Genomic DNA, 69,782 nt, shown 5'->3' on the forward strand with positions numbered 1-69,782 from the left:
AGGCTTCTACAAGTGTGACCAATTATTATCCCTTTAGAATCAACATGAATTCATGAATTTAAACATTTGATGCATTTCAATCTATCGCAGTTACTATATTGATTTTCAAACTGTCCCATCTTTGGCCAGTGGGAGGCTCTAAAGGTAGATTCTTCAGTCCTTTGATGAAATCCTACTAATCTCTGATAACTTTCAATCTGGTATATGACAAGATGCCCCAGCCACATCTTGTGCATTTCCTGCTCTAATTCTGAAATCAACTGTTTCTCCAAGAAACCTTGCTCCTTTCAGTGGGAAATGGTGTTTCTGGAGCTCACTCTGGGCACAGGGGTGCTCTGTCATAACTGCTTACTTGTTTCTAGGCCTTTTTAGCAGATGGAGCTAGAAAATATATTCATTACTTAAAGTCATAAGTTTTATGAGTTCATATCGATACTTCCAATTCAAGTTCAGGATTACATAGATTTTGCTTAATGTCTTCAATCCTGTATCTCCTCTCTCCCAAAGTTGAGAATCCTAGTTTTCAAAGACACTGGGAATTATCACATAATTATGCATTTGTTCTGTCATACAACACACACACGCACGCACACACACACGTCTCAGAAAAACCACCAACATTTCCACCAATAGTATGACTCCTGAAAAGAGTTTAAGTGGGTTTTGTTTTTGTTCTTGTAGCTCTATTTGTCCCTAGGATGCATCTCCCTAGGGACCTGAAGTCAAGCTGAAGTTTTCAAGTCCATGGAATAGTTTTTCTGCCTGTGGTTATGTAAACTGTATTGACATTTAGGATAATTTGTTTCATTTTATTTTCCAGGATTACTTTTTTGACACATAGTTTTATAAAACTTTTACATGGTTTGAAAGCCAAGTCTATAAAACCAAATATATTTAAAGTAGTTTGGCTTCTATTTCATATCTTCTTCAACCCTATTTCTTCCTACATCATATAAGTAATCATTTGTTTTTAAATTTTATGATTTATTCTTCTATTGCTTGTTTTAAAAATGTTACATAGGGCTTCCCTGGTGGCGCAGTGGTTGAGAGTCTGCCTGCCGATGCAGGGGACACGGATTTGTGCCCCGGTCCAGGAAGATCCCACATGCTGCGGAACGGCTGGGCCCGTGAGCCATGGCCGCTGAGCCTGCGCGTCTGGAGCCTGTGCTCCGTAACAGGAGAGGCCACAGCAGTGAGAGGCCCGCGTAACCGCAAAAAAAAAAAAAAAAGTTACATATACACACACACTCACACAGATACATATTTCCTTTTCTTAGACATACAGTTGACCCTTGAACACCAAGGAGGTTAGGGGTGCCCACCCTCCCCGCAGTGGGAAATCTGCATATAACTTTACAGTCGGCCCCCGGAATCCTCGTCCCTCATAAGCAGATTCAACCAACCAGGGGCTGTGTAGTACACCAGTGTATAAGTGGATCCTCGCAGTTCAAACCCGTGTTGTTCAAGGGTCAATTATATATACACAATTTACTCTGCTCTTTTTGCTTACTATATCTTGGCGATCACCCCATAGTGATATATAGAGATATTTCTTTTTTCTTTTTAGATTGGTTGAATTTACTCAGCCAATCCCTTAATGATGGATATTTGAGTTGTTTTATCTTTGTTGGCAAAAGTAATAGCCTTGTACTCCTTCTTCGTTCCTTCCTTCCTTCCTGCCTCCCTCCCTTCCCCCCTCCTTCCTTCCCTCTAGTCTTTCCTTTCTTTCTGTATTTTCAGCAGTATATCTTTGGAATAGGTTCCTAAAAATGGAATTGCTGGATATAGAGTAGTTAAAAAAAAATTTTTTTTAACAATCTCAAACTTTAAAAAAGTTGTAGAGTACAAAGAACATTTATTTCCTGCACCATTTGAGAGTCAGTTGCTGAAACGATGCCCTATCACCACTGAATACTTTAGTATGTATTTCCTATAAGCAAAAACATTTGCCTGAATAACCACAATATAACTATTAAAATCAGGAAATTAACATTGGTCCAATACTACTATCTAATCCTTGGACTCCATTCAATCTTTGCCAATAACAATCTTTAAAACCAAAGGATCCAGTCCAGAATCATGCATTATGTGTTGGTGTAACCTCTCTTCAGTCTCTCATTTTGGAACTGTTCTCTCTTTCCTTAGCTTTTATGACCTCAATATGTTTGATGATGACGTGTCAGTTTTTTTGTTGTACGTTTTTCAATTTGGGTTCATAGCACTACTAGGTTTTTTGGTTTTTTGGTTTTTTTTTAATGTATTAATGGTGATCATGTTCTTCTTAATTGGTGTCAGGACCTTGGGGGAGAGGGCGGAGCAGGATGAAGGGAAAGAAATATCTCTAGAAGAGAGGGGCCCATCCCCCTTTGGAAATGTGTTTATCTCACTGTACACAAAGGATCAGGGCCTTTTTTTATGGAGGGTGCGGGTAGGGAGAGGAAGCCGATTCCCCAGGAAGCTCTGCCAGATAAGAAATCTGTCTCTGTAAACTCATCTGCTTCTGTGTTTTTGTATCTCCCTCCTTAGCTTCCTCCTTAGTTCCAGTAAAATTATTTGTGGGGGAGAAAAAGATCCTGGTTTGGTTTCAGCTGAACTAAGGGGAAAGGAATTGATCAAGAGAGCTGGTTAAGAAGGAGAGGGCTGCTGAGCGCCGTGTCAGCTGAGTCTGCCTTTCTCGGGAGTCAGACTTGGCAACTGGCCCTTATATAAGTTCGAAAGGAAATCCTGTGTGAAAGGTGCCTGCATGTAGCAAGCACTTGATGGGTAGTTACTATGTAGACTGTTAAGAGCTCTTCGTTCCTCCTGTCAAGGGCTCTGTTCGTACAACTGTTATAGGCCCTACCCTAGGGAAACTGTATCTCTTTACAGGACTGAGGATACCTGCTGAATGGGGGCCGTGAACTCTTCTCAGAGCTCAGCAAGGGGAGTGGCATTACATTAACATGTCTTGCAGCTGCCTAACCCATTAGTATGCAGACTTAGGAGGGCTTCAGTCCCACAGCAGGAATCTTCTCCAGGAAGAAGGTGGGTATGGGCCGCTTATTAATATGGGCACACGTTAATATGGGCGAAGAAAGGAGAACAGTGGGAGTATTCACAGGAAGGACCTGGTGATCATCTACTTGCTGACCATTTCAGGTCCATCAGCCAGAGTAATTTCTTTTAAACTGAACTTGAGGAGAGAAGGAAGAGAAGGGAAAACAGGAAGTTAAAGAGTGTGTGATTGGTTCCTTTTCAAATCCAGGATGCAGGAACCTCCAGAGAGGCCCAGTTTAACCAGTGCTCCCAGGAGCTCCTGCAGCCCAAATCTAGCCAGGCCCAGCCCTGGAACTCTAAACCCTGAGCCCATCTGAGACTTTAGTAAGTCAGGGAGCAATTTATGTTAACTGAATTTGTAAAGCCACGTTTTCTTTTCAGGCCGAAAAAAAAAAAAAAAGGTAAAACCACACACCCTTAGTTGAGTGTTTGCACTGTTTGCCAAAGACAGAACAGATGCGATTTCCCCTAAGGAGGGGTGGCGATAGTTTGAGGGATGCTGCCTCTGTGTGTATTTAATTGGGTAAAATCCCTAAATAGAGTGAGTCCTTTTTTTTTTTTTTTTTTTACCTGATAGGAACTCCAAGCCACTGAGCGAGGAAGAATCGAGGTACACCTTCAAACAACAGCTCTGAGGTAAGCTCAAAGTCTTACAAGTCAATATTTGCTTATAGGAACTCTGTGTACATTCCAGACATTTCATATTTGGGTCTTTCTAAATTCCTTGTTTCTGATGGGGTATTGCTTGGGCATCACCACTCATAAGACGGTCCTTATTCCCCTACCCGCCCCCCCCCCACCCCTCCCTACACTTTGGCTTTTTTTGGATGAAGCGTTATTTTTTATCCCTCTAATGATTGGTATTTGGCTATAGTTGGAGCTCTCTTGATAAGAGGGTTTTTCGGCATTTAAAAAATTTGTGTATCATTTTATGAATTGGGGAGAGACGGCACGATTTGACGTTAGGTAGAAAAGACTTTGTTAAAACACTTGGAATTTAAAAGCTCTTCTTTCCTTGTAATGAGTCCTTTGAAAGATAATCTGCTTGGGGCCCTATGGAGTTTCTGAGGAAACATGCAGCTTTGAGGGGAAATGCTGTCTCTCCCCCTCTGGTCCCACAAGTGTGCATTTCTCAACCCGACACTCTAGCTGGATCGCTCTGCTTCCTGATGCCGTAATCAGATATTTTGGTGAAGAAAATTTTAAAGCCTAATCATGCTGTAGTGGGAAGGTGGGATTTCTTTCCTAGCATGTAACTCAAGGACACATTTTCCTCAAAAACCAGGTATTACATTTTGGCCTCTCACAAGATGTCCAGCCCATTACTATGAAAGAGCCCACAGTCTCTGCCCTTGGAGAGGTTACCACTCAGAATGGAGCAGAGGGAGCTAGCCAAATAATTTACACATGTGGTAATTGCAATAAACTTTTATTAGTGTTGTCAGAACATTTGACACATTTATTGCATTAATTGAGCCCACTGCCCAGGGGTTCACAAAGGCAAATACTAAAATGTATCAAATCTAGGACTTCCCTGGTGGTCCAGGGGTAAAGAATCCTCCTTCCAATGCAGGGGACAGGGATTCCATCCCTGGTCAGGGAACTAAGATCCCACATGCCCTGGGACAACTAAGCCTGTGCACCGCAAGTGCTGAGCTCGCGTGCCTCAACTAGAGAGCCCAGGTGCCGCAAACTAGAGAGCCCGTGCACCACAACTATAGATCCCATGTGCCCTGGAGCCCGTGCACCGTAACTAGAGAGAAAACCCACACACAACTAGAGAGAAGGCTGTGCGCCGCAACGAAGGCCCGACACAACCAATAATAATAATAACGATAATAATGATGAAAATAAATAAAATTAAAAAATGTATCAAATCTATGTTATATATTGCAATCACACCATTGATCCTTTTTTTTAAACCTCACTAAGAGAGGAAAAAACACTGCCAATTGTAATATAAATGCATCCTGATTTCAGAGATGCTAAAAAGTTGAAAATCTGCATCTTCAATGAATGAGATGCAGTAATTCCTTCCAGATTCACCTGGAACACAACTAGGAAAACAATCACAAAGCAAGGTAAGAAGCACCATTAGAGAGGTCTGAAAACGTGCTAAGTTGGTCCAGAACAAGGAGCAGCTGATGCTAACTAAGAGGCAAGGTGGGTAGGCTTCCCAGAGGAGGTGACATTTGACAAGGTCTTAACGAATGAATAAGGATTTGCAGGTGGAAAAGACAGGGCATTTTGGGCTGAGAAAATTACATGCACAAAGGTAAAGAGGAAATGATAATCACATTCAGGGTTTCAGATATGTGTTCCAACTTAAGGCCCCCAACACAATGTTAGGTGTTATGTTGTATTATTTCTTCTCTCTTACAGAGGACATAGGCACAGGTTTAGTAATTTGCCCAAGGTCTCTCAGCTGGCAGTCAAGAAATATTAACTATTGCTATTATTTCAGTCCAGTTACGTGGGCCATTGTTCTAAAGCTGTGCTATCCAATATGGTAGCCTCTAGCCAGGAGGGACCATTGAGCTACTTAATGGTCACTCGAAATGTCGAAATGTGGCTATTCCAAGTTGAGATGTGCTGTAAGAATAACCACACACTGGATTTTAAAGACTTAGTAACACAGAGTTCCCTGGTGGTCTAGTGGTTAGGATTCGGTGCTTTCACTGCCGTGGCCAGGCTTCAATCACTGGTCAGGGACCTGCAAGCTGCTTGGCACAGCCGAAAATAAATAGACAAACAAATAAATAAATAAAGACCTAGTACAAAAAAAGATTGTAAGATATTTCCCTAATAATTTTTATATTTATCACAAGTTAAAAATGACAATGTTTTGGATGTATTTGGTGAAATAAAATATATTCTTAATTTCCTTTTACTTTTTTGTAATCAAGAAAAAATTTTAATTACATATGTGGCTCACATTATATTTCTGTTCATCAGCACTGCGAGGGGGCAGGGTGTGGGAAATGGTGCCCAAGGGCAAAGGCATGCAGATGTGCCCAGGTGTGCTGCTCCCTGCCAGGAATCTCCACCTGCAGAGCCTCACACACTGGTGCCTGGCTGCTTCAGTAGCCTGCCCCATGCTCCACGGCTGCAAGTGGCAGAGCTGGGCTTTGAAACTGGGCAGCCCAGCCCCAGAGCCCGCCTTTGAGTTCCAGAAATGTGACTGATTGAGATGTAGTTGGCAGTGAGTGCAAGGGGACAGGGTCAGGGCATTCGTCTATTACCCCCTTCAGGGAACAGGTTTGTGCACATTTCCAGAAGGCCTCTGAGGAGTGAGTGGAATGCTGGGAATTTCTGGCACCAGCGGCAAAGCCTCAAGGAAATAACTTCCATCCTGAACCAGCATCCTGTGAGAGCCAGGCGCTCCGGGTGCTATGTTGGAGGGCAACGAGGTTTTGGCCCATATTAGCGAGCTTCTGTCGGAAGCCTCAGCACCGCACAAGGATCCAAGCTCCTCCACGCCCCGACCCCTGCTTCCTAACATTGTTCCAGTATCTGCCCCACCTCCTGCCCACCACACACCCGGCTCCCCGTAGACCTCACACACTGCTGAGGTCTTTGTTAATCCTCTGCATCAGCTGATGGGCCCTTTCCTATCTTGCCCAAAAGACCAACTCATCCTTCAAGACCCAGCTCAAACATCACCTTTACTCCCGTCTTCCCTGACTCACCCGGTACAAAAGGTATCACCCCCTCCTCTGTTCCCTACCTATCCGTGGCCCCTGCTTGATGATGTGCTCTACCTGGGTGCTGGCAGCATCCTACTTGTCCTGGCCACCCCAGCGGTGCCAGTGCATGCACACACCAGATGCTCCGTGCCTGCTTTGCAATGGAATCGAATAGAATCACTTTTAACCAACTGAAGGAGAATGGTGACAGCTCCTTCACAATGGAATTCCCCTTTGCAAATCCTCAGGAAGGCCAGTGGCTCCTGCCTGTGAAAATGCAGGATTGAAAGAGGAAACAGGTAGCAGCTGTTGTTTAACTTCTGAAACGGTTGTTACAGAAGCAAACCATGCAAGAAGAAACCCCGCGATAACTCACCTGTGTGACTCAGCAACGAGGCACGCTCCCGAGGAAACAGAGTTGGTTTAGCTCACAGGCTCTTAATCTGTGAAACTGAGTCACTCTCCCTCGCAGGGGTCTCATGCTCTGATGTCTTAGGGCAGGGCTCCCCACCCCCCTGGCCTGGCCCGTCAGGAACCGGGCCGCACAGCAGGAGGGGAGCAGCAGGGCGGGCAAGCAAAGCTTCAGCTGCCTCTCCCCATCGCTCGCATTACCGTCTGAACCATGACCCAATGCCGTCCGTGGAAAAATTGTCTCCCAGAAAACCGGTCCCTGGTGCCAGAAAGGCTGGGGACCGCTGTCTTAGGGCTCAAGGCACAACTGGGGGCCTGGCCTGTGACATTGGAAGGCTTCTATGCTTGATTCTTCACTTGATTCATTGTTTCTCACAGCAGCCTCACGGAGTGTAGGATGTTTGGGGGTATTTTCATTGGTCTTAAAGTTTGGTCTCATAAATTAACGAGTTGTGACAACTTCTCCCACCTCCGCATGGTTTGATGTTTTCCTTTCAAACCCACTACTGATGGTCATAGTGCTCTGGATCACGCCTTTTGAATCAGTACTTGCTTCCCCGACTGTAGCCAGATGCTGACAGCTGCAATTAGGTGGCTGGTGATATCTTTAAGACGGCAGTAGGGCCTGGAGGACACGCCACAGGCCCTGAAAAGGAGCCCCGTGTCAGACTCAAGAGCCGGTACATGCTGCTGTGTCTGTGAAGGAGTTGTCCTCCCACCAAAATAAAACTCTTATTCTAAAAAGAAAACATTTGACAACCTCCGCCAAGCGCACTGTTATTCTACCCCAGGAGCCTGTCCATTCCATCACCTGAAATATTATTTTGCATAAAATTTTCAATTATTTTCCTGTAATGTCCAGTGAAGATTTGGCACCTTGAAGCCAGACAACTCAACAGGACGATCTCTCAGTTTTCTTCCTGGTTGTAAATTTGTATCATAAATGTTGGAATGTGTACAAATTAGAGAAGGAAATCTGCCTTCTGCTCAAAGCGGGGAATTTGTCTATGCAGTCAATGTGTGAAGAACTGTGTAGTGGAATGATCTGCTGATACTTAGCTTCTGTGGTAGTGTTCTCATCCTTCTCCCCCTACTCCATCTCTTCCTCCTGCCTCTCTTTTCTACCAAGAAAGAAATCAGAAAGTCTGGGTGGGTGAGCTGTCCTGAGGTACTGCAGTAGCTCCCTCCGTCTGAGGGCAATAGGGCCCCTTAGAGGCCATCAGGATGCCCAAACATAAGAAGTGCTGGGTAGCCCTGTTTGCTGGAAATGAAGACCTCTTGTATTTCAAGGGTTGAAAAGGAAAGGTTGCCAGACCTACGGTGGCGTGGTCCCTGGAAATGGAAAGTTTATGGAAGTTTGGGGTCTGCAGAGCCGGACAGCCTGATAAAATCTGATGCAGCCCTCTCAGGTGACTGGATCTTTGGGGAAAGATCACATAAGGGACTGAAAATTAGCACTAAGAGCTGCAATTCTGGGAACCTAAACAAGGGACAGTCTCAGCTGGGCTGAGCATGAGGTCTTAAGAATCTCCTTCCCACACAGATCTTCAGCAGCTTGTGCAGAGCCCTGCACAACATCATCTGAAGGCTCGTGTGGGGCATCTTCCACAGCCACGAGGCAGCGATCAGTGACATTTCTTCCACTGGCGTGTAGAAGTCAGGCTGACCCTTCTTTAATCCAAAAAGAGTCCTCAGACTCTGCACTCCCAATGCAGGGGCCACGGATTCAATCCCTGGTCAGGGAATAAAGATCCCACATGCCCCATGGCACAGCCAAAAAGAAATAAGATAAAATAAAATAAAATAAATCCTAAAAAGCAAAAAAAACCCAAAACAGTCTTCAAGATTTTGGACGAGTCATGGGGTGAGAGACAGCCCCATGACAGAGATGCTGGACTTTTTGCTAATCCCACAATCTATTAAATGATGGGAAATTAAGCCACTTGTTTTGTGTGAAAAAACTAAATATGACAGTATTTGCCCCCTGGATTTCTGCAGCAATCCTACTGGTTATTATATCCAGGATATGTGTATATATGAACAATTTGAAAGCCAAGAAATTTTCACCACCAGCCCCAAATTGAAAGTTGCTGAAGGTGCTGACCCCACGCTTCTGCCCTGATGGTTCTGAGATTCACTGAGTCAAAAACAAACAGCAGAAGCCGCTTAATGTACATTTTGTGTTTATAATGAGAAATGAAAATGATTACTTTTGGGTCAGATGGTGCTAAATCAAAGCAACACGAGAGCCTAAGCTTTGAGACAAGGTTTGCCCATAGTCACTCTGCATTTAATAAGCGTCCATAGTACCTACTCTTTGCCCTGCACTGTGCTAGATACTAGGGAATAAAACGATAAAGCAGACGTTGTCCTTGCCCTCTGATATAGTGATGGAGAAATACATTAATGAAATCATTACTCAGAAACGTAACTGGCTGTAGTTAGCACTGGGAACTAATTACTATTTATTTTCAGGCTGATTAGTTTTCAGCTAAGAGGATAGATGAGACTCTAGGTATAGAGTTCAAGATAGGAAAGAGTTAAGCCCTGCATGGGACCTTGCAGAGGCTGTCCCAGGGGAAAAGAGGGGCCTATTCATCAGTCCTTGGGCAATGGGTTGGTTCTTCCTCTACTGTCATTTCAGAGAATGTATACTCCCTCCGGCATCCTTGCTGGCCTGGAAGGTCACTGCAGGCTCAGGGTGCCACAAACACAGGATTGTTCACTCTCTTTGGCTGGAGAACTGGGCTGGGAACCAAACTGGCCCACAAACTCAGGTTTTCCCATTTCATTTCAAGGGCAGCCAACTTCAGGGACTTAAAAACGAGCTTATGGCAACACTGAGAGTGATGGTGAGGGGAGCCAAAGTCAATGCCATCGATAGACCATGCTGCCTTCAGAATAATTTCCCAGTATTTGAAACAACTACAGAGTGATTGCCAGAGGGTTCAGAGGGGAGGAGAGTTGGCGTGACTTTGGCTAGTAGGTTGTATGTTGAAATGATATGAAATAATACAAAGAATTTCCTAGGAATCCCCGACCTAGTCTATTTTTGAACAGTATGGTTTTGGTTTCTTCCTATAATTCTTGGGCATATGGTGAATTAATATGGAATTTTCTATTAATTAGCTAATTAATTCAACACATATTCATTTTAGTCCACTCTTTTACTAACTATAAGACCTTAGGTTATAATCCATCCATCCTTCCTTCCATCCAACTGATCATTTATTTAGTGCCTACTGCAAGTCAGACATTGTGCTACACACAAAGAAGGGAACCTAACCCAGAATTCACCAAATCTCGTGCCATTCATCTCTTTTCTAAGCACATTTCCTAGGTCCCTTTGGGAGTCCTTTTCAGGTTGGGGCCACATGACTGGATTCTAGCTAATAGGATAGAGTAGAAATGATGTATGTTACTCTCAGGTCTGACCATAAAATTCATTGTGTAATCGTCCAGTTTCTTAATTTCACTTCTTTGGTGAATCCAGATGGCAGCAATATGAGATGAAAGGAATGTGGATCCCTGAGTCACCACTTGGAGGAGAGCCACAGAAAGAAAGATTGCAGTTTGGAATTTGTTGTAACCTAGCCTCGCTTCCCCTAACCAATACACACTCTCTGAGTGTGGGGATGTCTAAGCTTAATACTGAAAGGAAAGAAGAAATTAGGCTAAGTCAGGTAATGTGAGCACTTTTAGCTATATTTTTCCAGCTAGAAAAAAAAAAAAGTATATAAAAAATAGCCAGCTTACCAAACAAAGCCTTGAATGAACCCCAGGTTTCTACTTGAACAACCGGGTACAGTGGTTGCCTTCATCAAAGTAGAGATTGTAGAAATTTCCTGAAACACTCTGACTCACACTTTACAAAGTTTTAACAAGACTGAAGGAGGTAACAGTTTAGTTGCAGAAATCACTTTCTTATCATAAAAATGGATCATCTACTTCTTGACTACTTGGAGTTTACAGCTTAAGTGTAGGATGGAGGAGAGCAAAGATAAAATGTCAAATTCATTTAAGTCCTAGAGCCTTGGATTTAGATTTTTTTTTCCCCTTCCAGGCAGGTTCTTCTTGTCATTTGCCTCCTCGGAGAATGCTTTGCTGACAGCTCGATATAAAGCAGTCACCCGGTTACTCTCTATTGAATCCCCCTATTCTAATTCTCTGTGTAGCTCCTCACTATCTGATAGTTTTCTTGTTTATGAATTTGTTTGCTCTGTTGGGTGTCTTCTCTCACTAGAGTGGGGGAAATAACACTTTGTTCAACATTATCTCTAGCATACTGAACAGTGGCTAGCACATAGTAGGGGACCCATAAATGTTTATCAAATAAATGAATGGAAGGCAGCCAAACAGGAGTGAAAAATCAGATGTTTTATTTTGCAACAGGTTTGCAAATCTGAATGGCCAAGCTTGGGATATGCTTCAGATGAGAACTATGAAGTAGTCATGTTTATCATTCTGTATCCAAAAAACCAATGTCAATTGACATGGATATCTTGCAAAATTTCTCAAATGACACATTGGAGCAAGTCTATTCCTGGAGAATTCTTTCTTTAGACTTGAAAAAATCCCAGAGATGCAAATAATTTTGAATCTAACATAGTTGATACACATTAAACCCCTCTATTGCAACATGTCTCAGATAAATTGATGCCTAGGATGCAATTTTTTGCTATAGAGGCTGAAGGAAGCAAGATCTCTCTTTCAAAAGGGATATGAATTCTTTAGCTTGGACCTCCTCTACCTGACCTAACTTCTCTACACCCTCAGCCATGGGCATTTCAGATCTGAGTTATCAGGAAATCATAATAACGTGTAGGGGGGTCTGTTCCATGACCTCATATCATCTTCAGTCAATCAACTAAAATCTCAGTTTTGAAAGTCATGTCTGCAATGAGTGTAAAGACTTAAAAGGATGTGGTTGCAATCCTGAAGCTAGAAGCTATAGACAGAAAATAGGTCAAGAAAAAATTGACAAACAAAATCTGCATGGAACTGGATTCTGCAAGGACTGGCCTTACTGGTTCAGCAAACAAGGAGGACTCCTCAGGAAGCTGCCTGAGAAACTCATTTCAAGGCTTGCTAACCAACTAAAGATGGCCTCACATAATAATAGCTTTAAGAACAGTTATATCAACTAACACTTACTGAGTGCTTACTGTATGCCAGGCACTCTACCAAGCGCTCTACATGAATCACGTACTTAATTCCTCATGGCATGTGCCAATAAAGGAGGGATAAATCAGTTCTTTATGGGCCAGGAATCTGAGGTTGATTCACTTGTCCGGGTATGGTCAGACTTTCCTGACTCTAAAACTCAAGGTTTTAATTATGACCCCTCCAACCTTAACATTCATTGGAATTCATGAAAAATAGTAACACTTCTAGGGTGGCCAAAAAAAAAAAAGAAAGAAAAGCATAGGATATGAAAATGTATAGATACAGATATATTTCATTTGAGTCTTCTTATAATAGAGAGGATCAAAGTATTCAATTCAGGAGACAGCGCGTGGTGTTGTGGGAGGTGTAAAGTGTGTCAAGGCCTCTGTGTCCTGTCTCATTCCTGCACTAACCACTCCTATGACTCTAGGTCCCTCACTGACTTTTCTCTGTCTCAGTTTCCTAGTCTATAAGATGGGACTAATCTCTGCTCTGTATTTCCCAGTCCTGAAAAACTTTCTGAAAGGCCTAACAGAAGAAGGATTCTAACTTAGCTTGTCTAAAACCGTTTCAATCCATTTTAGCCTCCAGGACTTTATTTCGCTGCCCGCTAGGAGCACAGGAAAAAAAAAAAAAAGCCACCATATAATCACAATAAAAATCTCATCTGCACTACAGGAAACCTAAACCATTCTCTGTGGCCTATATTGTGCTTTTTCCCTTTAGAGGAATAAGTAGGAAAGGTAAAATCTTATGATCCATGCCGCGGAGGATTAACTTAACCTGTCCAGGTTAAGCAGGAAGAGGGGTAGACACCAAGTTTTCACCTCTAGCTCTAGTGGGAGGCAGCTGGTATAGTACAGCAGCCGAGAAAATGCCAGGAGAGTAGAGGTTGTGCCATATCCACCTACTTAAATTCTTTCATCATTTTTATTATCTGCTGTACAAATTATAAAGCTTCAGGATAACATAATTTTGGTGTTTTTAGGTAAAAATCTTGGATTAGCTCCAGTTTCCTGGTCTGCCTGCATGTCCCTGAGAGGCAGAGGTAAATCAGGGAGGGCCCTGGATGCTGGGCTAGGGGTCTGTGCATCAGGAAGACTGTAATGCCCAGAGGTGCTGAGGGACCTGGGCTTGAAGGGCTCTGTGGTTGAAGGGTGGAGCCCAACAGATGGTTCAAAACAGTCTGCTTCCTTCCACAAATGTTGATTGTGTGACACATGCCCAGGCGTTGTCCTGAGCACTGGAGATGCAGTAACAAAGAAGATAGTCTTTTATATCCAGTTTAGGAGACTTGAAGCAATCAGACTTGGGCTTAAATCCTGCCTATGCCACTAATTAGCTGTGACCTTGGGGAAATATCTTGACTCTTGGAGTTCAGCTTCTTCAACTAGAAAGTGGGGACAACCTTAAAGATATGCTTGTGAAAATTAAATTAGATTATGTAAGTGAAGCTCTTAGCACAGCCACTGGCATACTTACAACGCTTACAATGCTGTAAGCCCTAGGAAGCGGGGATTGTGTCTTGGGTTCATTTTGAATAAATGGCGCTTGCCTTAGTACACAGAAGGTGCTGAAAGGACTATCTGTAGAAGGCTTAAAGGTTAAAAGAAGAGTCAGCTTGGAGGCCAGGAAGCAAACTGAGGGTCTGGAACAGGATAAAAAGCCAAAATATCAAGAAGTAGAAAAAGCAGGGACTTCCCCGGTGGTCCAGTGGTTAGGCCTCTGCGCTTCCACGCAGGGTTCACTCCCTGCCTCGTTGGGGAACTAAGATCCCGCCAGCCAAAAAAAAGAAGAAGCAGTAGAAAAAGCAGAAACAGGATGTAGGAAGAGAACATTCATAGAAACTAAGGTTACTGATGGGGAGGCCTCTGTACAAGGTGGTAGATGTACGGGTGAGCACAGACCAACCAGCTCCACAGGCTACTGACGCCTCCTCCTTGCTCCCATGGACACACCCTGCTCCCTTCTAGCAACAAACAAAACCAACCAGCATAGCACACAGTTCAGTTATGAGATATTTGCCTAGTGGGAGAGCCGGGGACCGAAAGTCAGGCTCTTGAGATCCTAGTATTCCCAAACCAGGGCCCCGTTTGAGCCGTGGCTGCTGAAACTTCCCTTCTACCCCTTTTAGGTGCTCCCTGCACCATCTCCCTTAGAGGGAGGGTGACCATAAGTCCACGATGTCCGAGTTTAAGCTCATGTCCCAATGCAAGCATTAATACAGGGGAAGGAGTATACACTGTATATACAACTGGTATACGGTATACACTGTATATACCAATCACCAAGAGATCTTGCTAAAATGCAGATTCTGATTCAGTAGGTCTGGGTGGGGCTTAAAAGTCTGCATTTCTTAAAAACTCCCAGGTGAGGCTGTTGCTATTTGTCCAAGGACCACATTTTCAGCAGCAAGGATCTACCACTGACTCTTAAAGGTAACTGTAGTCAGTATCACCTTTAAATTGCAGACTCTGAGACCCCAGCCATCTACTGGTGTGTCTCAAGGGCTCAGAAAGACCAGCTGTAAAATAACTCCCCTTTATGAATTTCTAGCTTTTCTACCAAGCCTTCTTTTTGGGTTAAGGGAGTACAAACAGAAAATCAACCTGTTAACCTCAATGAACACACCTTGGTCTACATGCAGGGGAAGGCATCAAGGGACCTGGCAATTATGAGGTACTGGGAGGGTAGCATGTCTACCAGGTCCAAGGAGCCACTCTGGAGTTTGTCCTTCAGATGTCCTGGGGTTTGGCTGGGAGACACAGGTGAGGCTTTGTTGGACCTGGTTAATACACTGCGGGCCAAGTACTGAAAGAGGCACAGTGGAGGGTGAGGAAAACCGTACTCTTTGGCTTTAGGGAATTTTAAACTAAGAGATAGGATTTCAGATCCTTTGAAAGTCCCGGCTGACACATGCAAAAGAAATCACACAGAATACCTGGGTGCTGAAAAATAAACCTGTAGGGAACTGAACTGGATGAGGTGAGAAGAGCGAGACTTCCAGGTAGAAGTGAATTTCACACTGGGTCTTGCAGGGGATAATCCAGGGGCAGTAGCGGAAGTGGATGGAGGATGTTGTGAGTTAAGGGACGGAAAGGTGGAGGTACCTAGGCAGGAAGAAACAAGCTCGAGGAGGTGTTTTAAAAGTTGGAGAGAATAACCTCACTCTGTCAAGGACCCGCAGGGCACTCTCCTCCAACAGCTCCTGATGGTGACGATGGTGAGTGCCCGAGGCAGTGACCAGACCACATCCTGCCCTCCTGCTCAGGATAGTGCAGCAACCTGCAGTGCCTGGGCTTTTGGAGACTCCCCACGGGTGTTATTTTGATCGTTCTTGCCCAGAAGTAAAATAACACCCAACTAAGGAGCTGCCGATTGCAAATTGTTGGAATTACCTCCTCCTTCCCTGTCCCTAGTCTAACCTATCCTGGAGTGGCCTCACTTGGGCAGAAAGGAATGGTAGAAAAAAGCAGATTTTCCACGCATTTCATAGAGGGTCAAATGAAAGGCACAATCAGGACTTCTGAGGGAGAGAGGAAGGGCAGAGAAAGGGCTGCCTTGCTGCAAGACAAAGCTGGGTGAACAACTGACTCTTTCCCTCATTGACAAAGGAGAATGAGGGACTTGTGCCAGGCTGACTTAAATTGACTGGAGAAAAGTAACTTTTGTAATTCATGGCCCTCTGCGTGCTCTGGAAATGCTGGCAAAGCAGTGAGACAGGCATGCACCCTTCAGGCAGAAAGAGCATGAACTGTGAGACAATTTCAGGCTCCAAAGTCAAGGATGGGGTTGCTCAAGGTGCCAGGGCAGCCTTGGGGAGGCAGGGGCTGCTGGGGTAGGGGTTGGCAGTTCCTGCAGACCTCTGGGTCTACCACTACCCCTGCCCCGCCTGCTGGGCTAGAAGCGGCTGCAGCTGGCTCTGCCCACTTCTGTAATCATGTGGGACAAGGTTAGTCATCCCACAGCTGGGTGCTGTGGTATGTTGAGGAAAGCTGGGAGACTTCTCTGTAGGGAGGGAGGACACAATGAACAAGTCGGAGATTTGTTCTGACTGTGGCAGGAGAGAAGCTAGTCTACCCTCTCTGTCAATTGGTCAACAAGACACTGGGTGTTTCCACTCGGCTCAGCATGGCAGCTGAATTTGGCTCCCACTGCCTAACTAATGGGTTTGGGGTGTAGGTAGTGACTTAGCAAGGATGAGGTATATTGAAGTCTTGTTCCCTCAGCCACTACCTAAACCTCAAAGAGGAGGAGACAACCCTGTTGATGGCCGATACTGGATTTCTCATCAGTGTTGGTGAGTGTGGCCAAGCCAGAGGTCATGATTTAGAACAAATAAATGTGAAGTTTCTTACATTCAAGTGGTCTGGGAAAATCCATACTAATTACATGGTGTAAACCTGCTGTGATCATGTGCTAAGTTGGGTGGCAGCTGAGTACTGCTGTGGTGAAGTAGAGAGATCCCTAAGGGCCAGAATGATCAGGAAAAGTTTTGTGGAAGGGGGAGAACTGGACACAGGTGCTGAAGGATGGGTAGACTATGGATAGGGAGGGGAAAGTGGGAAGGCATTCCGGGAGGGAGGGGCAGCATCACCAAAGACCCTGAGATGAACATGGTGAGTTTATGGGGCTTTAGAGGGTTTAGGCTGTTTGGAGTTTAGCAGGTGCTTTGAAGAGCATGGGAGAGAAGAGAGCACAGGTAGCTGGAGCTTAGAGAGGAGCTCACTGCAGGACGCCACAGCGCTTAGGAGGGCCTCAGCTGTCAGGGTCTTCTCCTGAGACGCATCCTCAGCTCCTTTGGGGCTTTAGGGAGATCTTTCATCAGAGTTCCAAGCACTTCAGTTGATTTTCAATTCCCCCTCACTGAATTTCCATGGATGGGAGCCAAAAAAACTGGTGTTACTTATCAGACGTACTAAAACTCTGGTGCTGAAAGGATGAGGCTGCTCCAAAGGGACCTTTGAGAGAGAAATATGGGTGTCTTAGAAGTTTCTAAAGTCTTTTAAGCATGGATCCAAGAAGGCAGGAGGAGATGCTGAGGGGAGACCCTAAGGAAGCAGAAAGACTTTGGGCACAGGACTGGCTGTGGAGCCAGGAACCTGGACTTTAAGAAGGGTGCAGCACTGGGGAGAAGCTAGATAACATGAGAGTCTCAGGCCACTGCTATAAAGATGTTGCACTGTGAGATCCTGGGTATCTGCAATACCTCCTCCTTCTGGAAGAGACATCAGGGCTTCCTTGAAAAGAGAACATCCAGGATCTGTAAAAAGGACAGGACAGAAAGAGGCAAGAATGTTTGCTTTCACTACTTCTATTCAATTTTATACAGGAGTCCTAGGCAAAACAATTGGGCAAGAAAAAGACATTAAGGACATACACATTTGAGAGGAAGAAGTAAAACGGTCTTTATTTGTAGATGACATGATCTTGTTTGTAGAAAAGCCTAAGGAACCTATGAAAGTCTACTGGAGGGATTTCCCTGGTGGCACAGTGGTTAAGAATCTGCCTGCTAGTGTAGGGGACACAGGTTTGAGCCCTGGTCCGGGAAGATCCCACATGCCGTGGAGCAACTAAGCCCTTGCACCACAACTACTGAGCCTGTGTTCTAGAGCCCGCGCGCCACAACTACTGAGCCCAAGCTCCGCAAGAAGAGAAGCCACCGCAATGAGAAGCCCGTGCACCACAACGAAGAGTAGCCCCCTCTCACCACAACTAGAGAAAGCCCGTGTGCAGCACAGCAACGAAGACCCAATGCAGCCAAAAATAAAAGTAATTAATTTAAAAAAAAATGTCTACTGGAACCAATAAGCAAGTTTAGTGTTGTGGGTTACACTATTAACAAATAATCAAAAAATGAAATTAAGAAAATAATTCCATTCACAGTAGCATAAAAAAGAGTATAATACTTAATGAAATGAAATGAAGTGCAAGACCTGTACACTGAAAACCTCAAAACATTGCTGAGAGAAATTAAAGAAGATCTTAACAAATAGAGACATGTACTATGTTCATGGATTGGAAAATTCAATGTTGTTAACATAGGAATTGTCCCCACATTGATCTATAGTTTCAACACAATCCATATCAAAATCCCAGCAACTCTTTTTGGGGTAGGATTTGGTAAGATGATCCTAAAATTTATATGAAAATGCAAAGGAACTAGATAAATCAAAATAATTTTGAAAAAGAAGAACAAAGTTGGAGGATTTATTATAAAGCTATAGTAATCAAGACATCGACCAAAAGATAGGTACGTAGATCAATGGGACAGAATAGATTCCAGAAATAAACACTTACATTTATGGTCAGTTGATTTTGACAAAGCTGTCAAGGCAATGCAATAGTCTTTTCTATAAATGATGCTGGAACAATTGGATATCCATTTGCAAAAAAAAAAAGAACTTATATCCTTACCTCACACCATATGCAAAAATTAACTCAAAATGAATCATAGAGCAAAATGGAAGAGTTAAAATTATAAAATTTCTAGGAGAAAACATAGGAAAAAGCCTTTTTGAACATGGATTAGGCACAGGTTTATTAGATATGACACCAAAAACATGAATTATAAAATTTTGATAAATTGGACTTCATCAAATAAAAAAACTTTTGCGTTTCAGAAGATACCACGCAAAAAATGAAAAGGCAAGCCACAGACTGGGAGAAAATATTTGAAATCATACATCTGATAAAGGACTCATATCCAGACTGTATAAAGAACTCTTATAACTCAATAAGAAGATAAACAAATTGATTTTTTTTAACATGAGCAAAAGACTTGAGTAGGCATTTCGCCAAAGCAGATATACAAATGGTTGTAAGCATATGAAGATGCTCAACATCATTAGTTATAAGGAAATGCAAATTAAAACTACACTGAACCACTCCTACCTGCCACTAGAATGGCTATAATACAAGACTGACAACGTCAAATATTGACAAGGATGTGGAGAAACTGGAACTCTCATACATTGCCTTTGGGAATATAAAATACCTAATTTGGATAACAGTTTGGCAGTTTCTCAAACTGTTAACTACATATTTACCATATGACCTAGCAGTTTCATTCCTAAGTATTTACTGAAGAGGAGTGAAGATATATATCTGTATAAACATATGCAAATGTTCATAGCTGCATTATTTATAATAGCCCTCAAAGGGTAGCAAAATATGTCACCCCAAAATATACATTTTTGGCATAAGGATTATTTTGAGAAACATCAGACACAGGAGAAGCTCTGAAAACAGAGTAGCAGTTACTCTTTTGTAAGTGAAATTTTACGTTTATGAAGGAAGTCCCCATTTGTAACGTTGTCTCCCTCTCTATAAAGAAAAGCATGACTCTAAATCACAAGAGAATCTAAACAATGGAGAAAACACTGACTTAAAGCTGCGTATTAATCCTTACCCTTGTTTACCTTGCTTTTCTTGGTAACCTCTCATAACTCCACTACCAGCCTCCCCATACACGACTCTCTTTTGTCTTTAGCTGAAGATGGTATTTAAGCTAGTAGCTTAGGCCACCTAAGGGAGTTACTTATTTTATTCCTGGATATCTCCCATATGTACTTGAAGGTATACATGTTAATACACTTCCTTTTTAAAAAAAATCTGTCTGGGAATTCCCTGGCAGTCCAGTGATTAGGACTCCACACTCTCACTGCCGAGGGCCCAGATTCAATCCCTGGTCAGGGAACTAAAATCCCACAAGCCACACTGGTGTGGCCAAAAAAAAAAAAAAAAAAAAATTAATCTGGCTTTCATTACAGGGGTCTCAGCCAGAACTCAGAAGGGTAGAAGGAAAATTATTTTTCCCTCCCCTACACCCCAAGCTGGGCATAATCCTGATGTCCATCAACTGATATATAATAGATAAACAAAATCTAGTACATCCATACAATGGAATACTACTTAGCAATAAAAAGGAATGAACTACTGAAAAACATGCAATGACATGGATGAGCTTCAAAAACATGCAAAGTAGAAAAAGTCAGACACAGTAGACATTTTGTGTGATTTCATTTATGTGAAGTTTGTAGAAAAGGCAAAAGTATAGAGACAGAAAGCAAGTCAGAGGAGTGAAAGTGGGAATGGGATTGATTGTGTAAGAGTAAGAGGGAAATTTTTGGTGCATTGGAAGAATTCTAAAACTGGATTTTATGATAATTGTGATGATTGCATGACTGTTTAAAGTTACTTTAATTATCAAACTGTACACTTATGATGGTGAATTTTATAGTATGTAAATTATACTTTAATAAAGCTATTTAAAATAAAGTACAGGGAGACTCCTAGAGAGATCTCTGGGGAGAGGGTGTGGTGTATGTGTGTGCGTGTGCATGTGCGTGTGCGTGTGTGTGTGTGTGGTTGTCACAGGAAGAGAGAAAACATCTATGGGAGATAGTTATGAATTTAATTGCAGTGGAAAAACACAGGGGTTCTGGAGCCAGGTTACTGGGTCTGAATCTTGGTTCTCCCACTTACTACCTGTATGAACTTGAGACAAATGACTTAACCTCTTTGAGCCTCTGTGAAATGGGGCTCCTGATAAACACCAAGGTAACTGTGAGCACTGAAAGTGATGTATGTAAATTGCTTAGTTCAGAGCCTGACACCATAGTAGGTATTTGCTGAGGGAAAATTCTGGACCAATTACTTCTGCAGATGATTCAGGGCTTGGTAGTAACTGTAGAATTACGGGTCCTCTGGTGCGTTGCAGCAGGATTATAAGTCTCTCACTGACCTGATTTAGCAGCTTTTTTAATGAGGGAGCCTAGGAGCCTGGGCCAGAAGCCTTGGGGTTCAGTACTGGCTCTACCACAATCGTACTGTATAACAGTGCTCCCTGACCTCTCTGGGTTCCTAATATATACCCCACCTCCCAAATAGGGTTGTTGGGATGCTTCTGAAGTCAGAGCTCACTGCCAACATTAAGTGTCCTGTGTAAGGTAATAATGATGCCAGCACACATCGGGGGCTAGAGTCCAGTGTGAAAGAAATATAATCTGACCAAGGTCCCTGTGCCTATGGGCTGGGATATGTGAATATTAGCTCAGCAGGAGGCCATGGAAATTTTCATAAACTAAACTGGCATTTGGAGCTGAACAGGAAAGATGTGAACACAGGATGTTACTGAAAATGGTGACGGGCAGGGCTGCTACCTGAGGTTTTGGCAGGCTTCACCCCTGCCGGTTGATTGAAGAAGGATGTTGGATCATCAGGAAACAGGGATTTAAAATGATCCCACAGGAAGGTGTGAATAACAACAGAAGTAACAAACGAAGCCAGCCAGGCCAGGTCTGGTTGGGGGCGCGTTGGTTGAGACAAGTGAGTTCTCACTTTCTTCAACACTTTAGGAATTTCTGAGGAAGAGCCCAGCTGGTATTCAAACATGGCTTTGTGATAGATTCCTTCACCTCCCTTCCCCTCCTCCATTAATCTCTCCCGGAGGAGCAGAGGGACAAGTAGTGGCTTGAGGGGCTAGCTCATTTCTGGTTCAGGACACTGGTAGCCCTCCATGTAACAGTGTGTAGTGGATGCTTGCTATACTTCTGGAGGCCCAGCACAAGCTCCTACCCTTTTCTAGTAAGATCACTTGGATTCTTTTTTTGCGAATTTTCTCTCCTCATTATGTGCAGTCTAGGTGGGGCTGTCAATACAGGTAAACTGCCCTCGTCTGGCCAATTAAACTCTCCCTCCTGGACTCTGAGATGAGATGAGTGATGGACAAGGATGGGGAAAAAAACCCCAAAACACTGTTGAAGAGGAAATGATGCCAGGCCCTCACTCAACTTTTACTTACACCTACAACATGAAACCCAGCCCTGCCCCAGTTTCTCAACTCTCCATCTATTTTGTGAGCCCCTGATATCATTCCGAAAAGTTCTGTTTTGCTTACGTTAGCTGTGGTCCATTCCTGTTTCAAAGAACAGACATGGGGCACGGCTCTGGCACTCTTGCTCGGGGCAGTTTTCATAGAGGACATGAAAGGGGGGCAGAGAGAGCCCAGCTTCAGTCACCTACTTTAGTTATCGACTCCTCAACTTTCTAACCATGTGACCACAGGCAAGTCATTAAATCCCTCTAAGCCTCAGTTCTGTAAAATGGAAATACTATTGCTTTGCAGAACTAATTTAATTCATTAGGATTAAAAGCATTTATTTATTCCTCCATTTACTGTATATCCAGCAGACACCATTTTCTTGGCACTCTGAGGAACCAGAATAGAAAAGTGAATAAGACAGACATAGCACAGTCCCTGTCTTCGTGGAGCACATACTCGAACGGGAAGAGAGTCATTGAACTTAATGTTTACAAATCTGGTGATGTAATAGTTCAAGGCCCTGTGAGTGTGGTTCATAAGGGGATCCAGGGAATCCAGTAGAGGGCCACCTATGGAAGGCCCTTAATAAATGTGACTTTCTCCTGGCTGTTGTCTTCGTCATGGCTCCTTTGCCACTGAATAGCCCACTTGTATCCATGTTCTTAGAGCAGAATTAGGACGCTCCAGAGAAGTCCTGATTTGATTCAGTGACTGAAAGTTTGCCTATTGTGTTTAAAGCAGAAGTTGGAAACCACAGATGGACGAACTTGGTGGGGGGGTCCTTACCCCAGGATAAAGGGAGGCAAAAACTAAAAGGTTGATGAAGGGAATAGGAAGGCACTAACACCTTCGGAATTGACTACGTCTCAGACTAATAAGGTTTGCTAAGAGTCAAGAAGGAAGAGGTGTGCCTAAAGTTGATATTGACAAAACAGAGCATGCAACTTCTCTAATCCACTAGGTACCTTTCTAGCATAAAAAGTCTCAGGGCTTCCCCGGTGGCGCAGTGGTTGAGAGTCCGCCTGCCGAGGCAGGGGACACAGGTTCGTGCCCCGATCTGCGAAGATCCCACATGCCGCGGAGCGGCTGGGCCCGTGAGCCATGGCCACTGAGCCTGCGTGTCCAAAGCCTGTGCCCCGCAACGGGAGAGGCCACAACAGTGAGAGGCCCGCGTACCGCAAAAAAAAAAAAAAAAAAAAAAAAGTCTCAAAAATGATTCACAAAATATTAGCACCAGAAAAGACTTTAGAGAACAGTTAGGAATCTCTTTATTTACAGATGGGAAGTCAAAGTTCACTGGAATTAAGCCTCTTATCTGTGTCCTGGGTGGGTAATCTGTGACACATTTAGACCCCTGCTAAGTAGTGAGAGAGCCCAGACTGGTTCCTTTTTCACGTGGACAAATCTTGGCGGATATGCCCCCTGAGAAACAGTCTAGGTTAACCTCTCAAAGGGCAGGCACCAAGGGAGTGAAGCTCTGTGCTAGGTCCTGGGGAGGGACAGAGATAGTAAGACACGAGTCTTTAGGGTCCTTCTGATATAGCTGGAGAGCTGAGATGCACGCAATGCCTTATAATCACACAAAGCAGTGATAAATGGGAACTGTTCATTGGTCATGGCCACAGAGATGGTACCATTTCCCTCTCAATATCTCTGAAACCTGTCGTTGGATAATTTCTGTCCACATTTCTCTCCAGTCTCCTAATGGAGGTGCCTTCTCCTCAGAGAACTGTATCTATTAATAGTAGTACTATCTTCCAATCACAAAGGCTAGAAATATTTTTCCTCTCTTTTCCTCATCCCCTCATGCAGTTAGTGACTAGGTCCTGTTGATCTGATCCTTAAATTCTACCTCATTCTGTCCAAAGACACAAAGTAGTATTCTTAGTACGCAGCTCTTACGTCATTCCCCTGCTCAAAATCCTTCAGGGTGTCGCAGAAGAATTTGTAGAATGAAACCCAAACTCCTTAGCTTAACATCTGTTTTTCCTCATGACCTACTCCCAACTCCCATTCTCCCACTTCCTCTCTCAAGTTCTGCTACTTTCCTGTATATCAACCATGTCTTTTTCTTTGGTTCTTTGACATCTGGGGCTTTGCTGACCCCAGAGGGACTGCTCCTCCCAGGGCTAACCAATTCCTAGAGGTGGTAAATGACTAGCCCCTGAGTGCACCTTTCAAAGGCAGAACAACCAATCCAGAGCCCACACTCCCAACCACCCCCTCTATGGGGCTTTCCCACCTAGGGCTACTATTCCTCTGCCCGAAACACCCCAGGGCCAAATACCAAACAACTAGGAATGATCTCTGTGCCCCTGAGCCCACTGAAATTATTCACATTTGCCAATCCCAAGCCTGCTCACTCTGTCTTGCCCATTTCTTCCCATGGAAACCACAATAAAAACTCTTGCTCGTGTTTTCCTGTGCTCCTTCTGCTTCCTGACCAATCCTGAGTCTTCCCTGTGTGGCCCCCTGTGGTATGGCATGCCACCTTCTCCTGGGACCTGTGAGTATGACTATCTTTTCAATGGCAGTCCTCTCCTAATTGGTTGTTCTTGCCAGATCTAAATAATAATAAAACCTACACTTGTTCTCGAGGAGCTCTCTCTGCTTCCCAAATAAGCCCCTGCTCTCCTGCACCCGTGTCTTTGCCCATGCTATTCTTCATTCTCCCTCTGCAATTTCTGCATCTTACAATTCTATCCGTCCTTCAATGTACTCTTAACAGCACTGGCTTGAATCACTGGTGATTTAAAGATGTGTGTGGGCTTCCCTGGTTGCGCAGTGGTTGAGAGTCCGCCTGCTGATTCAGGGGACACGGGTTCGTGCCCTGGTCCGGGAAGGTCCCACATGCCCCGGAGCGGCTGGGCCCGTGAGCCATGGCCGCTGAGCCTGAGCGTCCGGAGCCTGTGCTCCGCAACGGGAGAGGCCACAACAGTGAGAGGCCTGCATGAAAGAAAGAAAGAAAGAAAGAAAGAAAGAAGGAAAGAAGGAAAGAAGGAAAGAAGGAAAAAGAAGGAAAGAAGGAAAGAAAGAAAGAAAGAAAGAAAGAAGGAAAGGGAGAAAGGGAGAAAGAAAGGAAGAAAGGAAGAAAGAAAGAAAGAAAGAAAGGTGTGCAAGGTTCACAGTGGTTCATGACTGGTACCATGGGTTGGCCAAAAAGTTCGTTCGGGTTTTCTGTAACATGAAAATCCCGAATGAACTTTTTGGCCAGCCCAATATGTCACACAGTAATTGGAAGACAGGGTCAGGCCTCAAAGCCTAGTAGGCTTTCTTTGTGTCCTTTTCAATCATTGTATTGGCTCAGGTCCTTTGAGTATGTGCAACAGAAACTGACTAGCCAACTTGAGCACAAAAAGGATTTCCTGGAAGGATGTTCGGGCAGCTCAGGTAATTGGAGGAGCTGAAGGACTAGACCTTGGATGAAGTGGGAACAAAGGCAGTCCCAGTGATATGAGTCCTTGAATCGTCCCTTAAGATCCCAGTCTTTAATAGGACTCAGGTCAAGTCTACTCCCTTAAAGGTTCAAATATCTGAAGGTGAAAATTTGAGGGACCCCCACCTGGTCAGGTGTAAGTCCTGGATCATTTGGCTATGGTAGGGTGTTTGGGAGGGGGCAAGGTAACCAAACACTAATATGATTATCACTCCCATGTATTAGAGACGTTTCCCAAAGGAAAAGGGAACTGTTGAGGCCCAGGCACACACCCTAACTTGAGTCACCTACGGCCATCTTTCTAATATTTTAAATACTATGTTCTCCAAATAAAATTGGATAATGGAAGGGTTGGATGAAAACAGCTCCAAAGCAAAGCATCTTTAACAGTTCCACAAATAGTCATTGAATGCTTACGCTGTGTAAAGTACTATGCTAGACACTGGGTGGGGAAAGAAATAAGGTTGGGATGTGAAAATCAGTAAGATCTGGCTCAAGGATAAGATAAGCATATGAATCACGACAATACAAGTCAGGATAAAGGAAGCCACGCTCCAAGATGTACAAAGTGCTGTGAGGTTTTAGAATATGGAGAGATTCCTAAAATTTATATGCAGAGGAAAACCAAAAAACTAAAGTCCGTATTTTCCTTCTTTTTGCAACTTCATCATATGCTGGAGAATCTATACATGCATGACTCCACGTGGAAAGGAACACAATGTTCTTATTTTCACCTACTGCAGCCCAGCTGCCAATTCAAACATGTCACCCTTTAAATGTGCACTTAGGGAAGCATCAGTTAGGGGGCTCACGTGCCACTGCCAAGCCCTGCTTAGATGGACTGTATAAACACGGTACCTGGGAAGGAAAAAGGGACTTGCTAGAGGAGAATCCTGCCTATACTCCTGCAAAGATTGCAGATGATCAGGGAGACACTTCTGAAAGTCTGTGGGCACAGACAAGAAGAAAGCTGTGTGCAATTCTTACTGATAGGGTTAAGGACAGGACAGAGTCCTTTGCTGATAACATCGCCATACAAGGAGTTTGCTGCAATGTTTCATAACTCATGAGCTGCAGGCCCAAGGCCATGCTGTTGCAACATATTTGGATCCATCTCACATTATGGTGGTGAGAGTGAGAAGAAGAATTTAAACATCTGGTCCCATTGGGATTATCCAAACAACTTCTTTATTGAGAGTACCAGGTGCACCTCATGACCTCCCAGGGTCAGGAAAGATCAGCTTAGGATCTGATATGGGGGCGGGGAATCTGATATGGGGTCTTCCTCAATGACCACCAATCATTTGGCTTATCTTTAGTCAGTGGTTATGGGAGGAGGCGGGGACGAAGGGGATGCAGAGGAAGGGAAGGCTAAAGAAGCAGGGAGGTTAAGGAGGGAGGAGGGTGCATATGCTTGGGAACAGGTGGGAAAGGAAAGGAAGAACAGGAGTGGTTAGCACGGTTTTCACTACTGAAGTAGGGGAGAGTAAGTGAACAATCAGTCTCACCTTTAGCAGTAGAGAGCCAGGAGGTGATCCACTGAGGGAGAAAACGAGCCAGTCAATATTTCTGTAGGCCCACTTTGGGTCAGGCACAGCTGCATCTTCTTTGACTTGGGAACTTACTTAGGGACAGAGAAACCTCCAGTATTTGCACTTGGAGACATACAAAGATGCAGCAGACACCTCCTCACCCTTCATGAATACATGGGCTTCGTCTCTAGAACGTAGCTTTCTTTTAGCCAGATGTTCGGCCTCCAGCCCTGGGTCAGAGAGCTGAGACCGCTTTTGTTTGGAAGTTGAGAGTTCATGCTCACACACAAATGAGACGCCCTCAATCTTAAGGCTCTGGTCAATACTGGGGGAGTCAGAATGGGCAGTGTGGATTTAGCTCACTGCTCATAGTCATGAGATGGAAGAGCAGAGCCTCCCATTCAGATTTCTGACATTTATCTCCAGGTGAGGTTGTATTAAGTGGAACTATATGAAACAGTTGTTTTTCTAGGTCAAAAAAGTGGTTGAATATCAGTAATATCATGTGGCTTAACTTAATACATAACATACATTGTAAATTATATGTTGATGATAATTTGTTAGATGAAATATTTAAAAATTATCATTTTTGTAAACCTGCTTTGTCATCTCATTCTTTTATTTTTATGTTTTAAAGTTATTTATTTATTTTTGGCTGCATTGGGTGTTCGTTGCTGTGAGCGGGTTTTCTCTAGTTGCGGCGGGCGGGGGCTACTCTTCATTGCGGTGTGCGGGCTTCTCATTGCAGTGGCTTCTCTTGTTGTGGAGCACGGGCTTCAGTAGTTGTGGCACGTGGGCTCAGTAGTTGTGGCGCACGGGCTTAGTTGCTCTGCGGCATGTGGGATCTTCCCGGACCAGGATTCAAACCTGTGTCCCCTGCATTGGCAGGCGGATTCTTAACCACTGCACCACCAGGGAAGTCCCTTGTCATTCTTTTAAAAATAATATATTGGGATCTTTAAGGAAATGGAAGTGACCCTTCTTGACTCTGGCTAAAACTGGTTCTACCTTTATCTTGGGACCCTCTGACACACATTTACATGAGCATCACGTGCTGGTCAAGACCCAGAGCACATCCTTAGAAGTGCTTCTCATGTTCAAGTCTGAGTCTTTTGCTGAATGTTATACCTCAGCCTCATTTCTATAACTGTCTAAATCTAACTTTTCCTGTTATGTATTTTTATATCACCATATCTGTTTGGTCACCAGATGGCTGCTCACAAACATCTTTTCTACCTCTTCAAATTTTCTGCAGCCTCCCAAACTCTTGCTCTGCAAACCACGTTTAACTTCCTACAAAGTTTGACATTAATTCTAAATCCACTAGAGAATTCAGGCCAACATAAAACCTATTCATTTAGTGCAGCAGCTGTCAAAAGCCCACCTAGCTGACTCCGAATGTACAGATGTTGTTGTAGGGGGACAAAAAAGGCCTAGTATAGGTCCCTCCTACCATTTCTCTTCCTCTGCTTCACTGAGCTCTTCAAAACACAAAACAAAATCGTTTGCTTCACTTTGTTCATACTGTGTGCCTATGTGTATATTATTGTTATATGTGCTCATTTTTCAACAAAGATTTACTGAGACCCAATTTCGTGCCAGGCATTGAAGATTCGATGGTGCATAAAATTGACATGATTCTTGTTGTCATGATGTTTACAATCTAGTAGGTGATACAGATAAGACTGATGATATAGGCTGTAAGCACCACATAGGAATTACTGGAGGCTACAGGGTGCTATGGGAGGGAGCACAGTCATTCCTTACCATAGGGGTCTGAGTGTCTACTTGTCCCAAGCACTGTTCTAGAGCCTAGAGGAAGAGATGATAAATAAGTAAACTGGGAGGCCTATATAAGCAGGCAACATTTGAGCAGGGTACTGAATAGTGACAGGATCCAGGAATCAGGGAAGAAGAGTACAGTACACTGAACCCAGAATGAGAAGTCAAGGAAGCCTTCCTAAGGGTGGTGATGTCTGAACTGAGCCCTGAAGGATGAACTGGAGTTATCCAGGTGATGGTGGCTGGGGTTTGGTGGAGAAGAGTTCCAGGCAAAGGAAGCAGGATATGCAGAAGCCCAGGAGAGAAAGAGCAGAACATGTAAGTTTGTGACTGAAAAAGATGAGTGTGTGGTAGATGATCGCTAGCTCCTCCTTTGCCTGGTAAAATTGTTTTGATTGTGTAAGGGCCAGTATTTTTGGGTACCTTCTTGTCTGTTTTAGTAGCCTTACTGATACACCAGTCCGAATGTGTCTAGACAGCTGACAGGACGTGCCAGAGGAACTCCTGCCATCTGGTGGACAGACAGAACATCACAATGCATAGAAGATTAGCATTACTATAACGTCGGGCTCACAGCCTCCCCGATTATCGCAGTTTTCCATTCAAAGGTATAAAAGCCCTGATGCGCTAATTTTTTTTTAAAGGTTAAGGAAGAAATATATACAAATGTTCTCAGGCCCTACTCCCCTGTATGGGGGAGATGAAGGGAAAATTGGGGGCAGAAAGGAGAACAACTGTGTACTGTGTCAACATTATACTTAGGAAGCAGGCTCTCATTCCTCCAAACAACAGATAGGCGTATCAACCCCGTTTTGCAGTTGAGGAAACCAAGAGTCTCAGTAAAGGGAAAAGCCAGCCTTGGCTGACTCCTTTACGTTATACTGCCTCTAGGTAGGGTTTTTTTGGATTGTAAGCCGTGCTGCTTGGCTTGTGGGATCTTAGTTCCCCGACTAGGGATCGAACCCTGGGCCCTTGGCAGTGAGAGCGTTGAGTCCTAACCGCTGGACCGCCAGGGAATTCCCTAGGGTTTATTTTTAATCGACAAAGGGTGAGTAAGAGGGCATTAGTTCTCCGGTTGTGACCTCTATACTTTTAAGTGTGAGGACCTCAATGAAAATACTTAAGGCCCCATTCGGTGCTCAAAAGGCATTAGAAGACTCTCCATTATACTCAATAATATATACATCAGCTGGTTCCCAAAGAAGAGAACTTCAAATGCCACATATGTTATAGTGGACACATTTTCAAAGCTAAAAAAAGTAGAATGCATTTCTAACAATTTCACACTAATTCTAGTTAGAAAGACATTCCAACGCGATTTGGATGCAGAAAATATTGGAATTCTCAGAACACATCAATGAGGACTGATATTTTTGTAACAGAAGCTGCCTCAGAAAAATCCAAGATGAATAGGGTCCTGCACGTATGAAGATGAATCGCATTAGCAAAGCATAATCAAGTGTGTATATAATGATTTCCCATAGGAATTTACACATGCTTATAAGTCATTAAAACAAACTGATTTTGTTGTTGTCATGGTGCTTGGCACACAGTAGGCGCTAAAACCATGACTATAATAATTATAAAATTTTTGCTCACTTGCCTCTTATACAAGGATGTTAAGGGTTATTAAAAACAGAATGTCCACCAGCTGTTCTCTGTCTCTGAGGTCAAAGCGATGGGAATTGGAGTGGAGAAAAATTAGAAATGATATGGATGGGAAGGGGGTGAGAAGCTGGGAAATTTTAGGACAGACTACCACGGGAAAATGTTATAATCCTGTAGATGTTTAAGAATGAAAGTGGCTGCCTTTAAGCTGAGATTATTTTGTTGGGGTTTGGAAATAACCCCTGGTGTCAGGTCCTTCGTCAACCCGTTTTGACTGAGTACTTAAGTCTCTAATGCGTTGATAAGAAATGTGTGTGTGGGGGTGGGTGGGACATAAAACAGTCTCTACCCTCCTACAAGCTGGGTACAGGGAACCGAGAAAACGATCCTTTGGATTGGAGTGATCAGGGAAGGTTTTGTAGAGGAAGGAGTGGGACTACTGGTAGCCTAGTAACAATGAATGCATCTGGGCTAAGGGAGGGAAAGGCAACTAAAAGTCCAAAGACCCCTTTAGGGCTATCCTGAACCTAAAGCCTGGCATCAAAATCGTGCCTTCTTTACACTACATATTTGTTGGGGCGGGGAGTGGGAAGGGACGGTCGACTGGAGATTATGTAAGGAGGGATGAGGCATTTCATTTTTCTTACCATTTGGTGTCACTCCCTATCAATATCAAATAAGTTGTACCAAACAGGAAAATAGGCATCCTTCTTAAGAGAGGCTTTTGGCTTATATCTTGCCAAAAGAAGCAAATTAATTAGGTGTAACTTAAATGCATGCACTCAACAAATACCCACTGAACACCCACTCAATAAATGCCTAGTCACAGTGTACAGGGGCAAACAAAAAAGATGTTTCTTCATAATACACAACATAGAGATGTAAAGATGCTGGTGTTTAACACATAAAAGTTATTGAAATTTTAAAGAGGAGTACACATTTGATATGGCCATTTATGGAAGTTTTTTTTTTTTTGCGGTACGCGGGCCTCTCACTGTTGTGGCCTCTCCCGTTGCGGAGCACAGGCTCCGGACGCACAGGTTCAGCGGCCATGGCTCACGGGCCCAGCCGCTCCATGACATGTGGGATCTTCCCGGACCGGGGCACGAACCCGTGTCCCCTGCATCGGCAGGCGGACTCTCAACCACTGCGCCACCAGGGAAGCCCCCACTTATGGAGTTTTAAAATAAAAAGTGAAAATGACAAAAAGGACACTCACAGAACACCAGACATTCATTTCACTAACCTTGGGGAAAAGCGTAAAGGAGCATTGATAATATTTGTCTAAAGATTACTCATATACATACACATACAGTGGGGCTGGTTTTGATTTCAGTCAGAACATTTGTGTGTAGGAAGACCAGCAACATGCCAGAAGAAACAGAGAAACTTCTATCGGGTAAAAAAGCAGTAAGATGAGTGTCTAGAGAAATTCGAAGGTGGCTGGATTCCCGGGCCCCCTGCTCCTTTTGCTTATGGACAGAGCTGAAACAACAATGTGAGGCTACGGAGCCATACATCTGTTTCTGATTTACTGTCTTAGTCTTGTCCTAGTTGGAGTCATTTCTAGATCATATGCTACAGTCTTCAGAGAAATTACAGAAGGAATTTACACAAAGGGTGAATACATAATTAAATATACACATATAAAGACACACCATGAATAGAATGTAGACAAGAAACGTATGCAAAAATTAGAAAGAATTATCAGATGGCTCTTTCATTTTCTGATTTGTGCCACTCACCCCTGCAGCCGACAGTGTTGTTATTACTGTTCTGATTTCAGGATGTCAGAAGCCTATCCCTTGGTTCATCTTCTTGGTTCCCTACTAGAGTGGGTGACCTTGGCCTTCTCTAAATCTAGAACTAGAGATCAATCTAGATGCTCTTTGGTCTTCATTTCCCTTCATAAGATAGGATTAAATTTTCTAGTGTTAAATCCATTACTTTCCTCAAAGAATTGCTTCAGTAGGGTCCAAGATGGAATCTGATTAAGGGCTAGGACAGTGTCCTGTTAAATTTAAATGGGCATTTTGCATACAGTGCATCAAAATTCTAAACCATTTACATCTTGGGAGTTCCCTGGCAGTCCAGTGGTTACCACTCAGTGCTTTCATGGCTGGGGGGCCTGGGTTAGATCCCTCAACGGGGAACTAAGCCCAGCAAGGCCAGAAAGATACAACATTTACATGTTTTGTAGTCATCTTTCTTGCCTTATAAAGGGTTTGTACATACTCTCCAAATAAGTTTTTCGCTCCTCTAGAATTCTTTTACATACATTGCTAATTTTTTAAAGTACTCAAAACAGAGGTTAGGGATAGGGAAATTCTATTCCCTTAGTTCATTTTCTTCTATTGAGAAAAAAAAAATAGCAGCTCAGATTAAGCACAAACTATTTTGGAATCTCTTTCTTCTGAACTTCATTTTTATAATTTTCTCACCCAACTTCCAACTGCTTTGCAAAGATCATGCCTTTTTACTTCAGGTATCTAAAATGTCGTTACTTACTATATACTTGCCTTAGCACTGAACTTTGTGGTGACTTTGTTGAAAATCCCGCTGTAGTTTGACACAGCATTAACTACTTCTGATTACTTATCTAGTACATGGGTGATAATACCCAGCTTTCAAGAAAGGAAGATAGTTGAAACACCTAATTTGACAAAATTAGGAAATGGCAACGTCAGTTCTAAGAACATAGGAAAAAATCTGAACAGAGAATTGACATTTCTGCCTGCTGTTAGTGTTCTTTAAAGACCACAGACAGCACACACAGTTGTAGGCGGAAACAATACATCTGCAGACACTGGCAGACAGCATTACCCGCCAAATTTGGCCACAGTTTCTTAAGATAAATAACTTTTCGGTGACGCGTAGGGCTGAAATTACATAAACAGCAGAAATTACTAAGACCTAAGCCTACGAGTTTTGTGGGTTTCAAGATTTCATGCAATCAATACTCTGACATCTGTAACACCATTTTGTTACTGATGCCAGGAACGTAAGAGATTAATAACATCACTTGATGACTTATGTTCAGATTTTGAATAAACTAAGTTTAATTCTTTGGAATAACCATTCTTGAGCCACATTTTTATTTAGGTCATTAAGACAACCATAAGCATCTCCTTATAAGGAAAAGTTTCATTAAAAATGCTAGAGAGCTGCAGCCTGTTTTGAAAACCAATACTTGTAGCTTGTTATATTAATAGTTATAAATGTCTAAGGCTTATTAAATGAAAACACCCATAAGTTTTATCTCAAGAGTCTGAGCAATAAGAATTTTAAAAAGCTGACAATGAAAAATAGCTGAATATTCTGGGAGATTCCATAGTAATAGGAAATGGCACTAACTAGTTACCTTCTCAATCTTCCCCTAGAAATGACTGTTCCGCCTATTAATATCATCTTTTAGGGAGATATCTGTCGTTATAGTGTTCAGAAGGCTGAAAAACCTGAAGAATATGAATAGGGAAGCTCCTTCCTAATTTTTAACTACAAAACACCAAAAATTGAGGCAACATTCTCTAGTGGGATTGAAATTACCTGAGAACTAACTTGTAACACTGGATATCTTTTAAAACACTAGCTCCTTTTACCTTCCCTTACATATCAACCAAATTCTATTCTTAAAGTCGAGTATTTCAACTTTTCTATTCAAAAGACATTAATGGAAAGTTGAAACCACAGCCCTGAATATTAAACTTTCTTAAAGAATGTCTCCTTACTTGCACTTTTGGTAAATTTTTCTTCCTGTTAATTTTCTGAGAATATGTTAACTTGATTGTGAGCCACATTTCTATAAAGAAATACATCTATCTTTCATATATTACTTGAGTCAGGTCAATGTTTGTTAATCTACTACCAACTATTTGCCGAACAGAGAGAATTCATCAGTCTCAGAAGGAAAATAATCCTAGTGGTCAATACTTTTTTAAAAAAGGGCATTTTTCAAATGAGTAGTCTGACATTGACATAAAAAATATAAAAGGATGACTTTATTAAACATACAAATTCAAGAACATTCAAGTTTTTTTAAAAAGAGATTACAGCATGAGAAGACAGCAGATCAATGGTAATGGTATATATATATATATAATACTTGCCAAACGGAGTATAGATAAGACATACTAACTTCAGTGCTCAAAACAACAAAAAGAATGTTGTATCTTCCTTAGCTGTTTATACCTCTATGACTACTAAGTGGGAAACTTCTCAGCAGGCGCACACTTGCAGACTTATTTCCCATAGTAAATTTAATATGCTGTCATTGATATATATGATATATACATCAATGATATATGATATATATCATTTTGAAATGTCATAATATATAAACCTCTATCTTAGTTCCTTTTCTACATTGCCTACTTCATTAGAACTCTTCCCAACCTACCCCAAGACACTAGTAAGCATCCTTCTCTGAGCAGGACCAACTTGGTCAAAACAGGATATAGAATGGCTCTAGGCAGAGGAAAAATCTCCAATAATATTCTCAATTCTGTGTTCACTTTTCCTTTTAGCAGCTACCTAATCATATCTAAGATGGTATGAAAAAACCATACATGTTCAGAGAAAAAGAAAAGCATTTTGGACTATCAATATCTACCTTAGTCCTGCAGCTTCCCTTTATCAACCAGTGAACACATTATTTTAATTTCTCAACTGTGAACACAGGCAATATTTAACAAAGCACCCAGAAACTTTGTGGAAAGTATCATAAAATTTCCAAGGAGAATGTGTTAGGTGTGGGTAGAGAAGGCAGAAAAATCAAGAGAAACCATTAAGAAAAACATGGCAATTCACACAAAAAATGCTTTCACAAAATACTTTTAAAAAATGAATAAATTAAATTCAATTTCAAGTAATACCCCCTCAATATTTTCTCATTGTTTTAGTGTTCATAAAAGGTATAATATATGCCTCTAGAAAAGGAAATTATCTTCTTTACCTACAGAATGGGTAGAGTACCAGCACCAGGTGGAGTTTTCCAAAAGTACAGAGAGTTTGAAGAAACCAGTAAACTAAGTCTTTTGACTCATTTAATCCCTGTCACAACCTTTAATTTTAAGACTCGTACCTTGAACCCCTATGTACTAGGCTAAAACTGCTCTTATTTCTGCATATGCCAGTGACAAGTAATTAGGGAAATGAAAGATCTGATCCTACTCGGGTAGATCAAACTCAAAGATCATTTTGTTAGTCTAAGAACTATCCTAGTCATTTTAAGTAATCTTAATCCATATTTTAGAATCTGCCAGGAGATTTTTAAACAAATTATTCACCCTGCCTGGGTCTCCAATCAAGAATTTATGGCTATTACAAATAACTCTTTTTCACCTCACCTCACAATACACAACAGCAAACTTTAAAGAACAATAATCATAAGCTCATATCTTTGAAAAATGGATGCAACAAAGCTTCTTCTGCTGTTATTCTTGAAGCCGGATTTAGATCTAGGAGTTTATCAAGCAGGTCGTAAGCTGCATCAGGGACCTCATCCCAGCCTTCTAGATTGGTAGGAGACTCATCAAGATTACCCCCACAGCCATTACTGTCCCCTTTACACAACGAATTCCCTGAGTGTTGTGCTTTAGGTGTTTGTATGAGGTGAGCACCTTTATGGTCCATCTTCTCTGAAAAAGCTGGGTCTTGAGAAGTGAGCTCTTGTATATCACTTGTTAATTTAGGAGTGTTAGAATTTACACCTCTGAGCTTCTCACAGAGTTTTCTCAAGTCTTGTGCTGGAACTTCTTTGCTACACAATATTGATTTGCCTAGAAGAGAAAAAATATACATATTTTATATTATTTGAATATATCAGAAGTCTCTCCCACGAGAAACATGCAAGTCCAACTGCATGCTTTTTGGATATATTTACACTGAATATGAGATAGAACATCACGTGCTATATTTAAGTTGTGTTTTACCTTACATAGCTGAAGGTCAAATCATAAAGTGAAAGATAGTAAGTAGAAAGCAGTGACTTAATAAGTAAAGGACTCACTTGACTCTGTCAAAGTCTCCAGCTTCATTATATTCTTCTGTAATCTTTAATCAGCAGCAGCTCCCATTCCCTCTCCCCCTTCCAAGCTTCTACATGCCTCTAACTACATGGTTCCTGTCTTTGATTAGGATGCCCTGCACCTCCCCCCCAACTCCGTGCCCAGAATACTCCCACTTAGGGCACCACTCAGTTCAAGCATTACCTCTAAGATGCCTGACACTCACAGAGTTGATCATCCTAAGCTTCTGTTATATCCTGTGAAGGTTTCTATTATTACTTTTGCTATTCTGTATTGTAACTGATAAAATATATGTCTGTCTCACCTGCTAGACTATGAGCTCTCTGAAGATAGGGACTATCTTATTTATCTTTGAACCCCCAAAACCTAGACATCCATACTAGGTACATACTCGGTTCTCAATTAATGCCTGTTGGACTAGACAAAAAGGTATTATTCTGCTTCTCACGTCTTTGTTCAAATATCACATCCTTATTACAGATGCAGTCCTTAACCAACCTATTCAAAATAGCTAAGCCTTCTTCACTCCCTTTCCCCTTTTATTTTTCGCAATACCACCCGTCTGTCTGACAGTATGTATTTGTTTATTTTTTCTCCCCCGTTAGAATTTAAGCTCTATGAGAAGAGACTCAATAATAGTCTATCTAACCTAGTACCCATACGGTCTCAATAAGTGTTTTTAAATCAGTTAATAAACCAACCAGATCTTCGTTTTAAAAAATATAAATGTCTGAAACAATTCCCCAACAAAATTATTAGACACGGGCAAAAATAAGCTAGGCACACAAATAGGCAATAGTCTGTTACTTTTGCCGTATTTCCTTATTAAATAGAAATGGCTCTAAACAATGAGTTTGCACAGCACTTAAATTCCTTTCTGGGGCATGTGGATTGTTAACAAAACAATCTATCTCTGGATGATAAAAAGTTACTTTTACATACACTCATCTCTGCTGGATAGGTGGACTAAGGTGGTGGGAAAAAAGGTGGTGGGGGGAAGCAGTGAGGGGACAAAGGAAATAAACTACCCAAAACTAAGTTTGTGGGGGTATAGCATGTTAATCCTGTTTTACTTTTAAATCTATTTCATTATTCCTCTTCTCTCTAAAAAATTATAGCCAGAGGAGAATAGCTCAAGGTTTTTCTTCTGAATTTATTTAATTCAACGAGTACTTAATGACAGTCTACAATGGGGCCAGGTCTAGGGGTTGAGGACAGAGGGGAAGGTTACACACAACACAAGAGAAGTAGAGAAGTGCTCCTGCTCTTCTGGTAAGTCTCTTTGGGTCATAAAGGGGGACAAGGTCATCGCTGTTGAAGTTCTGAATCCTTTTGTATTCAGCCCAAAGTTATAGTAAGATTTGACTGCAATACAGCTGACCCTCGAACATTGAGGGAGTCAGGAGGGCTGACCCCACGCAGTCAAAAATCTACATATAAATTTATAGTCTGTCCTCCGTATCTGCAGTTCTGATCTGTGAATTCAACCAACTGTGGATCGTGCAGTACTGTAGTACTTACTGAAAAATAGCTGCAAATAAGTGGATCCAAGCAGTTCAAACCCATGTTTTTCAAGGGTCAGCTGTAACTACAGAAGTCATACTAATGAAACTAAGACAAGTGCTATATAGCATTTTTTAAAATATGAGAGCAAGCATTACAATGATAGATCTCTAAAAGCCCTTGCCTGCTATGCTATCATGATGCTTGCCCTACGATGTTTTTTTGTTGGATGTTGCACTTGCATTTTTGGTCATCATTTACTATTACAAATGGGGGAGATTTGAGTTCTTCAACAAAATGTTTAGGGTTTGATAAATTTCCTGTTCATAAACTTCTTATGAAGTTATTCAATAGCAGATGATAGTTTTCCCCATCAGTTGAAAATAAACATTCTCATGTAAGAATACAATTTCCAAGGCTTTGCTTCATGGTTCCATTTCCCATGTGTATATGTAATATCTCACCCTATCACCCTCAGATAAAATTTTCTTATTGTAGTTTCAAGAAAGGTGCCAGTCGTAGACTGACTGTGCTGCAGAACCACAACCGCCACTAAGCCTTCCTGGTGGATCAGACCACGGCACTGGTGCCCAAGTGAGGGACAATCATTTTTGCAGTAGTTCTTACTCAGAAATAGTTCTTGGTCAAAATCACTTGTTTTTTCAAACTAACAAGTCTCAATGCTTTCTAGGTATCATACTTTTCTGAATCATATTTTCCAGGAACAGGTGGGGTGAGACAGGCATATGTATTTCTTGAAGTTCCTCAATTCTGATATGCACCCCTGATTAAGACCCACTGATTCTGGGGCTGGGCAACAGGCAGCCCAGCTACTTTTGAGGTGGGCTGACTGAAATTTTGTTCCAAAGGAGTGTTCCATATTTTGGGGCAGCATGCTGACTCAATTACCCCCACCCACTTTGGAAAGTATTAACTATAATTGTGCATGGAGAATAAATACAAGGTGGCCATTTGAGTTCAAGTTGTTGGCAAGAGCAAGGCTGAGATAATTCTCAGGTGCCCTATGAGGTACACTGCATATCCCAGACTTGAAGTACAAGAATTTGTGTAGCTAAGATGACTTCCCACATCCAATAAATGCTTATAATATTACTCCATCAGTAAAGGTATTCTGTTCATTTCGCTTCTCCACTACTCTAACCCTAAGGAACCTGACAACAACATACATCCTATTATGTCCCCTACTGCAGTCCTTACTACACTGTATTATAATTAACTATTTACTTGTTAATACAGACTAAGAGTATTTAAGGCAGGCCCAAGAGCACCTGATGCTTAATAAATATACAATAAACAAATTAAAACATATTATGAAAAATATTTGTGCAATAAAGTCAAACTATAACTACAGGGAGTTAAGATTTTATTCCTTATTCTTTTGTTTAAGATTATAAAGTTGAACTTTAAATATTGGAAAAGTGTAGTACTCTGCGCTTGATAAGATAAACTGATTACATGTAGAGAAGTGATAAATTATTTTCTTACACAATGCAATTAATTTTCAAGCAATTGAGAAACTTTGTATCTAACACCAGAGAACATTATATGTTTATTTGTAAAGAGAATTTCATAATAATTTATTAAGTGATTTGTAGGAGATAAATCAAAGGTATTTGTTTTGTTCTATAATATAAAACTGCTTACCAAAAGTTTTAGCAGCCTGGATAGTTTCCCTGGATCCACGAATTGTCATAATTTGAGCCAAAGCGGTTAAATCATCACTTGCTTTATAAAATGGATATCGTCCACTAAGCAAAGAAAGGAATATGACACCTGCAGACCACATGTCAATTGCTGTAACAGAAAACAAACTTTAATTTTACTCCTACATCAGTAGTTCTCAACCTTTACTGTATATTCAAATCCTCTTAAGAGCCTTAAAAAAATTTTGATGCCCCGGCCAATCCCCTCAGAGGTTCTGATTTAATTGGTCTGGAGTAGGGCTCAGGCATCAGTTTTTTTTTTAAAGTTCCTCAGGTGCTTTTAATGATTTCAGGGTTAAGAATCCCTGGTTTAACATCCTTAATGCAAAATACAATATTTTCTTTCTTGAGCAACATGAAAGTTGCTAAGTTTAAAAGGATATCTCATCACTAAGTAAATGCACATTTTATAACATCAAAATAAATCCAAAGTAGCTATGTAGGAAAAAATCTGGATGTACCCCAAGAGTTACACACCCTAGTAATGAAAGTGTTTCACTTTAGTGAAAAGCATTAAACGTTAGAAGCTCATCTTCAGCAAGATGTTAACCCTAACTTTTGCTGTAGAAACTATCAATCTCTAGAATTCTGGCAGTTATGATTAAGACCAGCTCAGCCTCATGAGAATAAACTCATTTTTTAAAAAAATGTTTAGGGGGACTTCCCTGGCTGTCCAGTGGTTAAGACTCTGCACATCTACTGCAGGGGACATGGGATTGATCCCTGGTCGGGGAACTAAGATCCCACATGCCGTGTGGCCAAAAGAAAAATGTTTAGGGACATCTTCTCTCCTAATGGCTGAACTCCCAGTATCATCAAGTTATTGGCTCTACTCCCTTGGCCACTGCATCATCTGCCTTTCTTGGTTCCCTTTGTACCTCTGCCTGCTCCTTCAATGTTTCCTTTAAGCCTTAAGGGCTGAGGTTACCCAGAGTTCCAACTTCTACTCTATATACTCTCCCTTATTGGCCCATACACTTCACAGCTTCAGCTACCTTTTATATAGTAATCATGACAGTCAACTGTATTTCCAGTCCAGACTTCCCTGTGCTTCACTTACTTTTATTCTGTTGGACATCTCTATCTGGATGTTCCACATATATCTCAAACCAATTATGCCCCCAATCATCTTTATCTTTCCCTGTACACCAGTTACCTCTTTATTCTCCCCTTGGTTACTGGTACCCATTCAAATCTCCCAATCTAGGAGTCTGATAAACATCTTGGATGCCTTTTCCCCACCACTTCATACCCAAATCCCGCATCCAATTATCCATGAAGCTCTGCCTTTCCAATTCTTTGCTCTTCTTTTCAAAGATTTTTTTGATGTGGACCATTTTTAAAGTTTTTATTGAATTTGTTACCCTATTGCTTCTGTTCTATGTTCTGTTTTTTTCACCATGAGGCATGCGGGATCCTAGCTCCCCGACCAGGGATCGAACCTGCACACCCTGCACTGGAAGGTGAAGTCTTAACCACTGGACCGCCAGGGAAGTCCCCAATTCTTCACTTTTCTGTTCATTTGTATTATTACTGCCCTCGTTCAGGTTTTCATCATCTCTCACCTGGACCTGGTCCTCTCTGCACACCTGCCAGAATGACCCATCTAGAATACAATTATTACCATCCCTTTCCCTTGAATAGCTTTCCAAAACCTACAGGGTACAGTCCAAGCCATATAACAACTGTGATCCGAGACTGTCTACCTTTTTCCAGGTTTATTTCTCACCACTCCTTGACTTTCATCATACATTCTAGAAACACTAAACTTTTATTGATTCCTGTATGACCATGCTATTTCTTGAGTTCCTCTGCTCATGCAAACCCCTCACTCCAATTTACATTCTCTTTTCAGACGTTCTATCTTCCATGAACTTCCTTCCATAATCCCTTCAGATAAGGTTAGATACCCCTAAAATACTCTGTATAAAGTTTTATAACCATACTTAACAGGTTATTTTATATTTGCGAGTATGTCCTGACCAGAGTGTAAGCAGAGTTTCATTCATTTTTTATATCATTAGCAAGCACAGAATAAACACAGAACAAATGAATACATTTCTGTAAGGTCCATAATCCAAGTGAACAGCAGGGTTCATCTATTCAATAAGATGTTCCATGACAACTCTTTCAGGCTATAGACTTTTTTCTTTTTCAAAAATCTCTTTAATGCTATTATATTGTTTTCACAATAATAAAAAATTTTAATCAAACACACAATCATATGTGTATCACAGAAGAATTTTCAGGTATTAGACAAACATAAAATGTTACAAGTCTTAAGTTAGCAAATACTACTAAACACAATTTTTTCCCCCACAAAGGTGATGTTAAAATTATTCCTGGTGAAATCATCTTGTAAACAGATAAGCAAAATGCAATCTATCGGGTAAAAAAAAAAAAAAAAGGAAACACTAGGATTAGGAGCTTTCATAAATAGCACTATCTCAAAAATGGGAATGCCACACTGCTAGAACCACTTACATAACTTAGTTAAAAGCAGCAGAGCTCAAATTTAATCATAAGTAGACAAAAATCATAAAATAAAATACACCCACGGCAACCAATTTAACTGGGTTCTGTATTTCTAGTGCAACATACCTGTAGTTTGGTTGGGGCACTTTGTCAAGACCTCTGGTGCTCTGAATCCTGGTGTACCTGCCCTAGGTGCAACCTGTTGCCGCCTTATGATGATGAAATAAGATTTTTCTAGTTATGTAGAGTTTAATTATTTAAGACCAAAAAATAACATTTATCAATTTAGTTCACAGTAAATTCTACCTTGATATCTATATAAATAAAAGTTATTACAAAGCAAATGATAATCCAGTGTGATGAAAATCCTGGATTTTGTTTCTATAGGTCTCTCCCCCGACACCAGTTCCCAGGCCTTATTCCAGAAGGGTTTTAAGGTAACTTCCAGGCATAGAAAGAGGTAGTATATGGTAAGAACATAACAGAAAAATAGAATACAATGGGAACTCTGAGGTATAAAAATTTATTTCTGTTTGGAGTGATTAATTTCTGAGATACTTGTTCACTTATATACTTGAGTTAATCAGGAAAGGCTCATGAAAGCTTATAAAAATCTTGAAGGGAAGAAAAAATTTATGTGGCAAAGAGTTGGAGGTGGGAGTGAGAGAAGAGTTCTAGTATTTGGTTCAGGTTATTCTACACAGGCAAGAAAAAAGAAAGAAAACAAGATTAAATCAGCAAGTAAAACATGCAATTCTGAAATTTCATAAGAGCTATCCCTACCCCTACCAAAATTATTTGCATGTAAAAGTAAATGTGTTTTCCAAAGAGCATTTGCATGTGAAGGGAACAAATATGACAATATTTGTCATTTGCTCTTCAAGGTACCAATCTGCATTAGTGCCTATGCAGTTCACAGAACTGCATTGTTCCCTTTCACTCACTCAAATCAACTGTCCACCAAAATCAATGCAATTTCTCATCTTGTCTGGCAGCATGCTGGTGATTTTATAGCACCATCAAAACACATTACCTTGAAAGGCAAATACTGCAAACTTTATCTGTTGCATAACAGTCACAGGTCAGGCTAGCTGGGCAAGAACTGGCAGTTTTCCTCATCACACTACTATTCATAACTTTTGTAGAAACAGCCTTCTTTTTTGTTGCTAATTTTCTAGATAGTAAATCCACAGTCTTTGACTGCTTCATAAGCTGTAAAAGAAAAGTCATATTCTCTATTTTCATGGCATTTAACATGATGCCTTTGAGATGCTAGTAGAGCAAAAAGCAATAGGGGAAGCATAACTTTCAAAACTGCTGAATGTGCTGTTGGATTGTAAATAAACACTCGTCTATCAAAATATTTAAGGTCTTTTTAGGTTACTATGTTGAATAAACATATTAAAAATTTACTAACCATTCCTAGTTTGGTGAATATTTGAATTACACTTTATTAGAACTTTTCCTGAAATGTTACAAAACAATTACATTCTAGTGTCTAACTCCATTTCAGAACTGTAAACTGCACAATTACATTGGCTAAAATCAGTTTTAATTTGTTCCTCATGCTATCTAGCTGCTACAGGATATCATAAGTCAATTAAAAACCACTTAACATTGGTGATAATTCTGTAAATTTTACAAACATCTTTACGCTATCAACTGTGTGTCAGAAATGTGTTAGTTGTTGGGAGCTCACGTTCCAGCCAATGAGAGAAAAGGCCTTAACGTTCTAAATGTTCCTTTAGAGAAAGAGCAACAATAGTCAGCTAATCAAAAATGACAAAAAATTCCAAAAGAAAAGTTCAGAACTGGAGAAAATGAAAGCATTGACTAGATGCTCAAAGCAGTAATACCTTCTGCTAAAGCAAAACTCTTAAAAACTTACTAATAATAAAAGCTAGCCATTCCCCAAATTCTCTCCAGTGTACGACTGACTGATGATTGCACTATTAAGCTACATTACTTACTTTCACTGCAGGGCTCTCATGTGAAATGGAGCTGTGTATATTGAAATTTCTTTCTCCAAAAACAGAGCGCTGGACAGAAAGGCCTACAGATCCCTCCTACAATACCAACAAAAACAAGGAAAATAAGGATTATATCTGTAACACTTTCTGCCAGCTGTACTCTGCCATAGTTTTGAAAGAGTTAAGTGACATAAAACAAAAACAGCTGCATCCAAGTCATTCTCAGGCACCAAAACACTTCTGTGAAAGGAGAAAACAGTCTAGACAGAACTCTCAACCCCCATACAATGTTATCATAGTCCACAAATATATATAACTAAAAAATTCTAAAACCACCTGCATGGATGTTACATTTTGCTGTGCAGCTAAAATGGAGATAGACACTTCAGAATTTTTCCCCTATAACTAATGCTTTCTTTTAAAAAGGGTAATTAATATGAACTTTATAACATGCAGGGAAAATTACTTTCCGTTTTTGTTATATAATTCAATTATAATGACAAAGACATTATAAATCTACAAAGCAAAAATTTCAGTTTTGAAATCAAAACAATCCATTGTAAATCTTAGTGAAATCTAATCAATTGAATATATAACATATGTAAACAACATTGTTTTTTTGTTGCGTTATCCTAGAATTATAACTCCCCATGTTGAATGGAGTACATTTCTAAAACCGTATTAGTACTTAAGAAATAAAAGAGGTAGAACCTTTCCATCTTTTCCTTGTTTAATCTGAATCTGTGCACTTGTGTAGGGCCTTTTAACAGCAGTTTTTGTGGTAGGCTGCTGATCCAGCTCCTTAGGTGCTGCTGGGCCGCTCAATGAAATTTTGTTTCCGGTGATTACATAGGATTTATTTTGTGAACAGCTTTCCTGCTGAGCTTCAGACTGGACAAATTTGAGAAGCTCTATTTTCGTATCGTGGGTTCCTTGGGCCAAACCAAAGTCTACCAAGGCATACCTATGAAACAAAAATAAGCACTTTTACTTCTCTGTAACAAAGCTTAGTTAATATCATAATATGCTCAAACCATATTCACACAGAAACTGTATTCTTTGGGGGATAAATTAAGGATTTATAACATTCTTGAAAAAAGAAAAGTAAGTTTTACAGACAAGGTAAGGATTTAATAGCTAACTACTGAAAATTAAGGAAAGATGTATCCCACACAAGAAAACATCTTTTCTCCTCTTCTTCCCATGGCTTGTGCAGACAAGGCAACAAGGAATGCAGGATGTAAACACAATCCTTTGTCCTCTGATGGTGGCAGAGATGGCACCATAGCAGATAATTTTTAATTAAACAAGTTTAAAAGAAAAATAAATTAAAATCATGGTTTAAAAGTCTGATTAATTAAAGAAAAAATTAAAAGTCAGGAATACAAAAGCCCAAGAAAAGAAGTTATGGTTCTATTATCCTTATTATACTCAATATGAGCCATTATATAAACAGCAGTTTTTAAGTTTTCAGCTTACAATGCCTCTATGTATATAATCAGCATAAAAAAGAGTCAAAAAGCAAAACTTTAGTGTTGAAACATGAAATTGGCTATCATGTGGTCCAATCCCCTCATTTACTAGAAAAGAAAAATGAAGCCCAGAGATAAATGTATAAGGTTAAACAAACAAAAAACTAGACCCTTTCTAAGTCTCTTTTAGCTACTTCCACTGAGCCATGGTACACCTCATGACGTACACTGTTTTACTAATACAATTTTTTTTTCTCCTTGAGTGTATTTCCCTTCCTCAACCACAGTGAAAATCTGAAACAGAAAAAGATGTGTGTCACTGTTACAGGATGCTCTGCATCTAAGAGGTGGACCCCACGGCACAGATTCAGTCAAGTATTAAGTATTTGCTGGTAACTTTCCATACTTACTTTCTCAAGCGCCTATTATATAAAAAATTGCTGGGCTTAACATCACGGTGAACAATACCAAACTGATGAATGCGTTTCAAAGCTTTGAACAGATTAAACATATATTCCCGTACTTCTTGAAAAGAAAGAGAATTCAAAATGTCCTAAAATAAAGTTATGAATAAGGTTATAAGATTGTTTTAATGAAATATTTAGCTAATAAAAATTCAAGAAATATTAAAACCTACCAAAAAGGACTCATGTTCCAGATATGGCATAGCAATAACCACATGATCATTTTTCCTAAAGCAGTATTTAACTCCCATGACATTGTCTTGCCCCCTAGTGGAAAAACGCACAACGAACTTGAGAAGAAAGGTCAAATGAACTGAAACTTTATGCAGTTTTTTAAAAAATGCAGTTTTAGCAATGCATAAATAATGCCAGAAAACTAACTTAAAACCATCACCATACAGGAGAGATTACTCATTTAACTGACTTATGCAAGATGAAGGTTTTTTTTAAACAAACAGTACCAGTTATGAGGTTATAATTCAAAATGAGATAATTATAATTTTAATTGAGGAGGTGACAGAATGGGAAGGAAAAGATGAATAATAAAAATGAATTAACAAGACTTAGTAGCAGATAAGATGGTAACAGTAATAAATAAATCAAGTAAAAATTAATAATAGCTAATATTTATTGAACATTCACTACATGCCAAGCTCTGATCTAAGCACTTCACACCTATCAACAAATTCACTTAATTTTCACAACAACCCTATAAGGATGGTGCCATTATTTCCTACCCCCCCCCCTTTTTTTTAACATATAAGGAAACTGAGGGACAGACAGGTTAAGGAACTTCCCCAAGGTAACTCAACTAGTAGGTCATGGAGCCAGAATCTGAATCCAGGCAGTGTGCTCCAGACCTAGACTCTTAACCACTAGACTATACTACCTCAGAGAAAGGTGAGGAAAATAGGGTAAACTGGATTTTCAGAGTTTTGAGACTGAGTAACTAAAACAACATGGATACCAACAAAATATGTAGAGAAAACAGGAAAAGAAGCATCAAAAACCAAAACCTCATCATTCTGATAGAGATAGCTAGATACAAGACTATATCTTAAGTGAGAAGTCAAGTGTAAGTCAGTGACAATATTATAGATAAATGATACCTAAAGCTGTGAAATTATTAGAGAAGAGAAAACTGAGCCTTGGAAAAGTCTCATGTTGGAGGGCAAAATAAGGAAGGAGCAGAAAGCCCAGATAGGGACATCCGCAAGTGAGGAGTTTTCAAGGAAGGGGTGATCAACAAGGAGGTCAATTAGAATAAGGGCTGAGGGAAGGCTTTCAGTCTGTCAAAGAGGAATTAACTGGCAAAAAGAAATTAACTAATTTTCAGAAAGCAGTTTAAGTGGAAAGGAAGAGGCCAAACAGGATTTAAGGAGGGAAAATAGTATACAATGGAAACAGAACATAAAGACAATTTTCCTGAAATACCTGTCAAAGAATAAAAACCAGTGTGGGAGCTAGAAAGGAAGCAAGATCAGGTAGACTATTTATAGCATGCACATTTTTGAAAGAAAAAGTGGTAGAGGGAGTTATTTAAAGTGTGGAAAAAGGAATAATCTTATTCAGGGGACTAGAAGGTATTATGTAATCATGCCTTACAGAAGCCATCTTATCCTCTTGTCTTCTGTAATAAACAGAGGGGTAAAACAAATTAATAGGCGTGTTTATTCATTCAATAGATATTTAGTGGGCACTGTTACTTGACAGACACTATGTTAGACATTAAGGATGAGAAGGTGAATTAAAATTAACATGATTTCTGCCCTCATGGACTTTCCTAAATAGTGGGCAATATGGATAATAAACCAGGTAACAAATAATGACAAATTATGGTAAGGGTTTTGAAAGATATCAAAAGGTGCTGTGACAATAAAAAATAGAATCTAATTCAGAGAAGACCTCTTTGAAGTGGTACCATTCTTGCTCAGAGCAGAAAGATGAGGAGTTAGCATGCAAGGACTGGGAGGGGTCTTCCTGGATAGGGAAGAAGTATGGGTAGTGGCCCTGAAGTGAGAAAGCTCTTGACACAAATTTGAGAAGCTAAAGAAAATAGAGCACAGTGAAGGAGGTGGAAAGACTGGCATGGGATAAAGTTGGATTTTTTTTTCAAAGAACATTGGGAAACCACTGAAGAATTGTTAAGTAGTGGAAGTAATAGTATCCAATTTATATTACATACATACATATTTTTATATTTTAAGGATCACTCTGGCTGTTTTGTGACTATGGGATTAGGAGGGGAAGAGAAGCAGGCTACTATAGTAATCTAGACTTGGACTGAGACAGCAGTTGAGAAGACAAAGATATGGATGAGATTTTAGATATATTTTGGAGGCAGAATTGCCAGGACATGGTGATGGAGTGGACTAGGAGAGAAATGGAGAAATTGAGTGTGATTACTAGGTTTCTGCCTTGAGTAACTAGGTAGACTGTGGTACCATTTGCTGAGATGGATAGATGAAGGCAGATTGTTGCCATAGGTAATTTTTGGGGCAGATGAAGGTGAATTAAAATTTAGCTTTTCGCATATTAGGTTTGAGATGTTTATTAGGTACCCAAATGGAAATATCAAATCGTCAGGTGGATACATACAAATCTGCAGTTAAGAGGTCTGAGGTTAGATATACACTTACAGGAATCATTACTGTATATTTAAAGCCACGTGGAATACATGACACCACCTAAAGAAGTCTAGAGAAAGAAAGTCCAGGATCAAGCACTGAGGAACTCCAACATTTAGGGGTCAGGTGGAAGAGGAAGAACTGGCAAAGGATACTGAAAATGAAAGGCCAAATAAAGCAGGAAGAAATCAAGGAGTATATGGTAGTACAGAAGTCAAAAGACAATGGTTCAAATCAATTATGTTAAACACTGCCAGGAGTTCATGTGAACAGAAAAAGGAACCGGCAAAACAAAGTCATGGTTGCCCCTAAAGTAGTTTCCATTTAGCATAGAGGAGAGCAGCCTCACTGTGTGTGTGTGGCAAAAGGCGGGTGTGGAAGTGAAAACAGTCTGTGCAGGTAATTTTTGAGAAGTCTGGCCATGAAGGGAAGCAAAGAAATAATGGAGTAGCTGGAAGGGGGACGGCGGTACAGGGAGGATAAGAGATACTACATCACGTCTCTATGTTGACAGGAATGACCTAGCAGAGAGAAACCACACAGAAAGACATGCCAGAGGATTCTGTTGTTCAAAATAAAATATGAGATGAGGCTGTCAATATCTGGGGAGATGTGAAATATGAGTTCCCCACATTTTAAAAAATATCTACACCATGGAAGCCAAGGTTTATGATTTGGCAGGAAGATTAGAAAAAGAAGTGGTAAGAGAACAGGAAGTCAAGCTGAGCCTCAGGAGAAATCCACTTTAAAAATTAATATAAAATTAACTAGCCATTCCAAGATCAGTGGAAAAGTGCTAGCAAACTGCAAACACCTGACTGAAGAATATGTTTAATCCACAATCGCACCATCCCTATTAGATATCTACTTAAAAATCTTAAAAATTATATACAGCAGTTCAATTAAAAATATCTTTAAATTGCCTACCCAGCCACTGTTAGGCACTGAAGCTCAGCTGCAATTCTTACAGGATGACTTGTTGGAATTAAGTGTTTCAGAGCAATTTTCTCTTCAGGTCCCACTTTTAACTGTGTTGTGGCCAAATACACAGAGCTGAAAGTGCCTGTAAAACAATTTATTAGATTTTTCAATATTTGGTTTTTAAAAATGTTTATGAGACAATGCTACAATAATTCTTAAAAACTGTTTGGAATCCATAAAATTATCATAATCTGTCATCAATATTTTAATGACACTGAATACAAAAAGCAAACACATTTGTAAATACAACTTATTTTCAATTTTTAATACATTCTTAACTGTCCTCACATCTTTAGGGGGTATATTAATTCAGCAAAGCTAAATAGTAAATCTGTTTAACTGAGTTAGCATAAAATATTTCCATGGTATGACTCAATCTACCAAGTATCTTTCTACAATATTATCATTGGAAATTACTTTCTTAAGACTTGGATTCAGTTCTGTTAGAAGTAAAAATGATAACAGTCTTGGGGGCAAAAAAAACTACATTTTTTATTTTAAAAAGTTTTTTTAAACTTTTAAATTCACCATGAAACTAAAGAGAAAAAAATATAAGATTTGGTGGTCAGTTAAATCTGAGAAATACTGAGTTAAAGCAAATTGACAGATTATTTCTAGAACTTTAATGTACTGAAGTACGTCATAAATAACCAAAAGGGAGCTATACATGCTATAGTTTTCAAACTTATTAGCCTTAGAACACACTCCACTCCTCCCCCTCTCCAGGAATAGTTCGCTATTTGTTATGAGGACATCAGTTTTCCAGAACAAAGTTTTTGAACACTAAGTCAGTGTTCAAAAAAAGGTAAGAAAAAAAAATAAAGATTTGCTTCTTACATCCCAAATCATCTCATCTTCTAATCTCTCTGCCCTCGCTGACTCAGCCTTTTCTCATCTCACACTTTCCATTGTGAAAAGCAAGCAATGAATAAATGGAAGTTTTGTTGTTTTTGTTTTTACTGTTAAGTTTTTATTTACTATTTCTCAGTATAGCCACTAAAAAGTTCTATTATCTTTTATCTTCTCAATCCCTTCACATCTGTCTGCCAAATTCACCGTTCATTCAATCAATGTGATTGCCAGTCTCTCAATGGTATTTACATAAATACTGACTATCCTATAAATATTGTACCACTTTATTTTCATCATTTTGCCATGAAAAATTGCCATTGTTCAACATACAATTCTACCTAAACGCAATGGAGAAAGAGAAAAAAGATTCAGCTTTCCATGATCAAATCCCCCCACTTAAATCTTAAACATTTTATTTTTAATAATTATCTTTAATAATATATTATTAATATAGCAATACTTTTTTTAAAGCAAGCATCTGCCTTTTTATTTTTAATTAATTAATTAATTAATTAATTAATTAATTTTTGGCTGTGTTGGGTCTTCGTTTCTGTGTGAGGGCTTTCTCTAGTTGTGGCGAGCGGGGGCCACTCTTCATCGCAGTGTGCGGGCCTCTCACTGTTGCGGCCTCTCCTGTTGCGGAGCACAGGCTCCAGATGCGCAGGCTCAGTAGTTGTGGCTCACGGGCCTAGTTGCTCCGCGGCATGTGGGATCTTCCCAGACCAGGGCTCGAACCCGTGTCCCTTGCATTGGCAGGCAGATTCTCAACCACTGCACCACCAGGGAAGCCCCCAGCAATACTTTTCATAGTATAAAATTATAAAGGTTAAAATAGGACTGTTCATTTTACTGTAAATATTTATTTATTCTTAGATTCTTTCCAAGGAAAAAAGAAAAGCTGATAATTAGTAATATAACCATGGTCTTAGTATTTTTAAAAGGAGTATTTTTCCAATAAGAAATAATAATGAAAATCAAGATTATATAAAGGAAAACAGGAGGAAAAAAAGCTTATGAAGATAATGAAGTATATCCCCAGATTACCTTCTCCAATTTTGTCCTTAATCTTAAACACATTACCAAGCTGTGGTACAGCTTCGTAAAGCTTCTGAATATCTTTCTTAACACCTATCAGGGAAAAAAGAATTTAGGTACAATTAATTACTTAGGTTGAAAAATCTCAATAAAATAATTTCTAAAACATAAGTAATTACATTACAAATAAAAGTATCTATAATAAACCTTAAACTCATGATAAGACTAAAACCCCATCAAGTTGCTCTAACTCACATACCTCCTGAACAGACAAAACTGCAAAGTAACTGAATCACTCACACCCAATTGCTGCTACTCTGAAATTACATACTAACATATAGATACATTGTCACTGCATAGAGTACAACACAATGAAGAGGCTAAATTTAAAAAATAACTAAACAATTTGTGCTGCGATCACTAGATGGCATGACAAGGACACAATGCAATCTTCTTGAAAACTGTTTCTTTCCCCCAAAGATACAAAATCTTACAGGCTTGGAAAAGTTTTACATATTGAATATTCACAGTATACTCTAGAAAGAAGGTCTACTAAAGGTCTCAAGAATGTTAAAAAATATATTCTTTAAAAATTGTCCCAATTAACAGTAGTATCCTATATCTTGACAGCAGAAAAATCATTACTTTTAAATAAATATAAGCTCTTTACAAAAACCTACATGGTTAAAATTCAGAGAGGCAATAATACAAAATGTGATAAACTACTGGACACAAAAAAGAACTACATACTTAAGAGTCCTCAAATTTTATTACAACATCTAGGCCAAGCATCAGCTACTTTTAAAGTTATAATAACATTCTGCATCATGCAACAGTTTTAAGGCATTTTCAAAGCACCTTCACACATATTATCTTTTCAGATCTACATAACAGCACTGTGATATTGGGAGAACAGAAATAATTATCCTGATCTTTCAGAGAAGGAATCCATATTCAGGGAAATTAAATCACTTATCCAATTTCACAGAGGTACTGCTGGTAAGTTTATAGACTCACTCATTTAACAAACACTGTGTTTTTAAAAGTGCCCAGCAATTGGCATATTAAAAACACAAATGAACAAAGGTGGTGGAAGCCCCTGTTCTCTAGCAGCTTAGCCTAGTAGAAGAGACAGATGTTAAAAGCTCACTTTTAATACAGGATTTTAACTGTAATATTAGAGGAATGCACATATTACTAGGTAGAAGGGGGGAGGGGAATGAACACTCCTGAAGGTGCCAGGTGGCTTCAGGTGACTGTTAACGTGTGTTTTGAAGCATTCACCAAGTAGAGAAAGTGCAAGAAGGCATTTTAGGAAGGAACTACTATGTATGCAAAGACATGGAAAAGGAAAAAGGCATGGGTTATTGTGGAGGGAGGGGAGAGTAGGAGAGATAATAAAATTCAATGTGGCTGAGGAAGGAAAGGCAGAGGATGCAAAGGAAGGCCATGTAAAGTTTTTAAGCAGGAAGATGACAAGTGGAGGATAAATCTGAGGTGAAGAATACTAAGAATACTAAGAGGTGGAGATTAAATAAGAGGCCAAGAAGACCTAATCCAGTAGCCTTTCCACTACATCACTCCATCTAAGGTAATGGGAAGAACTTACTTAAATTACCCTCACCTTCCCATCTACCTTGCAGATGAACTGGAGAAGCTTCATGGATTTCAATATAACAGGCAATATAACAGTAATCCTGTGAACCAGTTTTGGAGATGACAGGCCTAAATCAAAATGCTGGCTCCACTATTACCCAGCAGGTATGACCTTTCTAGAGCATACAGCTATCCTCTGTGAGCCTTAATTTCCCCATCTATAGAAAAGGGGGCATAACAGTACCCATGCCGCTGAAATACTGTGAGGATTAAATGAAATAATATACACAACACAAGAGCAGCTTCTAACACAATGCCCGACACATTGTAAATATTAAATTATACTGGTGATTCTTATTGCTGTGGTTACTATTATTAACATTATTTCTTTAGGGCTTTTACTCTTACTATTCCCTCTGCTTGAAATCCTCTTCCCTTATAATTTCGTATGGCTGGCTCAATTGTCACAGTTTCCTCTGACATCGCTAGTTAAATTAGCGCTCCTCCCATTATCCACATTACCCTGTTTATTGTCTTTGGAGTTCTTATTCACTATAAAATTATCCTGTTTATTTATTTGTTTGCTGTCTGCCTCCTCCCACTAGAATATAAGCTCCACCAGTACAGGCTCCCTGTCTGTATAATTCACCACAATGCACTCGGCTCTTAGAAAACTGCCTGGCATGTTTGTTGAATGAATGAATTCTTACTATCATCATGGTTGTTCAGAGACAGCTGTAGGAAAAAAAAAAAAGCAGAAGTTTACAAGTTACAAGAGAGTGAAGCCAAAGACAAAAGCAATCACTTCACCATCAGCTACCACACTACTTCTCTCTCGAAAACAAAACCAAGGCCTGGGGGAAAAGCTGGCTTTCTAGCAGTAATAGTTGCCACAGTCAATTACAATCATTCCTAATGAGTGTCAAGTCCAACCAGCTTCAAATTCCAATGTCATAGGAAAGGCATCATGAAAAGGCACTACAATGATATATTCAATTTGTTATTACATTTCTTTGATTCTAAGACACAATTTTAATGACTCTGAAATTGGGATGCAACTTACAACTGTTGCTGGCCAGCATCAAAACTTATACAACAGGTGTCAATGACCTGAAGAAAATTCAAGAAATCACAGAGGAGCATTCACATTTAATCCTTAAGAGCCAAAATGGCTGTAGGGAGGAATAGTAGAGGTGGTGAAGTAGAAATCAAATGTAGGCCAGCTCCACATAACTGGGTTGTTCTTAAGAACTCATTAACAATGGCTTGTTAAAAAAATGAATTATTCAAAGAAATTCTGCATCACTAATGTTTGAGAACAGGGACTTCCCTGGTGGTGCAGTGGTTAAGAATCTGCCTGCCAACGCAGGGGACATGGGTTCGAGCCCTGGTCCGGGAAGATCCCACATGCCGCGGAGCAGCTAAGCCCGTGATCCACAACTACTAAGCCTCGCTCTAGAGCCCGTGAGCCACAACTACTGAGCCCGCATGCTGCAACTACTGAAGCCCACGCGTCTACAGCCTGTGCTCCGCAACAAGAGAAGCCACCACCGTGAGAAGCCTGAGCACTGCAATGAAGACCCAATGCAGCCAAAAAAACAAAAACTAATGTATGAGAACAATATTGTGAGGGGAAAAAAATAGGATATTAACAAGTCTGAGTATAAAAAGTGATTCAGAAGGGACAGATCTGAAATGTTTATTTTCCATTTCATGTATGTCCCAGAGATATAGAATTATTTGTTTAATTACATCTAAAAGAACTCTTCCAGTAACTATAAAAAAAAATTCTAGGTGTTAAGGAAAGCACTGTCACAGTATAACTGGCAGTATTTCTTAGCAGTACATAAAATAATGGTGTATCTTACAATTAATGGTGTTTGGGTATGACAAAATATTTTTAGAACCATTTGTGGTTTTTTTATTACTAAATGTATTGAAGTGTTTGTGTGCATGCTTTGTTGTATATACATGATTAATTACACCAAAAGCTTTGTAGTAGGATGATATAGTTTCATGTGGCTATTTAAATTAAAATTAAACAAAATTAAAAATCAACTTCCTCAGTCACATTAGCCATATGTGACAACATACAAACATTTCTGTTAGTGCATAAAGTTCTAATGGACAGTGCTGATACAGAAAAAAGCCTGGAATCTAAAGAGTCTGGATTCATTCAACTCCTATAATTAAACCACATTACTGTTCAGGTTTTTAACCCTTAAAACAAAGGAACTGGATTAGATGAACTTTACCTTCCAACTACAATATTCTATGCTTTTCCTACGAGTTCCACATTTTGGAACTTCCCTTTGCATAAACATGAGCTGGCAGTTAGTAGTAGAGATGCTGGTTAACTGTTAGAAATAAGCAGGAAGAAAATATAAGTAGTAAGAAAATACTGTAATGCAAGGCCATGTGAATGACTATGCAAGCTCAATGTGCTTCCACACCACCACTCACTTACTATGCACTTACATATCTCTACAAAACTCAAACTATGTTTATATTAAGGTTTCCTGTCACTGCAGAACAACTTTGATGTTTCTGAACAACAGAAAAATTTCCTGACAACCAAAGTGAATGAAAAATCCCCAGATTATGAATTGGGAGATGAGAGTAGACAGTGAAAGAGAGTACTCATATCAAAAGCTAGAAAATACTACTAAAGGCAGAGACCAATGAATATATACTTTGAGGACTGGGGAAAGACCCTGAAAAAAGTCCACAAACTAAAATATTATTTAGGTCTTCATTAAATATTATGAAGGTCTACGCTTCTGTTTTGAAATTTTAAGCGATTTTTTTTTCTGCTACATAATATATCCAAGTTGGCTACAGCAACAGCATCCTTAACTATACTCCCTGCTTTCACCCTCATCTTGTTCCACATAAAAGCCAAAGAACTACCTCCTTTCCTCACCCCTCTCTTCGACTTCACTCCCATCACTCTCCCACTTCCACTCACATGACCTCCTAGCTATTTCTAAATGCTAGGCACACTCCCAGCTTAGGTTCTTCGTACTTGCTGATTCCTCTGTCTGGAATGCTCTTCCCCAGATACACACACAGCTCACTCCTTCACCACCTTCAAGTCCTAGTTCAAATGTTACCACACTGAAGCCTTCTCCAACCAATTACACTTACTAAAATCACAATCTCCTCTCCCAATACCTCCTATCTCCCCTTCCCCTCTACATTTTCTTCACAGCACTAATCACTTTTGAACATACTATTTATTCATTTTCTATCTCTATCCACTAGATTGAGGGCACTGATTTTTGTCTGTTTTACAAACGGATTTATTCCTAGCACCTAGCACCTAGAAAGGTGCCTGCACATAACAGACATAGACATTTAAGAAATATTCATCATACAAATGAAATGTTTTCAATTACTTACCATGGAGTAAAACTGACCTCCAGGAATATATGTCATGCTTATTCTGGGGCTTCATGTATTGCCTAAAATAATGCTTCCTATAACTAGGGAGATCATATAATTTAGCCCAAACTGGGAGAGTCTTCAGAGTGAAAGGGGGCACTAATAATTACACTGTGACAACAGGAATAAACTGGATCTGTCTCAGGCAAACCAGGACGTTACCTATAAACCACTTTAGAATCGTAGGCTAAGAGTATCCATAAAACACAATGAAAGCAAGCCTTCCAGTACAGTTCAACAGTATGGAGGAGACATTCAGTATATATACAGTTTATACTTCATTCTTTCACTGAAAAGATCTTTATCACTTACTAAACTTGGCATATGGTAGATACTTAAAAAAAAAAAGCCTGCTGAAAGAATAAACATTTGAGCTAATACTTTGCCAGGTACTTTGTTCACCAGCATTTTTCTTAATAGGAAAAAATGGAAAACAATCTAAAGGTTCAATAAGAAAAGGCAATTAAATAAATTATACGATACCATGCAGTGGAACATTAGGCAGTCCAAGGGCAGAACATTAAGAAATGTTCAAGATATATATTGCTAAGTTAAAAATGGAGATCAGAAATAAGTTGGCTGTGATCCTAATTCAGTTTTTTAAAAAATGTATCTCTGTATGCACAGGAAGACCAAAGAAATATAACAAAATGTCAACAGTAGCAATATCTGTACAGTGGGATATTTTCTTACTTTGACTTTCTGTATTTTCTTCAATAAGCATGTATAATTTTTATCAGAAAAATAGTTATAAAAAGCTGACAAATATCCCCAAACAAAGGGTCATACTATGCAGGCATTGTACTAAAAATTTTACTTTATATCCTTTGGATGAATGATATCTAATCATTCAACCTAATATTTTCAGGCACCTACTATGTGCTGAAGACTGTTAGGCCCTGGGAATACAAAGATATATAAAAATCCCACCATTCAAAAGTTATTACATCAAAGGAGAGTAAATCATATTAGATCATGAGACAGTTATGTGCCTGGACTTCATCAGCTTTACTCCTTATTCAAGTTATGTTTTTGATATAATCTTACCTTTTATTAAGGGTCAAATAAAAAAGAACCATATGAATAAAATTTCAGCATGTTTTATAAATTATCAAAGGTACTGTTTATAATGCTCAATGTTCTGTTACATATAAAAGCCACCAAACTTTGGAAATTTGGAATAAAATTCACACCACTCTTCATTTCCTAGCAGGTTTTCAGAAGAGTATTAGAATAGTAGTTTTTACCTGAACGTATGCTAGATCCAAGTCAGATTCATTCATTCATACCCTCTGCCTAATGCACAATGTACATCAGGAGCTATACAAGATACTGCCTTCAAGGACCTTATAGTATAACTGAAGAGACAGAATACACAAGAGTGCTAAACAATACAAGAATAATAATAATATAATGACTGTTAATTGTATTATGTGTCTGATGACATAGGGAAAGGTGAACCATGAAAAACAGGTAATTGCAAGAAATATGGAAGGCAAGAAGGAAAGCATCCATGAAACTGGATGAAAGTGGCATTTTAAGATTATTCTAGTGGCAGTGTACAAAATGAACTGGAGGATGAAAAAAGAAGTGAAAGCAGGCAGTTTAAGTAAGAAACTTCGTTGTAATTCAGGAGCAAAGTGTAAGGGAATGAATTAATGTGGTGAAAGTGGGAATGGTAAGAGGCAACACTATACATACTAAAAAGAAGTAAGATAAAATTGGGTGACTGGATGAGGGGAGCAAATACAAAGCACAAGTCAAAGATAACTCTAAAGTTTTAAGCATAGAAACTTTAACTGGAATAATAGTGGCTTTCATCAAATAGGGACATCAGGAATGGTACTCATTTTAACATAAAGATGAGTTTACCCTTAGTCAGAAAGCAAAAGTATGGGATGTCATATTTTTCTAGGGTCGAGTTAAAGTCTATTTTGTAGTGTATAAGTATATATCATGGACGAAAGGTCAAAATTAATATTTTTGAAAAAGCACTAAATATGCTTAAGACAAAGAGAAAATAACATTTAGCTACATTTTAAGAAAAGAAAAGAGAAAAAAAAACAACAGTCAATTGGAACTCCTATTTAACCAATATTTATTAAATGCCTGCTGTGTCCCAGGCACACTGCAGGAATGAGGGTGCATGTTACAGTGTACAAGATTAGGCATTGTTTGACCCTCTCCTTCTCATTCCAAGGTCTGGGTAAGGGTGAAGCAACACTTCATGAGGTACACTGAGATACAGTCCTTCATTACTGCTACAAACATTTCATTTACTTTTGTCAACTAATTCTGCCTTTGAATATGTAAGTTAAAGTCCCTCCAATGCCAATTTCTAAATTCAAGCTTAATGCAATATGGTGATTAGAAATAAGAACACAGGTCTAGAAGAGAAATTCCAGTTTGGGTATCAACAAACTTTGTGTTCTTAGACAACGACTAATATTAGACTGCAGCAACTTCATCTGTAAAATGACATGGTTGGACTACAATCCTCCTTCTAAAATGCAATCCAATCCTAAATCTAGATCTTATGAAGCTTCACTGATTCATAAAATGCTCCTATATAAACATACAACTCACTTTAAGATTCAGGACGTGTTTTTTGTTGTTTGTTTTTAAATAATCGAAATTCCAGAATTGTTGCCTGTACATCTTTGGCAATGAACACATACCTGGTAGTTTAAAATTCTGCTCATGTTTTAATGAGCCATCCGCCAGAAACCGGCCGCGAGGAGAAAAAGCCGTTGGCTCCTGCATCTGAATCCCTAAAGAAGCCTCCATCGCAAAGCGACTGCGGCGCAAAACGCCAGCTAAGGGGTCATGTCCACAGGGGGAGCAAAGCAGCTGTGAAACTCGGCATACTGGAGAAGATGAGAAGTTTAAATCACTCAGTGAACTAAGCACTAAAAAATGCTACTGTCCCCAAAGGGGCAAACAATTAAAAGCGCACCGTATGTCCAAATCCCCAAAGGAAGGAAAACCGTGAGCCATTTCTAAGGATTCCATGGGTCCACTTTCACCTCCCAGAAACACCGGCAGGGGGCCGAAGGGAAATGTGCCTAACAGAGGAGTCTCCCCGGCAGCCGCCGTCAGGGGCAAGGGAGGCGGTGGGAACTGCGGAGGCAGCGAATGCGGGGGGAGAGGCCTTAGTGGGGAGAGCGGTTCGACCTGAGGAAGAGGGCTGGAGGAGGAGATCGTTTGATTGCTGAAAGGGAGCGCCAGGAGGCTTGTCCAAGGCCCCACGCAAGTTGGTGGAGAACTGATACGACACGGCTCACGAGAGCCGGGCGGAGGAAGACAAGGGGGAATGAATGGGATCCCTCGGCGAGCGCGGATTGCGAGCTCCGAGGGGAAGGACCTTCTTCCCTCAGACTCCAGACCGAACGGGATGCTTAGTGCGCAGGCGCACGACTTTCCCGCCGCAGGTCAGGGGGATCCGAAGTGGGGGTGGGGTGTGGGGGGGTAACTGCGCTGCTAAAAGACCGAAGTCACGATCCAGGATTCGTTTCTAATCCCTCACAATCCCGCGCCATGGAGCAAACCGTCGGAAACTCACGGTTTAAAGGAATACGACTTCTCTGCTTCCCCAAAGGCCTAGGTCGCCGCCTCCGAGGGCGCCCACCTAGCGAGTCTGCCAAACGCGCCTGCGCAACACATCTCGCGTTGCTGCTTCTAATTGCTCATGCGCACTGTAAATCCCTGTGCGCCGCGTTATCTGCTACTGGGCGCTTGCGCAAGCGGGTTGGGTTTCTTCCGCGAGGCTGTGGCTGGCTGATTTAACGGTTACAGATAGAGAGTCCGGGCATAATCCTTTACTAAAAAATAGAGTGAAACGTAAGGTTAAGGATCTAACAGTATTTTCAGGAAAGAGGATAATTCAGAGACATAAAAGTCTCAGGTACTGGAGTCGTAACACATCCCGACTTACAGAGATATTGGGCACGCTGAATAAAAGACATTCATTTTCTTGACTCCCAGCTTCACTTGTTTTTGTTGAGTGCCCTACTCTCCGTTAAAAGCAAGCAAACAGAGAAAGGCAAATACTAATTGTTTATGGCTGTATTCGAAGAAATGAGCCCAGTGACATTCACTCAGTCAGTCGGTCAGTCAGTATATATTTGAGCCCTTGGCTCTGAGGCTGGTTTCTAGAGGCTGGAGTTACAGCGGCGAACACATGATAGAAAAAACCGCCATCCCTTTATGAAGCTAAATTCCAGTGAGGCAGTGGCAATAAACAAACAAATGAGCAACATTCTTTTTAGATATTGATTAGGGCTCCAAAGAAGGAAAAATAGTGGAAGGATGTGATGGTGACTAAGAAGGACTCACCATGATGGGAGCCGAAAGGGAAAGAGACTAATTGGCAAAGGACAGAGTAAGTGCAGAGGTAGAAATGAGCTTGGTAAGTTAGAGGGGGGAAATTTCACAGAACATCAACACCAGACAAGGCTACTCTGTGACCATGATTGATGACAAAAAAAAAAAAGTCTTTTTTTGAAGACAAACAAAAAAAAAGATCGCTGTAATCATGCCTGGATATAGACTAAACATAAACATTGTCCAAGCCACAAAAATGAGCAAACATTTCCTTATCCTGGATAATATGACTGAACTGCTGCTCCTGTACTGATTATTTAGCCTCTGTCCAGTAGATAATATTCAGTCATTCTAGATAGTACTAATTAAAATACACAATTATAGAATTACTCCTGCCTTCCTACAGCTTCCAATCCAGAGCAAAATCCCTCTTCCTTGAACCCTTCCCTAAATCACATAACACAAACCCAAGTTGCTAACACCCTCTTACTGAGATGTCACATGGTTCTCCATGGTTTGCATTCTCACAGAAGCAAGTAATAAACCTAACTCGTTCAATTACAGTTGTGTTCCTAGCGGTCTTTTGCTGGAGGGCATTGACAATAATCAAGTCCAAGATGCCTGTTAGATATCTAAGTGATAATGTCAAGTAAACAGATGAATATACTGGTCTGGAATGGATTCTGGGCTGGAGACATAAACTTGGTTGTTATGAGTTTATACATGAAACTTAAAACTTTGGGACTAGATGAGATTATCTAATCAAAGACTGTAGGTAGAGAACTGGGCTAGGGGAATCTCCAACATTTCAAAGTTGGGCAGAGGAGGAAGATGAACCAGCAAGAGAATGAGAAGGAATAACCTGTAAGGTAAGAAGGTGATGTCATAGTAATCAAGAGGAGAATGTTTTACAATTGAACAGGAGTGGTCAACGATAGTAAATGCTTCATGGAAGTCAAGTATCAAGGACAGAAGTGACAACGGATTTGGCAACATGGCAATCATTAGTCTCTGGCAAGAGTAGTTTCAGAGGTATAGTGAGACAGAAAGACTGAAGTGTATGAAGAACAAAAGGTGTACAAGTAGGACAAGTCTTAAGGTTTTGTTTCTTTGGTTGGTTTCTGGGTTTGTTTATTTTTTGTTTTCTTTTTGTTGTTTTTGGTTTTTTGGAGGGGGAAGATCAGAGAAATAGGATGGTGGCTATAGTTGGTCAAATAGAGCAAGGGAAGTTTTTTGTTGTTGATGTTGTGTTGGCAGATAAATGCTTATATTTTTGTGGGAATGATGTAATGTGGAAAGAACTATTTGATGCTGGAGAAAAAGGGAATACCTACAGGAATGAAATCATAGAGGAGGATGAAGGAATGGATCCAAAGCATATGGAGGGGGGACGGACCTTTGAAAAGAACCCAGATTCCCAACATTTTAACAGGAGGGAAAGACAGAAGATTTAATTCAGATGCAATGGTTTGTGTTTGGGTGGGAGAATAAGATAGCTCCTACCTGATCACGTCAATTTTCTTAATAAAATATGAGATGAGGTCTTCAGCAAGAAGGGGATATTAAAGGTTGGAGGAGTGAGAAGTTCAGAGGTATCTTCTGAGAGTGAGGAGGTGAAGTGTAGAAAGATTGTGACATTGCCAGCGGGGTTGAATGCCCATTTTCTATTTGTGTCATAAATTTAAAGTGAGTCCAGACAGCATAGTGTTATGTTTATTTCTCAAGTAAACTTCAGTCAAGAGTCCTGAAGTAAACTTCAGTCAAGAGAATGCAGATGTGGAAAGGAATAGCTGGATTTAACTAAGGATGGACATCACACAGAGAGGGGCAAGTAAGGATATTTACAAGGAAGTGCTTGTAATGATGCACCACGGAATCTCTGGGAGGTGAAGAGGAAAGACTTTAGGAAGGTGATAGATAATGATATATATAGATTGATGGACTGTTGAATCAATAGATAGGTAGATAAGAAGTGCTGGGAACAATGAATTGGAACTCTCTCTGTAATGTAAGGATTGGTTATAATGGAGATATAAGGTTGAGTTAGAAGAATAGAAGTAGTAGATGGTTCACGGAGTGGCGAAAACTGGGATTTCAGAGATAAGAGCATTCCGCAGGGTAGTTAAATTTGCTGGAGGAAAAGTTGTGTTTTGGTGTGAAAAGACCAAATTATCCTGATTGAAAATATCCTGATTCCCATGCTCAGGCTCAGTTATTTTGCTTATTCCAATTTCTCCCCAGGCAGTAAGTAGTATCCCCTCCTCTGGGCTCCATTAGTACTTTCTGCTTGCAGCCATTTCAGCACATAGGCACAGGAAAGAAATGCAGAACCTCATCCCCACCCCATACCTCCTGGATCAGAATCTACAGTCCAGTGTTCTAGAACACTGGTTCTCAACCTTGCCTACACATTAAAATCACCTAAGAAGCTGTTAAAAATGCTGAAGCCCAGGGGCTTCCCTGGTGGCGCAGTGGTTGAGAATCTGCCTGCCAATGCAGGGGACACGGGTTCGAGCCCTGGTCTGGGAAGATCCCACATGCCGCGGAGCAACTAAGCCCGTGCGCTGCAGCTACTGAGCCTGCGCGACTGGAGCCTGTACTCTGCAACAAGAGAAGGCTGCGACAGTGAGAGGCCTGCGCACCGCGATGAAGAGTGGACCCCGCTCTCCGCAACTGGAGAAAGCCCACGCACAGAAACGAAGACCCAACACAGCCAAAAATAAATTTAAAAAAAAAAAAAATGCTGAAGCCCAGACCAGTTACATAAGAATTTCTGGGGGTGGGATCCAAACATCAGATTCTCTTAAAACTCCCCATTCGACTCCCATGTGCAACAGGGGTGAACAATCTTATTAGTGGGGTTCAAAGTACTTGGGCACCAGGCGATCTGTGTTTAGATTCTAAGTGATTATAGACAGCTAGTATGGGGAAAACCAGGTGCCCACCAAGTAGAGACTTAATTTGAGTTGAGTACAGTCTCTCACTCTGGGAAGAGTGTGGAGTTCCTGGCTAGTTGTACAGTCAACGCAGAATAAGTTCCCAGCACAGCTTTCAAATAATTCTGTTCATCTCTTCTCTCTTCGTGGAGGCACCTACTAATGGAAAAAAGAAAAAGAAAGAACCGCCTAGTGTATAAAAAGGAAAAGTTATGAGAAGGCTTATCCTCTCCCCACTTATTTTTTTTATCTTCACTATTAAGCTGAGAAGCTGAGGCACTCTCTTAGAAAGTCCTCAAAGATAGACAATTTAGCAATTACAAGTGACCCTCGAACAACACAGGTTTGAACTGTGTGGGTTCACTTATATGATGATTATTTCAATAAATATGTACTGCAGTACTATAGGGTCTGAAGTTGGCTGAATCCACTGATGTAGAATCATGATTATGTAGGAACCATGGGTATAGAGAACTGACTGTAAAAAACTTTGGACTGCATAGAGGGTTAGCACCCCTAATCCCGTGTTTTTTATAAAGGTTGTTCAAGGTACATAGCTTTTGAATATGAACAAAAATTGTCTCTTAGGGCAATTGCTGTAGACTGAATGTTTATGCCTCCCCCCACTCCCCCCACCCCAGCCACTTCACACATTGATACTGAACCCTAATCCACAAAGTGTTGGTATTAGGATGTGGGGCCTTTGGGAGGTGATTAGATGATGAGGGTGGAGCTTCATGAATGGGATTAGGGCTCTTATATAGGAGACCTCAGAGAGCTACCTCACCTCTTCTGCCAGGTGGGGACATAGCAATAGTAATAGACATAAATAGTTCCTGTCTATGAACCAGGAAGCGTGTTCTCACCAGATATTCATTCTGTTTAATCTTGATCTTGGACTTTCCAAGCCTCCAGAGCTGTGAGAAATAAATGTTTGTCGTTTAAGCCACCTAATCTATGATTTTTGTTACAGCAGACTGAGTGGACTAAGAAATAGTCAGGTAAATGAAATAAACCCACATGTTATACAATAAAATCCTAGATTTTCATTGTAAAATATACATAGGACAAAACACTTAGAGTTTCATGGGGAAAATGTGTATTTCAAAAATAAAATTATAGGGAATTCCCTGGTTAGGATTTTGTGCTTTCACTGCGGAGGGTGCAGTTTCAATCCCTGGTTGGGGAACTAAGATCCTGCAAGCCACGTGGCATGGCCAAAAAATAAATAAATAAAAATAAAATAAAATTATAAATTATTTAAAAGTCAAAGAGCTGTCCATAAGTCAATTCTGAAACTGCAGAACAGCAAGGAATTTTGAAATACACAAAGGTCCACTAATGAACTGAAGTTTAGTTTCTCAATTAATAATTCAGAAGAGAAAAATAACTGCTTTGCAGAATTGTTATATACAGATTAAGTAAAATATTTAAAGCTCCTGGTAGGAAGCAACCTAAGTGTCCATCGACAGATGAATGGATAAAGATGTGGCACATATATACAATGGAACATTACTCGGCCATAAAAAGAAACAAGAGTTATTTGTAGTGAGGTGGATGGACCTAGAGTCTGTCATACAGAGTGAAGTAAGTCAGAGAGAGAAAAACAAATACCGTATGCTAACACATATATATGGAATCTAAAAAAACAAAAAAAGGTTCTGTAGAACCTAGGCGTGGGACAGGAATAAGGACGAAGACATAGAGAATGGACTTGAGGACACGGGGAGGGGGAAGGGTAAGCTGGGACGAAGTGAGAGAGTGGCAATGGACACATATACACTACCAAATGTAAAATAGATAGCTAGTGGGAAGCAGCCGCATAGCACAGAGATCAGCTCGGTGCTTTGTGACCACCTAGAGGGGTGGATAGGGAGGGTGGGAGGGAGACGCAAGAGGGAGGAGCTATGGGGATATACGTATATGTATAGCTGATTCACTTTGTTATAAAGCAGAAACTAACACACCATTGCAAAGCAATTATACTCCAATAAAGATGTTAAAAAAATAAAAATAAAACTCCTGGTGGAGGTCATAGAAGATACTTAACATTTTAATTTATGTATTTATTCAGCAAATAATACCTCCTCACATTTCGTGTGCCTAGCAGTAGAATAGGTCCCGTCATACGGAGATGACTAAGAAGAGGACTGTTCCCTCAAGTAGTTTGAAGTCTATCTAGGGGTTGAAGTGGACAGTTTCCATACTCATCCTTCACCAACTCAGCTTTAAGCACATCTTTCTCAGGGAAGCCTCACCAACTGAATAGGTTAGTCCTTCAAATGCACGCTTCCACGGCATCTTGTATTCATTCTTTTACCACATTGTGCTATAATTGCTTGTTAATGTCAATCCTCCTCATTAGCCTGTTATCTCTGTTACGATATGGATGAGGCTTGTCTTGGACATGCACTCTGAAGCTGGACTGCCAGGGGGAGCAAGGGCAAGTTACTTAACTTCTCTGGGATTCAGTTGCTTCATTTACACAATGGTGATAGTAAGAGTATCTACTTCAAAGAGTTGTTACTCAGGTCAATCAATTAGTACATGTATATCATTTAGAACAGTGCCTGGCACAGTGTGAACTCTATGTGAGTGTTAGCCAGGATGACAATAATGGTGATGAAATTCTCTAGCACGGTACTTGACATGTGTTACGTAGGTCAGTAAATATTTGTCGAATGTTATTGAATTTGTCAAATAAATGAATGAGTAGAATGGAATAAGTGCATAGAAGAAGGAGTTATTAATTCTGAATCAGAAAACTTTTTCCAGGGGCGTTGAAGTCCAAGGTGGGTTTTGAAAATTTGATAGAAATTCCCCAGTGATGGGGGAAGGAGGAGGCATTCTCTTAGGCTTTCTAAGAGGACTGTTCAGGGAACTATAAGTTGCTTGGTATTATTTCAGCACAAATAGAGAAAGATTGGTAGCAGAAAAGCTAGAGAGTAAACAAACAGGAACCTCATCGTGAAGCTTCTCGTGTGCTATTCTCAAAATGAGGGCGGTAGAGAGCTAGTAAAGGATATTAACTGCAGGAGAGAGAGAGAAAAACACAAGTTTTATTAAGATCACTTAGGAGAGAGTGTAGGAGGAAGTAGCTATAAGCAAGGTGCCCTTTTCAATAAGCGTTTAGAGAGAGAGCGAACAAGAGTGAAAACTTGAAACAGATGATCTGTAATGGTCTCTTTATGGAAAAGTTTCAAAAGGAGTTTATTCCTACATGATGCTTTATGCTGCATACAAGTTCCTTCTATTTTGTTTGTGCTTATTTTTCCTTGAGAGATGTTGAAAGGAGAGACGCATCTAGTTTGTTTATAAACTAAAAAGTTTACAAGAAAGCAAAAGTAACAACCCTGTTCTCATCATTGCTGATGTGACCACAAGAATGTTATTTCTAGTGTTGCCAAATGTGGTCTCCTTTGCAGGAGAAAACAGCTGAAGCAATAATAACTAGGTCAGTGATTCTAATGAGTGGATCTAGGAACAAATTAGCCAATGAAGAAACATCCCTTCTTCTGATGTAGCCATTTTTGAGGGAGGTGGATTAGTGAGCAGTGGGGCCCTGTGTGGAGTAGGGGCTAGAGAGAGGACAGCCTGAATCCTGGGCACAGGAGGAACTTCCTATGTGTATCCTGCTTGTCTGGGTGATGATTGAGACTGGGTTCTACCTTTTCTTGCTTCCCCCTGAAGATGAGAGTCAGTTGCAATTGAAGTCACAGTCCAGGAAAGGTCACTAACATGACACTTGCCTCCAGACACATCTCTCCTGTGAGAAAACACCTAAAACAAGAGACTACACTGCTCTGGGGTCCATGGTGGGAGAATATGAACAAACAGAACTGATATTCCCTGTATACAGGTGCTGGCTCACAAAAAGAGGCTGACAGCTGTTGGCACTACTTTCGTTTTGGCTTGCTGCCTCTCGAATAAACAGGCCTATTTGTTTTTAAAAACCTGGTGGATCGTTGAGAGAGAATTGGGATAAATGGGTCCCACCCCACCCCTGTTCTCAGGGCCGAGCTCCAGCTGAGGTAGGTGGATAATGTTTAAGCTTAGTCTTAAATTGGAATAGTGAGAGAAATGGACATTTATAGGTAAAAGAACACAGTAGTGGCATTGAGGGACATAAATTCTAGCAACCGAACTAGGGGACTTCCCTCTCATCCAGGCATCCTGAATAGAAATTAGGAAAGTTCAATAGCAGTGCAATAAGGGAAGACTTCCAAGAATTCCCTTTCAATCCCGTTTGATGTATGTTTGAATTATTGGTATAATGAGAAGAAGAGAAAAGGATGTATTGAATGGGTACTGTCACAGGCACACAGTCGGGCCCTGTAGTAAGATCTTTATATGTGCTATCTCATTAATTCTTTAATTATTGAAATTATTTTATGGCCTAGGAAAATGAGCTTTAGAAAAGATTAAGTAAATTGCTGACGACTACCAGCCAGTAAGTGGCAGAACTGGAATCTGAATCCAGGACTCTTTGATTACAAAGGTCTTGGTTTATATTAGACCTCGACTATATTTAAAACAAAAATTTTTTAAAACAAAAATACACATAACCTTACCCATCTTAACCATTTTTAAGCATGCAGTTCAGTGGTATTAAGTCCACTCATATTGTTGTGCGACGTCAGCACCAGCCATCTCCAGAACTCTTTTTTACCTTGCAAAGCAGAAACTCTATACCCGTGAAACAATAACTCCCGATTCCCTGCTTCCCTCAGCCCCTGGCAGCCACCATTCTACTTTCTATCTCTATGAATTTGACTACTCTATGTACCACCTAAAAGAGGAATCATACAGTATTTGTCTTTTTGTGCCTGAGTTATTTCACTAAGCAGAATGTCTTTAAGGTTCATCCATGTTGTAGCATATGTCAGAATTTCCTTCCTTTTATGGATTAATAATATTCCCCTGTGTACATATACCACATTTTGATTATCCATGAATCGATCAGTGGACACAAGTTTCTTCCACATTTTAGCTATTATGAATAATGCTGCTATAAACTTGGGTGTACAAATATCTTTTCAAAACCTTGTTTTCATTTCTTTGGGGTATATACCCAGAAGAGGAATTGCTGGCTCATATGGTAATTCTATTTTTAATTTCTTGAGTTTTCCGTACAGTTTTCCACAGCAGCTGTACCATTTTACAGTCCCATCAACAGTGCATAAAGGGATCTAATTTCTCCACATCCTTGCCAGCACTTCTTATTTTCTGGTTTTTGGTTTTGTTTTAGATAGGAGCCATACTAATGGGTGTGAGGTTGTATCTCATTGTAGTTCTGATTTACATTTCCCCAGTGATTAGTGATGTTGAGCATCTTTTCAAGCGCTCCTTGGTCATTTGTATATCCTATTTGAAGAAATGACAATTCAAGTTCTTCACCCTTTTTGAACTGCATTTTGTTTTTGTTGAATTTTAGGGGTTCTCTACATATTCTGGATATTAATCCCTTATCAGATATATGATTTGCCAATATTTTCTCCTGTTCTGTGGGTTGTGTTTTTACTCCATTGATAATGTCTTTTGATGCATAAAAGTTTTTCATTTTTATGAAATTCAATTCGTCTATTTTTTTTCTTTTGTTGCCCGTGCTTTTGGTGTCATATTCAAGAAACTGCCAAATCTGACTTTTGCCCTTTGTTTCCTTCTAAGAGACATTTAGTTTTTGCTCTTATGTTTAGGTTTTTGATCCATTTTGAGTTAATGTTTGTATATGGTGTTAGGTAAAAGTCCAACTTCACTTGTTTGCATGTGGATATCCAGTTTTTCCAGTATACCTCAGTTATATTTTCAAAAATGTTTTGTTTAACATAGATAGCAAATAAGTGCCTCAGGCTAAGTTAAATTTGTAATTCA

The 69,782-nt window shown here is 40.4% G+C and overlaps 1 protein-coding gene across 1 annotated transcript; it reads right to left on the reverse strand.

Moving 5' to 3' along the window:
* Positions 1-35,251: 35,251 nt before the first annotated feature.
* Positions 35,252-59,439, reverse strand: CDC7 (cell division cycle 7; the record flags this gene model as incomplete). The annotated part of the gene is made up of 11 exons (XM_082834199.1): positions 35,252-36,260; positions 39,678-39,827; positions 42,338-42,420; positions 43,245-43,423; positions 44,182-44,277; positions 44,893-45,145; positions 46,064-46,206; positions 46,291-46,384; positions 49,672-49,807; positions 51,622-51,705; positions 59,331-59,439. The coding sequence occupies 11 exons, from the start codon at positions 59,437-59,439 to the stop codon at positions 35,866-35,868; spliced, it is 1,722 nt and encodes a 573-aa protein (XP_082690325.1). The 3' UTR covers positions 35,252-35,865.
* Between the last annotated feature and the right edge of the window lie 10,343 nt (positions 59,440-69,782).

Source organism: Leucopleurus acutus (genome assembly GCF_964270905.1).
Source record: "Leucopleurus acutus genome assembly, chromosome: 2".
Classification (NCBI taxonomy): Eukaryota; Metazoa; Chordata; class Mammalia; order Artiodactyla; family Delphinidae; genus Leucopleurus; species Leucopleurus acutus.